This window comes from Ursus americanus, chromosome 16, assembly GCF_024610735.1.
Source record: "Ursus americanus isolate L20-20 chromosome 16, mUrsAme1.1.p, whole genome shotgun sequence".
NCBI lineage: Eukaryota > Metazoa > Chordata > Mammalia > Carnivora > Ursidae > Ursus > Ursus americanus.
In genome coordinates this window covers 30,002,574-30,074,662 of record NC_142142.1, presented here as the reverse complement: position 1 = coordinate 30,074,662, position 72,089 = coordinate 30,002,574, and positions in this window count along the sequence as shown.

Sequence of the window (72,089 nt, the reverse complement as noted above, 5' to 3'; positions counted from 1 at the left end):
TCTCTTGCCTTTGAATTGTCCAAAATAATCTGAAGCTCTCCATTCACAGAAGAGTTCTCTCAACCCTAGTGGAGGAACAGAGAAAGCTTGGGAGCTTTGGCCCTGGGAAACAGAAGGGTCTCTTGCTTTGAACACTGAGCAGACATGTGAGGTCTAGATCCACCAGGAAGTTTCTCTTGGTCTGATCAGCAAGACCAATTCCTCCATCTATGACAGTCCCTGAGCCCTTTTGCTAGAGCCCTTTGGTGACTGTTCCTGCTTCTATCTTGCATTGTGATTATTGTGTGTGTGTGTCAACACAGATCTTAAATTTCATGTTGATTCTTCGGTTACATCTGGCATAGTAGAACTTCAATTTTTTTGAATGAATTAAGTAATAAATCACATAGATATTTAGAGCTGGGACAAGATCTTAAAGATGCCACTTTTAGAGCCAAAGATCTGGAGGTATGGAGAGAATCATAATCTGTAGTCAAAGAGACCTTGGGTTTTAATCAAGCTTTAACACTCATGAGCTGTACGATCTTGGGAACTTTCTAACCTTTCTGACAATCATTGTCCTTATTTGTAACCATGAGGATAACAAGCTCCATCTCACTGATAATTGGATATAGAGAGATAATTAACTTGCAAGTGGTTGTCACTCAATCACACAAGTGAAAAACGTTGCTCAAAGCCACATAGTTTGGTAGCTGCTAAAGCCACTGATGTACCCTCCTGTTTCTCTTTCTTTGATCAAGTTTTAGCTTTGATCAAGTACTGTGGCTGTCTATGAGGATCTCTTATAGGAGGAGAGAGGAGGTAAGATTTGTTGAGAGTCAGTTATGTACCGGACAACTCCACCCAGGGATTTACCTACAGCTTTTCGAGCTACTCTTGATGGCAACGCCCACGGAAATGAGTGGAAAAGTCAAATGAGCTGACTTTATATTCTTATGTTTCAGGCACTTTTGAGTGTTTTCTTGAAATCTTGCTTACTTTATTCCCCTTAATTCAGACCCCAAGATATCTGGAGATAGCAGATCAGATCACTGGATGGAAGCTCTTGGAAGTGAGAGTAACTTCAGCCATGTGGGATGATTGGAATGTCTGGTTACTTGAAACACCCTCCATTATGAAGTCTGCAGAGCTAAAAGGCTAAACTGAGTTACTCACAGTCCTACTGTGAGTCCTGCAGATATTTCAAGCAATACAATCACCTAGTGCTCGGTAATGTACCACGGCCAGCCAACTACCTGGCAAGCACTCACCACTGGCCCATCAATGGCTTTTAAAAATTATAGACAACAGCTGGGGTGGCTGGGTGGCTCAGTCAGTTAAGCGTCTGCCTTCGGCTCAGGTCATGATCTAGGGGTCCTGGGATCGAGCCACGAGTCGTCCAGCTCCCTGCTCAATGGGGAGTCTGCTTCTCCCTCTGAACTTCCCTCCTCTTGCGCTCACTCTCTCTCTCAAATAAATAAAATCTTTAAAAAAATAATAGACAACCCTGCCTCTAAAAGACAAGAATTTTCAAGTAAGACTAAAAACAATGCATCCCAGATGTAATCTAACTCTTTTGATCTATGTTTTACAAAAGAGGGCGACTCAACAAGTGGATTTTCCTTGTTGTAAGAAAGAAACATTAGTGGGGACCTACCATGTATCAACACTGCATTGGGTACTCCGCCAGGTTATCCTCGTTTTCCTTCATAGAGTCAAACCAAATAACATCATTTCTATCATACAGCAACTGTAAAGCAGTTTATTTATGGGCAAGATGCCCCATACAACCAGGTCTTAAGTAGGAAGGAATCAAACTTTTTTTAATCTGCAGGGTCAGTGTTCTTTGGGGCACACTATACACCTCATATTCAATTATCTTCAGGATGATTTTAAAAAGTAAACGATTTATTTATTAAATTTATTCAATGACATTTGTTGAACAAGGAGTATGTTCTAGACAGAGTAGTCAGTAGAGCTATACATTTGAAACACAGTCTTTTTTCTCAGGAGGGTCACTCTATAGTGCCTTATTTTAAGGACTGTGTGAATCTGTCTCTACGATCAACTGATTCTCCTTTGATCTGGTTAGCAAAGGGATGATATTGAATAAATCACACCGAATCTCAGTAATGACATCTATGTTGAAATAGTGAGAATTTTTAGAATGTAATTTACATGTTAATCATTGACTCAGTGTGTGGAGAATGGAATCATTGTAGGTAGTTAGCATTGTTAGGTATGTGGAGTGTGGCAATCTTGCCAAGAGGTTAAGTTGTCCCTCCATGTGACATCGTGAACCCCAAGATGGCTGCTCTCTAATAACATGGCCTTTGGAGAAGGGAACTGCTGGAATTGTGTTTTTTCTAAATGTAGCAATGGAACTTGTTGAAATTCATGGAGAAAATGTTGATAATGTATATCAAAAGAGGTGTGCAAATTTTTGGCAATGAAGTCTGGTTTCAGGGATACTGTACTTGGTTGAAGACCAACCAATGCAAACTCTGGGTTACATAGTTTACTCTGTTGGCATTGAGACTCTTGAGCCAAAGTTTATGGTGGTACAACACAGTGGTTGGTAGATGGCATGTCTTTGGAGACAGGTAGAGTGGGGTTCAAATTCCAGCTTTCTCTTACACTCTTGTGCTCCTGTAGGTTAATTAGCCTTCGTGAGTCATGGTTTCTTCAAATGTAATAATAGTCCCTACTTCCTAGCATTGTTGTGATGCTAAAACGAAATGTTTTCTGTTAAACACTTACCAGAGTTTCCAACAAATAGTAGATAATAAATGGTAGTCATTTAAAATAAATATTAGCTAATGGAGAAGTTGGTATAGGAAAAATGAAGAGGTGCAATACTTTCTTGTCTTGTGCTAACAATGTATGAAAATATATGTATATATCCTGTGTCCTTCCTTTTATTTTTATTTGTATTTTTTTTTTAAGATTTTATTTATTTATTTGACAGAGAGAGAGACAGCCAGCGAGAGAGGGAACACAAGCAGGGGGAGTGGGAGAGGAAGAAGCAGGCTTCCAGCAAAGGAGCCTGATGTGGGGCTCGATCCTATAATGCCAGGATCACACCCTGAGCCGAAGGCAGATGCTTAACGACTGAGCCACCCAGGCGCCCCTGTGTCCTTCCTTTTAAACAAATCTGGAAATTATTCATATCAAATGTGAGCTCCACAAGGACCAGGACTTTGTCTAATCACTTCTATATCCCCTGTACCTAGAACAGTATCTCGCCTAGAGTGGGCAGTCAATAAATATTTGTTGAATGAATGAATTCGCTCAATCTGTCGCTCACCCTTTAATGTCTACTGTTAAGTTCTGTTAGCGTTGTGAGAGACACAAAGACGGATAGCACACATTTCTCCCCTGAGTATATTGTACTGAATTAGGGGAGAGAAATGTATACACAGGAAATGGTCCTGCAGGTAGTTCTCTGAATAAGGTAAGGACTCTAAGTAGAGAATTCAGAGGAGGAAGAGGGATATAAGAGGATAAGAGAAATGCTGCCAGGAGGAGTGGTATTTGAATTGAGCTTAAATCGATAGGGGGAATTTTGACCAGGAGAGACAATGGACATTGGGGGGAGAACACAGAATGAGATAGTATTCCTGGGAGAGAAACATCACAAGCAAAGGTCTGGAGGCAGGAAAGAACCAGGTATGTTTGGGGACAGGGGAAGTACAATTTTACTAACAAATAGACTTGAAGGGAACTTAAGGACAGGCATTATGTTTCTGGAACACTTTGCACAGAACTCAGAAGCCCATCCAAGGTTCAGTAAACAAGCTGTGAGTCACTGCAATGGAGGGTGGGAAATGAGCATCCAGAAAGCCCAGTGAGAAGATTTTTAGCCACAGGAAGGAGAGGACTCGGCTGTGGAATTAGCTACAGACAAGGATGAAGCATGGGATTGATTAGTCTGTTGTTTCCAAACCTACCCACCAGCAGTGTCTGGGAGGATTTCACCAGATTCTAGGAAATTAGAAATTTGGAACCCTGGGATTGTTGGCTTGAGACTACCCTGTCCCTGCACTTTGGCTCTAAATAAAAGATATTGGTGTTTCCATTACATGAATCCATTTATTTGGAAGAGTGTACAGTCCTGATGAATATCTGCATAACTCGGAGTAGGATCTAGCAGGTGGTATTTAGCCCCATCCATACCTCCTAATTTTGGCTGTTAGAACTGATGGAAATCCTACCTCAATTCTGCACCATCAAAGAATACATGGAACTGAGCTGTAGTGTACACACTTTGGATCTTTTTCAAGTGTCTGAGATTTCTTTCTTTCTTTCTTTCTTTCTTTCTTTCTTTCTTTCTTTCTTTCTTTCTTTCTTTCTTTCTTCTTTCTCTTTCTTTTTCAGACTTATTATTTATTTAAGAGAAAGCACACAAGGGGAGGGGCAGAGGGAGAGGACCAGAGAATCCTCAAGCAGACTCCCTGCCAAGTGCGGAGGCCTATGCGGGGCTCCATCCCTGGACCGTGAGATCATGACCTAGCCAAAACCAAGGGCCAGACACTTAACTGACTGAGCCACCCACACACCCAGAGTGTCTGAGATTTCTATAGAAGATCAACCTCCAGATAATTCCCTCCTGCCTAGATTAGTGGAGGGCAATAATAACAGGTAATCTTTATTAAGCACACATGATGTGCCAGACACTGCTTTATCTTATTTTTTTCTTTTTCTTTTCTAAAGATTTTATTTTTTTAAGTAATCTCTACACCCAATATGGGGCTCAAACTTACAACCCCAAGACCAAGAGTCACGTGCTCTACTGACTGAGCCAGCCAGGCGCCCTGCATTATCTCACTTAACTGAATCTTCAAAACAACTCAATGAGGTGACTTCTACTATCCCCACCATCTTATAATTGAGAAAATAAAGTTCTATGAGGTTTAGATTACTGGAGTGGTAAAACACAGAGCTTGGGCTCAAAGCCAGGTCCGTTTGCTAAGTTAATTGCATTGTGATACAATCACAGAAATTTTTTTTTTTAAGATTAAAGGAAATTTGGTTTGATAGGTATAAAGAATTGAGGGAAAATGCAAAACTTCCTAGAATTTAGAGACAGTCTTAGGATGCATAAATGGCAGCATTCAGAAGTCAGCAAGCGGACAGGTGCCTGTATGGCACAATGGATTAAGCGCCTGGCTCTTGGTTTTGGCTCAGGTCATGATCTCAGAGTGGAGGGATCCGTCCTGCGTCAAACCCTGTGTCGGGCTCTGCGCTCAGCTCGGAGGAGTACGCTTGGAAATCTCTCTGTCCCTCTCCCGCTTGTGCTCTCTCTCTCTCTTTCTCTAAAATAAATAAATAAATAAATAAATAAATAAATAAATAAATAAATAAACAAACAAATAAATAAATAAATCTTAAAAAAAAGAAGTTAGCAAGTGGAGTGGAGGTAATTACAAAAGTAACAGCTCCTGCTTTTTCTCCTAAGGTGACGACAGCTTTCTCCCCTCACGGTCAGGTGGAAGCGGTCGCTTCAGACTAGCTTCATGGCCTTCCTGACAAGGGGCAGATATTTTAAATAAAATGCGCACAGCGCGTCGGTCCCTTGTCGGTGGCCACCGGAGCAAGACTGGGAGGCCTTCCGGAGTCCAAGCAGGGCTAGAATCCTGGGCAGCCACCTGGAGCAGGACTCTGTTCTCATTCTAATTAATCATTAAGCCTGGGGATTTGCAGTTACTCGACCCAAGCCGGGTGCAGGACCCAGGAGCTGAGGTTTCCCTGCCACACCCAGCCCCCTGCGCTCCCTGCCTCCATCCTGCCCTGCACACCACTTCTGCTGCGCAGGCCCCTCCGGAGCCCAGGGAAGGGAAGCGAGCCGCTCCTGTGGATTCCGAGGCTCCGGGGCAACAGGAAATCCAGAAGGAAACCGAGAAGGCAAAAAGGAGTTAGTTCCCCTCTGGAATGAAGTCCGCACCGTGCAGTGGAGTGGAGGTAAAACCCTCCACTCGAACAAAGGGAAATGTATCCGTGCCGTTTTACGTTGTGATGCTGAAATTTAAGCTGGCCGCTAAAACTCTACCGGAGGGCTCCGTGCTATCTGCTCCCCAAACGCCAGGCTCTTCGCGATGTAAACTCCCCCGAGACTCTGTCTCCACTTGGCCTGAAAGTTGGAGTGGGTAGAAGCAGAAGGGGCCCCAGACAGCTAAAGCGAACCGTGAGGGTGGAACGGAAGTGGCTCAAAATGCAGACCCTGCTCAGCCTCGCTTGGTTTTGGGGCAAAAGCAAAACAAAGCGAAGCGGAAACCAGATCTTGGACTCATCTGCCTGCTGAGAGATGCCTCACAAGGATAAACAATTGGATAAGGGCGCAGACTCTGAGGTGCATCCAGGACTGACAATCTGTTCGTCATTCCCGTGTCTAAAATGGCTTCCCTTTGCTCTTAGGAGAGAGATGAGTGTCTTTGACGTGCCTACAAAGCCCGCAATCTGGGCCTGTCCTCTCCTTCACTGGGCTGTAGCCACATTGGCTTTGTCTCAGTTCCAGAAACATGCCAGCACCGAGCTCCACGTTATACCCAGCCTTAAGCTGGCACGCGCTGCTCTCTCTTCCTGCATGTTTATTGTCTACCCTGTCCTGACCCCATCCCACGCCAAAAACAACACCACAGAAAGCAAGGCAAAATAAAGCACATCTCCCCTCCTCGCTAGAAGAGACGAGAAGAGAAGAGAACTTCCGCTCCTTGAGTGTGCAGGGACCATGTCGTTCTTTTTCCACACTCCATCCCCACGCCTAGAATAGTGCCTGGCACGTAGTCAGTGCTCAATAAATATTTGAATGAATGAACGGAGCCAGATTGTTTCAAACAGTCACAGTTTCATCGCAAAGTATTGTTCTGTTGGACAAACAGTAGAAACACAGAGGCTGGTTATACAGCACACTCCCACAATATATTGCACACTAGATGCCAATCAATAAACAATTTGCACCTACAGGGTGCCAAGTGCCATGCTTAGCGCTGTCAGCTTGACAGTTGAACAATTCTCTGAGTGCAAAAGCTTCTGAGAACAGCCTTAATGGGGGTACTGGTGGGGAGGAGAACCTAAGGAAAGGGCCCTGTATCTTTTCTGCCCACGAGACAGGAATTGAAATGGTCAGTGTGACATTTTTAACTCAGGCAGTGAACTCGCTCAGCTAAATTGAGTATTTCTGAGCCAACATTCATTCAGTAACAATTTGTTGAGAATTTGCTAGATTGTCTTGTGAAAGAGGAGTAAATGAGGCAAGTCTGGTGGTGCTGAGAGTCTGAGGGGTAAAGCCACCGAAGCTCGTGCCACAGGCCCCCAGTGCTGCTGGGCAGCCTTTCCTTCTGCTGACAGAGCATCCCCTTTCATTCTCCTCGGCGACTTTTCCAAATCTTTGCCCTTCTCCTCAAACCCTCTGCCACTGGAGGGTATCACCCTCTGCTCTCTGACTCCATCCTTCCTGTCTTTAACAGACGACCTCAGCTCCTACTTGGGAAAAGGTGAGGCCTTGGGGCCTAAAAGGCCTTAGCATCCTCTATATGACTATAGATTTATCCTCATTTCTTCCCAAGGTTATTTTCTTCTAATTTTGGAAGATTTAGCGATTTAGAGATTGACGTTTTAGGGAATGAAAGCTACTTCTTTCATTCCAGTGTCCTTTTAAACGTTAGGCCCTGGTCAGTTAGTAGGGCGTGTCGGCACCTTGGCGGGTTGTGACCAGCAATTGTTAATGAAGTAAGCTAGAGAAGAAAAGACAATTTCAGGGTATGTGACACATAGTAAGCACAAATACTGTCTCCTAAACTTTGTTTTACAACTATGATTGTGTGTATGTCTTTGTGTGTTTACTGGGTCTTGGGTGAGAAGCATTTCTTACAGTGCGTCATGCTTATCAAGAGCATTCATCCCAGTCAGGGACACGCTCCCCACTCTTTCACATTTTCACAAGTGTTCCCACTCCTTCCACCATCTGCTATCTTCTCTACATATTCAATCTCTTATTTTCTAGTGATTCTTAACCTTTATCTTGTAATACCCTCTAATTTTTCCAGCTTAAAACTCTATCCTTCTTTGACCTAGCGTTCCTTTATCTTGCTCTTCTTTTTAGTCAAGAAACAATCTAAACTCACCCCTCTTCCTTTTCTTCCAAACCCCACACCATTGAAACTGCTTTTTAAGAGACTGTAAATGCTCTTTATGTTGCTAATGGAATGAATATTATTTTAGGCTGATACTAATTGATAACTTTCAACATGGTAGATTTCTTTTCCCGCCATTCTTCTGCCATTCTGATCATTTCTCTGCTGCCCCTTTGAGATTCTTCCTTTTCCTGCCCCTTAAGCTTGGGTGTTCTTCAGGTTGCCAATTCACCTTCTGCTCTTTTCCCTTCCTGTGTTTTTCTGGCTTCCTCTCCTCCCCATCTGTTGATGATCCCCAAATCTATATGCCTGGCCCATAACTCTCCTCTGAAATTTGTTTTTGTATTTTATATCGAGATGTCTGCTATGTTCACTCCATTCTCTCACAACACGTCTCAAGTTGAGCTTATCATTGTCTTTAAGTCTGATGGCTCCCACTTTTCTTATGATCAGGCTGTTCAGCATGTCTGAAATGTTCTTTCCTGCCTTAGTCACCTGGCTAATACTCATGTGTCTTGGAACGTCAGCTTAGGTGACATCTCTTTGAGGAAGCCAAGGTGTGCTGCAAGTTCTGTGTCACTTGTAGATCTCTAAATATTTACTACGTTGTGTCAATATGGTGCTTGTGTCTGTCTTTCTCATTAGACTCTAAGCACATTAACGGCAGGGAAGTTTAAATCATTTTAACGTTGCTGGTACTAACACAAGAGTCCAGCACATTTTAAGAGCCCAAGAACGGTTTCCTAAAATTATCATCATAGTGGAGAAACAGAAACTATCATGTGAATTCATACTATGAACAGAAACTCAGGTAATTTTCAGTGAAGCAGGTCCAGAGTCTGATGTGCCCTATCCATTAACTTTCTTGTATTGGCTACATAATTGTTCTGTTTTTTAAATGGCTTTGCGCTGTGTCGACCTGGACATAGATGCAAAGAGAAAATTTGTTGCAAAAAACCGGGACACAATTAGCTGGTAACGAAACAAATGATTTAGAGAATTAGACATTACACATCTTATCTAACTAAGTTCTTGAATATCCCAAAGAGAAGGAAGTCAAGATGTGGTCAAATTTGTTCAGAACCTAAAAAGAGAAACTCTTTAAAATCGTATCACACCCATTATTGGATTCAAACACATTCCTAAATTGTTACAGACACTAGTTTATACTGTTTTTCACAGCAGCATTGTAGCAGAGCTGTTGCACGTCTAATCGAACCCTACAACTCAGTTGCTATTGTGTACATGGGTTAGCCTGAAAAGTCACTCAGAGATTCTATTTGGTCGGCTCTTCTTCCTTTAATACCTTTGATCTTTGGTGTTCAGCTGTCATTCGTTGTTAAAACCTAGGGAATTGAGAAATTGGTGCTGGAGTGAGTTGGGAACCAGGTTCAGATTTATTTCTTCTCTCAGCCTCTTAGAAGTAGAGCTTGTTGGGAGGCGGGGAGAATGCAGCTAAGATTAGTCTATGTGATTATTACTATAAACTGCTTAACAAATACTTGAATTAATGAGAGCATGCTCTACTGATTTCATTAGTTCTAATAATGTGCACAGTGAATAGTGATTTAATTTCTCCCACATGAGTTGATATGTGGGATCAGAGGGTCTGTGATATATTGGGAATGCCACTGTGTCATGATTCGAACGTATGGTGATTTAAATCTTTCATGTTCCCTCTGTAGCCTCATCATGATTATACATGGGCTCAGAAATAAGAGAAGGAAAACCCCTCAGCACTCCACTCTTTAAAAATATTAATAATTTTGCATGTTAGACTCATACTGCATAGTTTACAAAGAGTTTGATACACATTATCTAACTGAATTCTCAAAATAACCCTCAGGGTTACCCTCGGTTTATAAATGACTAAATTAAAACCCAGAGAGGTTAGAGTGACTTGTCCAAAGTCACACGATTTGTGTCAGAGCCCCCAGTCCTGTTTGAAAGCAAAAGTTTTCAGCAAAAGACTTTGGAAATTCCCTTTTAAATTTAGTCCAATCAATTACTGGTTTTAGGGTAAAGTATTTTGAGCACCTAAATCTACCAACAGCTATTATGAAAAAATAGTTAGCTCTTTCTTTCTGATTTTTGGTTATCATAAAATATTTATTGAGGTAGATTTCTTCTAATGCTTCGGTTATTTCCTGATTTTCTTTACAGATAGTGATAGTATAGAAATGTCCTCAGTTTTACCTTTTGGGGAAATTGAAGTGAATTTGGTTGTGTTTGCTTTGTCCCAACCCAATGATAAAAAATTTCTAATCTTCTGTCTCTAAGTCCCTCATAGAGTCAAAAATGTTAGAACTGGAAGGTGCAAGAGACCATACAATTCCAGCTGTGGCAAGCCATACCATCCCTCTCTTCTTTCTCTAGAACATTTCTATGGCGCTGTGTTCACAAGGATTGTGGGACTGTGCTGAGCTCAGTGGGAATGAGAGCTATACCTGATTCACAATGCCAGCTATGGGCTCATGGTTGTGCTGTGCTCATCCTCAATTTTTCTTTCTTTTGTCACTTATCTCAACTCTGTCAGAAAGTCCTATCAGGAGTACCTGGGTAGCTCAGTTGGTTAAGTGTCTGCCCTCGGTTCAGGTCATGATCCCAGGGTCCTGGGATCGAGCCCTGCATTGGGCTCCTTTCTCAGTGGGATGCCTGCTTTTCCCTCTCCTCCCCATTCATGCTCTATCTCCCGCTATCTCTGTCTGTCTGTCTCCCTCTCTCTCTCAAGTAAATAAATAAATAAAATCTAAAAAAAAAAAAAAAAAGAAAAAGAAAAAGAAAGAAAGTCCTATCAGTCAAAACTCTGGATGGCATCCCAAATCTGATTACTTTTCAGGATTTCTACTGTTAATATCTATAGTGGTTAGGATACGCTACGTTATGCTGCAGTGACAAGTAATCCCCAAATCTCTGTGGTTTGGAAAACAAATGTCTCCTTCTCACTGGGGCACAAGTCCATTGCATATCAGCAGGGAGATCTGTTCCACTTCTTCCTCACTCAAGGCCCCTCGCTGAAAAGGATTCGCTATCTAGAACATTACCAGCCAGTTACAGAGGCTAAGAGAGCACAGGAAGGTCTCAACCAACAATCAACTGCTCCAGTCTAGAAGCGATACACACCATTTCTGCCACAAATCCATTGGCCAGAACTAGTCATATGACACCAGCCAACTGCAAAGGGGACAAGGAAGTATAATTCTTCCATGTGTGTGGAAGGCCAGGAAAACAGATGACAGCAAACATTAGAATTCAAAGTCACTAGTGTCCCTCACTTGGATTCCTAAAAAAGCACCCTAACCAGTTTTTCTGCTTCCGTTCTTGCCCCCTGAAGTACACTCTCCATAGGGCAACTAGAAGATTTAAAATATAAATGAGAACATCCCTCTCCAAGGAGTCAGTTGGTACAGAAGGAACATTCTCTTTTAGAAAAGGAACTTCAATTGTGTCCACAGTGCCTTCTATGTTGCCGTGTACTTCTCATAATACCTGTTCTCTTAAGCCTTTCTTTTTGAGTAAGGAATGGGTCAGGGCATTTTCATACAGAGCCAGATGGAGATGGTAAGAGAGAGTCCTTATGAAACGGGGCCTTTGACACTGCTCTGGTGGACAGTCTGAGAGGGTCTGTGAAAGAGGTGAAGAATCTGCAGGCTACTGTGGAGGCCTCTGCAAGGGTAGGGATTGTGACCTGGCCTTCATGACCCAGATCGTGTTCCCTGGTGCTAGCTGAACTGGTTCAGCTTTGTATGAGAGTGAAAGGGCAGGAGGGAGTGGCTTGTTTCCTCCCATCCAGCACCAGGACAAAATAAGTGTCTAAGAAGGACATACTGCTTTCTCCTTTCTTATCTCGTCTCCTCTCCTACTTCCAGGATCTCTAAATCAGCTTACTCTTCTGATGCACTTTGATGGAGAACAATCCTTCAAAATCTTTGTCAGTATCTTACTTGAGGCAGTATGTTAATCAGTATACTTTTCACATTATTCTGACCACAATGAGCACCATAGGGACATAGCTACCTATAAATATAAATAGCCTAGAGAGGAAATAAACTATAAATAAATAAACCCTAAAATCTGATCTCTCCTTCATGTTTTTTGTTTTTCAGAACTATTAATACCTATTCTCTGATCTCAGACTCTAGACTCTGTCTACTCTGACCAGCAGCTCTTCCTCTACCCTTCCTGCGTTGGCTGATTGGTTTGGACCTGATTTCCGACTTCTCCAGATTTTTGTTGTCTGTGCAACCTTTTTAGTTTTGAGTAAGTCTCCAGAGTCACTCCCCAGATCTTTGCTCTGGTATAATTTCCTTTCACTCTGTCCATCATATTTTCCTTCTTCACCTATTTGGCCTCAAGATGCTTTCAATAACAATACCAATATATTTCCTATGAGCAGACCTCAGCATGACATATGTTTCTGGGGGAAAAAGTTATGCTTTACCATATTGCCATAGCCTAAAAAGAAATGCTCTGAGAAATATAATCCACTTAATTTGGAAAAATTATTACAGAGGTTGTGACAGCTTTCTCTGACGTACTTAAACTAATTTCATATACGTGAATTCACATAAAGATAGAGCTGGAAGAGGCCCTAGGGATTGTCTGGCTCAGTCCTCTCAAAATGTAATTGAAGAAACTGAAACCAAGAAAGAATAAGTAAAATGCCAAATATCACAAAAGTAGTTTGTGTTGGGCTGGAAGCCATGTCCCCCAGGCCAGAGGTACTGAGCCTTGCACTCTATAATACTATCTTTGTGTTTCACATTATAATCATTATTTGAGATGTTGGTAGCCAAATGTCCTTCATTAAAACAAAAATATGTGTTTGAGAATCTTTGTTTTGGGAGATTCAGCCTTAGAGAATGGAATTGTTCAAAACAAGGAAACACATCCATACCTATTAATAGGATATAGTTATAAATTTCGTTTTTTATATACCGGGATCACATTCCAACTCTCCTTTTTTATACTAGAGACCTATTTGAAATCTCCTTTGTGTATTTTCTTCTTTGATATGAAGTCTATTGTAGCTAAGTGCAAATCAAGTCAAAATAGGGTCTGAAAATCTAGAGCATTGCTTTGGTAGAAACAAAGAATACCAGTGATAGAAAGAATATGGAAATCCATAGTTTGACTTACATTCCTTTTTCTTAATTCCATGGAAGGGACCAGAAATAACTATGAGCCACAATTTCAATATGATTTCCCATTTTATGGGTATTATGTTAATATTTTATCATTCTAACCCACATTTGGCCTGCAATCTATCTACTTACTATTTATCCTTTCTTAGACTGGCAAAAAATTATACAAGTGTTTAGAAGTTCAAAATCTCCTTTATAAAAATACAACACACCTCCAGAGAGATGGGCTCCAGATGCAAAGCAGTCCAAGCATCTCATGTAGAAAATAAATGTCCAAATGGTCCATTTCTCCTCATTTTCACTACTTTAAAGACTTTAATTCTATATATTATCTGCCTCCAATTCCGTTTTTAAATAAGATTTATTTATTTATTTGAGAGAGAGAGAGTGAGTTGGGGGAGGAACAGAGGGAGAGAATCTTCGAGCAGACTCTGCCAAGTGTGGAGCCCACCCGGGCCTCAGTCTCATGACCCATGAAGTCATGACTAAGCTGAAACCAAGAGTCTGACGCTTCACTGACTGAGCCACCCGGGCGCCCCGACCCCAAATTCCATTTTAATCTGGTCTATGAAGCTGCAAACAAAGATGATGATTCTTCACGTATACATGTTTCTGCCCCATCCTTGACCAGTAGAATCAGACAAGAGTCAAAACAAGGTTTCTATCAGGGATTCATCTCTCCCGGTAATGACGAAAGTTGCTGGTCCATGAAAGATAACAGTTTGAAAGTCTGAGGCATGGGTAAGGAATTTGAAATGAAGATGTCTTATGTGGCCTTCATCAACAGATGCCTGCTTTCCCAAGGTGTTGGGAATTTACTTAAAAGTCTGATGCAATAAAATACTGAAGGACTTCTTAACGTGTCAACTTCTAAGTCTGACTCTCAACAGAATGTGAAGGGAGACCCGGTTTGGGAAAGGAGAGACTACGTCATTATCTTGAATTCTAAAGATTGAGCAGTTGTGATTAATTGCCTATTCTGGCTAACTGAAGGTCAGCATAAAATCTCACTTATTTCTCTTTTTGCCATTAAAAATGTTTCTGAAACATATGGATGAATTCCTGCACTAATGTAGTATAATATGAGGCACAGAGATTCTGGAGTTAGGTAGATTAAAGTTCAAATCTCACCTTAACCACATAGAGTGTATGTCAGCAAATTATTTAGCCTCTATCAGCTTGAGCAATTTATAGATGATAGTAACTGTCATGAAAATTGGTTGTCAGGGTAAGAGTAAATCAAATTTAATTTTAAAATGGACTTAACATCTCAAAAATGATGCAGGACACATAGTAGATAGTAGATAATCCCTACCTCAGGCTCTGCATTAGTTCTTCAGATGCAGAGCCTGAGATAGGAATTTTTGTGGTGGCTATTTATTGGAGGAATGCTCTCAGGTAAAGGCTGAGAGGAGTGAGTGAGAGAGGCAGGATGAGGAAGAGCAGATAAGACATGTATTCAGCTGAAGGCTAGCTCTCCCTTGATCCCATGAGGGAGTCTAGATGGTGAATGACACCACAGAACTTTCCCCATGCTGAGGCAGGAGGAGATAGTTTTTGGATCCCTTTATCAGTCAGTCATTGGCTACAGGCCAGCTCTGGAGATGTGCAGCCTCCTAGGGCTTTCTGGAGAGATGTTCCCAGCCACTAAGGGCAATTTTCAGAAGGGGCAGCTGCCAGCTCTTTGCAGCCACTTATAACAGCTGGGGGAAGAGGGGACTGCGGTTGATAAAAGACATCTGGGCAGGGCACGAAAGTGTCTTCTACACTAAAGATGCTTATTGAGGGCAGAGACTATATCTTATCTGTTTTTATATATGCTATTCATTCATCTTTCAATCATCAAGAATTATTTATCACGTGTCACCTCTATGCCAAACACAGGCACATGGGATACACTAGTGAGTGAAAGAAAGATCATTGCCTAATGGAGCCCCAATTGCCATGGGAGAGAGATAATAAGCAAATCAATATAAGAAATATGGGGCGCCTGGGTGGCACAGCGGTTAGGCGTCTGCCTTCGGCTCAGGGCGTGATCCCGGCGTTGTGGGATCGAGCCCCACATCAGGCTCCTCTGCTGTGAGCCTGCTTCTTCCTCTCCCACTCCCCCTGCTTGTGTTCCCTCTCTCGCTGGCTGTCTCTATCTCTGTCAAATAAATAAATAAAATCTTTTAAAAAAATAAAAAAAAAAAGAAATAATCCTATACCATACTATATGGTGATAAGTACTATGCTGAATGGATAAGAAGATTGTCTTTTTGGGGGGGGCGTCGAGTAAAATTTAATTCTTTGATTCCAGTATTTCTTACCAGGATTGTCTTTTAGTCACTGAAAATGTATGGCATCTCAGGGCTTGATTCCTTACCTCAGGTCCCTCTGTGGAGTATTGCAGGTGTGTATAGTATAGAATCATCTAGGCACAGATTTCCTTGTAGTGGAAGACACTTTAGAGATTACATTCAAGATTTGATTGAATTTCTATTGATCTCTGACATACTGTAACTTGTATTTTGACTGTACGTGTGATATAATCTAACTTGTCTATTTATCTTTTTTTTCCCTCCAAAACTGAAACACTGACACTTTTCAGTTGACGATGCTTTCTGGTAACTTGAGTTCATTCCTTTATTCTCTAATTCTATTCTATTTTTCACTAATCCACTCTTCAACTCACTCCAGCATTTGAGCATCTACTGTGCGCTAAACCCTGATGAAGTGTGGGAAGGGTAAGACAAGAGTCTCTGTCCTTAGATGCTTACAAACTACTAGGAAAGATAAGGCGGGTGCACTAAAAGCTCTACCCCAAGGAAGAAAGCACTGGGGCCAGGAAACTTACATACCAGGCCCACTGAAGAAGTGAGAGATCACTTGTCACCAAGAGGGTTCCAAGGAACCCTATGGAGGAAATTTCAAGCTCTGGCTCCAAAGCTGACTGTGATGTGGACCCTTGGACATGCAGGTGTTGAGAGTTCTGAGTGGAGAGAATCTATCGACCAAGGGGTAGAGGCAGCAAAGTCTAAATGCATTTGTGGGATAATGGATAGCTCTGGTTGGGTCTGATTCCTGAGGCAAACTAAGGAATTAAAAAGATAAGTTTATGGCTCATTAAAGAAGGACTTGAAGGTATTCTTGTCAAGGATTTTGTGGTAGGAAGAAATGGAAGTCCACTCCAGCTAAAACACATGGAAGGATTTATTAACCTAAAAGAGGGGAACTGTAGGATTCAAGAAGGAAAGTTTCTCCGGGTCCCACTGAAACCTGTAAGCAATGAGGATGTTTCAGGGGGCTCTTATTCTATGTCCCAGGGGCTGTGAGGTCCAGGCTCTATTTCTCTTGTCTGCTTCACCTTCTCTTTCCCTGCCTGGTTTCCTCTATTTGCTTATTGTTCTCATGGCCCAGCCTCGCATAGCCACTTGTCTCTCAAATCTGGTGACGAGCAAAGACAGTTATCCTCAGGTCTTGTAGTACAAAGTCTGGAGGGAGACACTCTCGATGGCTGTCTTTAGGCTCTGTCCACCCTAGCCAGGTCACCTGGGGCTGGAAGGCAGGCATCACAACAATGCTACCTACTCAGCAAGCTGTGTGGGTGTCCTTGGAAGGGAATCCAGGGGCAGGCAGGGTGGGGACTTGGGGCGCAGATGGCCTGGCTGAGTAGCTAAGTCCATTCTGCAGGAGGCAGTGGGGGAGCCTGGGAAACTTTCCGAATAGGAAGTTCCAGTTCACTTATTTATTTATCTATGTATGTATATGTATGCATGTATGTATGTATTATTTTGCTATAGTTGCTCTGTTGTTCAGTTTTATGAACTGCTAGAACACTGGTACCCTCTACAATTGTGTTTACTGTGCAAACTTGAGCATTTGAAAACCATGAGTGTGTGGTACCAGGGCCTCCCGGAGCCTCAATTGTATTGCACGCCCCTCATCTGGGAGTGTGGTCTCTAGCCCCGCACTGAACTCACTTCGTTCTCCGGAAGTGTTTGAGCCAGAGTCTCTCTCTCTGTGATACTGCAGGTTCCTTTGAATGTTAGTATTCCTAGAGCCCAACATTTTGCCTGACATACAGCACAAGTTCAGTAAATGGTTGTTTCTCATTTTCTGAAGCATTTATCTTTCCAAATTTACTGATACTCTGTGTTGGATGCAGGAATCTGTGGTATATATATTAGAAATAAGGTACTGGCATGCACACAGTGATAAATTGGAAAATCATCAAGCAGCCCTGCTCTTCTTGGGCTCTTTTCCTAAGAAAACAACACGAGCACATGGAGCAGACTCTGGGGAGATGTAGGACTTCGGAAGCAGCCGATTTGGGTCTGAATTCCAATTTGCCACTTCCTGGTTGTGTGACCTGCGGTAAGTTCCTTATTCAAAAAATCTTACCTCTGTTCTCTCATCAGTCAAGGGGGAGTAGCATGTATTATCATGTTTGTGTGAGCATTAAGCGAGATGATGAGTGTAAAGCTCCAAGGATTGTGTCTGATGCATCAAGGTGCCCATCATAGCCATTATCATTACCATTGTTGCTCTCAGGACTGGTTACCATGGAAAAGCAATGACACAGTTATCTTCTTATGAAACAGAATTCTGGGGTGGCTGGGTGGCTAGTTAGTTGAGCGTCTGACTCTTGGTGTCAGCTCAGGTGATGATCTCAGGGTCGTGAGATCAAGCCCCGTGTTGGGCTCCACACTCAGCACAGAGTTTGCTTGAGATTCTCTCTCTCCCTATCCTTCGGCCCCTCCCTCTCAACACCCCCTCCCTGCTTGTGCGCACCTGCACTCTCTCTCAAATAAGTAAATAAATGAATAAACAAACAAACGGAAAACATAATTCTAAGAAAATGAGGGGAGAGTGTGTTTTGACTGGCATTCTAACAGCATGACTGGACATCATTTTTGTGTCAGAAAAATCTGGCTTGGATCTGGGTTCACGTCTGAAGCAAGTTAGGCCTCAATTTTCTCATCTGTAAAAGGGGATAATAATAACCTCTGTGTCTATAAGGTTTGAAGGTAAATGAAAGAACTCATGTAAAGTACTTAGCAGTGCACCCAGTGTATACAAAGTCCTCAATAAATGACAGCTATTATTACATCTACGGTTATCATTAGTCTCTCACACACGCACACCACCACCACCACCACGACCAAATTTATCAAGTATTTAGTCCTTGCTCTAGCTGATCTTTACTACATATGGGCCTATATAGTTCTACAATCATTAATAAACATCACATGGAAGGGGGTGAGCGTGTGTGTGTGTGCATGTGTGCACGTGGCGGACCGTTTGCATGTGTGTACAGATACAGAGTGGAAAGATTTAAGACTATCTTAAGATTTGCAAAATTGTTGCAGAGACCCTGGGTAAAGACAGCAAGAAAACCACAGCCGCTAAATCCCCCTCAATCCCAAACCAAGTGTTTATCTCCCCAGCAAAACAAAGCCACTGAAAGAGAATCAGCAGCACAAAAGCAGAGACTTGGAAAGTAACTTTGTGAGATATTGGAGGGAATTGTAAAGAACCTGTCCCTTCTAATCCCAGAGTTGCTGAAGCCACAGAAAAGCTGGTGGAAATTAACCGTTTGTGTCACAGGCAGCACACCATATGCTGCCTGCCTTCCCTGGAGAAAGAACAACCAGCAATTGCTTCCCACTCCCCAGCGGGCTGCTGAGCTCAGCCTGCTCTCACTTGTGCTCTCAAATGAAATGCAATTCAACCAGCCAAGCCCAAGCATGCTTAACCTTTGGACCACGAATGCCAACGTTTCTCTGGAGAAAGAGTCAGTTGTGCTCGTCTTGGTGACTATGATGTAACCACTGGAGGGAAAAAAAGGCTTATAGCCACTCTGATTTTGCAAGGGCTCCAACAAAAGGCTTAAAGGATTTCAGATGCATTTGGAAATTAAACTCTGCTGGCCCTCCTGAGCCAGCATCTCTTCTGAATACCAGAGGGACTGACAATGACAAAACCCAGACCTAATTGCTGATGCAGGCTGGATGGTATTTGGGGTGTCTAGTCATGACAAGGCATAAACAAATCCCTTTGCCACTGTTCGCTTGTGAACAAATGGCATCTCATCTGGCTACTTTCTACCCGGCTCTGTTGGCAGGTTGCCCCAGTGCCCCCCTCCCACTCCCCAAGTGGATCTTTGGGAAACTGACCTTGAACACAGAACATGGAATTTTTTAAAGAGATAAATGCTCTCATTCCCTCTCTGCCTATATAGATATTTCTGGTCAAAGGCGAACTGCCAGGAGGGATCCAGGACAGCTTGACAAGAGGTCAGTTTCTGCTGACATCAATGAAAAGGGGCAGATCTCAGAGGTGGTGTCAGACATAGCAGGAAATGAAAAAGGAGAGGTGCTACAAAGACAGGAATTTTTTTTTTTTAGTATGGCTCTTAACATAGTGATTTCCTTTGGTGTGTGCTCTGTAGATTATAAGAAAGGAACTGGATGTCTGTAAGCTGGACAGGAGAGAGGAAGGGGTGGGTTGCACTGAGGGGCTGGGTTGGAGAGGGGGTGGAGCTTCATCGCCATGGGTGAGAGTGCAGAGATTTACACATGGAGGACCCTGGCCTTTACTTTCATTGTCTTACTCCAAGTTCTGGGGTACGAAATCTTTGCATAACCAAATATGTCTGCAATTGTCCTCCAATGAGTCTAAGTGGGCAGAGTAAGGAAGTATTGCTCAATAAGTATTTACTGGATGGTCGTGTTTCCATATTCATTTTTTTAAAGATTTTATTGATTTATTTGAGAGAGAGCAAAAGCAAGAGAGATCACAAAGAACAGAGGGAGAAGCAGACTTGCTACTGAGCGGAGAGCCGGATGTGGGGCTCGATCCCTGGATCCTGAAGCCATGACCTGAGCCGAAGCAGACACTGAGCTGACTGAGCCACCCAGGCGCCCCACCATATTCATATTTTTGTCACTGTGACTTTACAACGTGCGATAGTGTCTCACTGCAACATGGCTCACTAACAGATAGACTCTTACACGGCTGCAGCCCCCTCCCCCAAACCAAGGCGATATTGCTCAGGTTTCTGATGAAGGGGGGTCCAGGCTGCTTCCCTATGCCACCTGCACAGAGACCTGCTCCATACCCAGTAGGTGCAGAAGCAAGCCAGGTCGTAGCTGCCTTCCACAAGAACCTAGGTAGTCGTCCTTAGTAAGTCCAAAATCACCCTGCAAAATGATGGATCACCCTTACTCTTGCCTTCCCATCTAATAGAAATTTACTGCTATGTAAATTTGGCTCAGTTAGAATTTTACCTCAGAAAATGAAAATGGATTGTGTGACATGAGTGAAAAGGAAAGACATGCGGGGAAGAGGGAAAGGAGTGAGGAGGATGCGGGGAAGAGGGAAAGGAGTGAGGAGGAGGAGGAGAGAGGTAAGGAGAACGTAGAAATGAAAGAAGCAGGCCAACAGTCTTAAGGCAGTCTGAGCTCCTGTGGAATGAGCTACTCACACACCAGAGCGGATTCCAGCCACGTGAGAACGAGCAGAGAACTGCGTATAAGAGTATGTGTGCTTGTGTGTGCGTGTTGGTGCCCGACATGGTCACATCAGAGAGCCCCAACACAGGCCAGCTCTGTCATCAACGAGGGAGACTCCAGCCATCTCAGAGTCTCCTCCTTTCCTGCAGCCCAACATCGTGCGAGCTCTCGGGTTCCCTGCTTGCCTGCCTTAGCCCAGGTCCCCCCACAAACAAAACCTGAGACAAGGCCTGTGTGCCCTGGTTTGTTTGGGGAGGGACCCAGGGAACAGGGAGACGGAGAGGGGAATGAATAGGAAAGACCAGGAGCCAACTCAAGGTTGTCTTACTGGGTTGACCACTGATGCAAATCCTTGATCCTGCGAGATCTTTTGAGGAGCTTCATGAAATGAATCTCAGAACTGTCCTTGTGGGAGACTCCTGTCCACCATCATTCAAGCAGGGCCTCATGGGCATTAACACCTTTGTACGTGTGGGGTGTGCACAGAAAACTGGAGAGTGAGTTCTGGAGGCACATTACCCAGCAACATCAAAGAAGACTCTGGTTGGGAAGCATGGGGTACATGGCCTGTGGCTGGAAGATACACTCTTCAGTTGGCACCTGCCCAGAGCTGGCTGAGGTCTGTGCAGAAATGGTGACCACACCAGCAGTCAGAGTAAAGGGTGGGGTAGGAGAGATGTGAACGAGCAGTGACCATCCCCCCTGTCACCACCTTAGTCTAGGGCACATCCTGCCTGAATAATACAGTAGCCTTCTAACTATGCTCCCCGTCCGCAAATCTCTCTTCCAGCTCACTATTCGGATACTGCCAGAACCATCTTTCCAAGACCCAGATCTGATTATATCACTCCCTTCCTTAGAAACCTTCTTTCCCCTTACTCCTTTCTTCTTTTACACCTCTTGGCCCTCCTCTGAGGTTTTGGTATGGCACAAGAAGCATTTTTCAAAATCTGCCTCCTTGGCCCCATTTCTCACTTCCCCCCAACAAGCCCCCTTCGTGCTAGTCCCGTTGCTTCCAACTTGTGTACTCTGGGGTCCTATGGAATTATTTCAGATCAGAAAAACCATATGTACATCAAGAAATCTGTAGCCTGAATAAGTAATGTGCCTTCAGCATATGTTGTAAGTTCACAAAACTTAACTCACTCTCTCCCTGGGTTTGCAGAGAAAATGGAGTTTCTTAATTTTGCCTACACTGAATCTTGTTTCTTGAATGACCATCCCCTCTCCTCCCTTCCCCATCTGCTGGTAGCAGGTATAAATATTAGCTTGTGGAGGAGGTACCCTTCTTTGGTGGTCCTGTGGGTGGGGAAGGGTTGGTCCCAGGAGACCCACTGAGGGAAAGAGCAGGGAATTGTGCTGCCACTGACCTGCCCTCGAGCTTGGGGTATGGCTCTTCTTTCTGTTAACCTACAAGGTCGCCTCTGGCACAGAGATCATGCTTGTGTTTGAGTATCCCCATATCAACCTTCTCCGGAAATAATCTCAGCAAATTGTAAGGGAGGAGCAAGCATTTCTTTTACTCAAGGTTCAGTGGAGCCACTCTGAGTGGCACGGAGCCTGATGACTGGGAGTTGGGGCTTTTCTGCTAACTTGTTCTCAAGCACCATACTCCAGTGCCTCACTTTCCCCTTCCTCGTGGTCACTCCCTCATTCTCTGACTTGATCTCTCTTATCTTGTCCTTTTCCTGAAGCTCCCCTCTTTAAATTCTTCATATCTGGTGGCCCACCCCACACTTTCTTGGGAAGATCTCTTCTTGGGGTAGAATTTGGGGGACGAGTGGGGAGGCAGTGGGCTCCTCTTGAATTTACAGAACAGTAAACGCACCCCATCTTTGTGAATTTTTTTTTCCTGAAGATAACGTTGTTTGTTCTCATCTGAGAAACACATTCTTCTGTTAAAATGACATTGAACCTGTTAATAGCAAAATAATGACCCTGGCATTATTGTGCTAAGGGAAGAATGTAAGCTCTGTGAGGGCAAGGATTTTTTCTGTTTTTTTTTTTTTTTTAAAGATTTTATTTATCTATTCAACAGAGATAGAGACAGCCAGCGAGAGAGGGAACACAAGCAGGGGGAGTGGGAGAGGAAGAAGCAGGCTCATAGCGGAGGAGCCTGATGTGGGGCTCGATCCCAGAACGCCAGGATCACGCCCTGAGCCGAAGGCAGACACTTAACCGCTGTGCCACCCAGGCGCCCCGAGGACTTTTTCTGTTTATTCCCTGCTTTATCTGGAGCACCAGAACAGCCCTGGACACATAGCATGCATTCAATTTGTGTTTGTCGAATGATTGAATGAATAAATAAATGGAATATGCTATTCTTTCTGGGGCTTCCTTTTGTTACAAAGGACTGCCACATTGGCAGAGAAAGAATTTGAAGATGGGAATGGTATCCCAGTTTAGCCAATGGGTTATCATTTTTAAGGATAACTTTGTGAAAAATATTAGAAGTAATGTAGCTCTATGTAGTAATTTCTCCTTTTTTCAAAGATAACAGGAGTCCACAGAAGGAACTCTTCTGTTCCAAAAGCAGGTTTTTTTTTTTTAACCCAGTTTCATGTGCTAGAGGGCATCGCTGTTGACAGGCTGTGTTTTTAGTTTTACTGGTAACCATATGACCTTAAATCATATATTCGTTCTTGTTATTATCAGCTGAAGGGAATTATTGACTCTTTGTTATGTAAGGTCAGGAAATGAACACCACCTCACTGCCTGCTCATACTTCCCTTTCTCCTCCTCTCGAATTTTTTCCCTTACTTTGCATAATTTTAGTTTTATTGATAGAAATTTTGGGAACCCTCCTTGACTTCATTTTCTGGGTATCCAGTTTGCTCGTGTGCTATATTTAGCATAGCAGCTCACCTATTGAATTTCTTGTCATTTTTAATTTGTAAGAACTATTTTCTGACAGATTGTTCCTTTTTATATAGCACCCTGCTCTTGTTTAATTGATACAAAACCTTGAATCTTTGAGGAGTCTCATTTAAAAAAAGGGTTTTTTTAAAGCTCTTTTCTATTTCCTAGATGACCTGTTTTCTCTAGAGTCAGTGGGTTTTCTTCCAATGTCTGTTGATAATTCCCAGGCTATCTTTGTGGGTGAGGGTTAGGCTCTTGGATATGTTTTTTATGCAGCTGTAGAGATCTCTGGATTAAAGGGCTGCCTGTGGGCTCTTTGTAAGTCCAATTCCCTCCCGAAGGCAGCTGGGGGACCCCTGCACTTGCAAAGGAGGATGGCTTTACTTTGGTGACAGAGAACTTGGGAAGACTATATGTCACTCTTGGCCAGAGTTGCCATTCCTTCTGTATTCATGCCCCTCCTCTTGGCCCTGTGCCACCCTCCCTTTACTCCCGCACCCCCCCCCACCCCGCCGCTTGTTACTGCCTCTGTGTGTGTGTGTGTGTGTGTGTGTGTGTGTGTGTTTGGGGTGTTAAAGAGCTCCCTAAAACTCTGGTCTTCTCTTTTAAGCTCTGAAAATCTCACCAGGAGGCTTTTCTAGGAAGATCACATATTTTGCTTAGACAACAGTCCTCCATCTTAGTTTCAGCGGAACTCTTAGAGGAAGAGAAGGAGGATGTGAGCTCTAGGTCTGACATCACATGCTACTATTTTATGAATGTATATAGATGCTGTTGTGATCAATAAAACACACACTTGTTCAAGAGTTTTACTAAATGTGTGGTAGATTTTGCCATGATGTGCTTTCTCAATCAATGAATGCTAAAGCTACAGCTATTTTCATTAGGGTTGAATGAAACCCTTTGGTGTTCAAATTGTTGTAAAGCTGTCTTAGTCAAGCTACCTTAATCATGAACATGTTGCCTGCTCGATGCCTTCATGCTGCTCTCCGAGCTTGGAAAGCTCATCTCACTTCTTTTACCTGCAAAATCCCACCATCCTGAAGGACTAGTTCCATGATCAATTTCTCTGTGGAGTTTTCCTTAATGCCCTGAGACAGAATTAATTGCTCCATCTTCATTTTCCCTGAACACTCCATCCATCTCTCTAACATAGCAATTACCATGTTGTATGATAGTTGTTGACGTTGTCTCTCCCTCCATTCTGGTCTTATTCATCTCTACTTTTAATCTCAAATACTCAGCACAGAATGAACTATTGCTGGTTTGTGTTAAATTGCAGATTTTGCTCTTATGATTTGTAATGCTTGTCATTGGTTGCAAGTAATGGAAAAAAGACCATAAACTGAGAGGATTTTTTAAAAAGATTTATTTATTCATTTAAGAGTCAGACAGAGAAGAAGGAGGGCATGGTGGGGATGGGGGTGGAGTGGAGGGGCAGAGGGGAGGGAGAGGGAGAAAAACAGACTCCTTGCTGATCCTGGAGTCCAGACACAGGGCTTGATCCCAGGACCCCGAGATCATGACCTGAGCCGAAAACAAGAGTCAGACATTCAACCAATGAGCCACCACCCAGGCGCCCCTGAACGGATGTTTTTTAACTCTACCTCTGTGAAACCCGCTGGAGTAGATCAGTCATTCCAATCATCATTCTTGGTGTTTTCTAAAGCTGTTCAAAGGAAGATTCCTGTTTATGTGTTTTTGCTTAGATTATCCTTTTTCCTTACAAAGGTCATCTCAGAAAACAGTAAAAACCCCTATTTCAAGATACCTCTAAGAAGAAATCAGGAAGGAAGTATAAATAATGTTCAATGAAGACAAGTGTTGGGGTGGAGAGAGGAGAATGTAAGTATAAGTCTCTTTCCACTGTCTGGAGGTTCCCTCTGGGCAAATCTTGTGTTCACTGCTGCCTTTGTGTCATCATTCATTCACACATTCACTCTATAAATATTTGAGTGCGTATGGTGTGTCAGGCATTGTGTTAGGACTTGACAAAATGCTGAATGTGGTAGACAAGGTCCCTGTCCTTATGCAGTTTACAATCTCCTGGGCAATTCACCATGTTGCTAAATGATTCATGTGGGAGTCATTGCAAAGGTATGTCAATAGGCAATTCATTAATGGTATTTCTTATATATTTACTCCAGCTCTAGGCTTTGTAGGCAGTTTAAAAGTAAGATAGACGTTATGCGTGAGAAATTTAGAGTTTAAAATTATGAAGGTTTTGTATAAAATGGCGTAGAGAGTCAGCAAATTAGACAGCTCCTAATACAAGGATATTAACTGTTCAGAGTCTTAGGGATCAGTTTGTTTGGAAGTGCTGTAGATGGGGATATTGGCTATCTTTGGGTAAACCCTTATAGCCCTTTTCCCCTTTACCCTGTACCCCCAGGGCCTGGGATATGAACTTGTCTGAAGAAAGAGTTAAAAAATGTTTGCTGTCGTTGAAAATCTATATAACTGTATGTAGATCCAGGTCCACAGCCAAGTTTCACAGGAAGTGACAATTTACTTGAGACCTGAGCAATAAAGAATAAATAGTTCAGTGATAAGGTAGAAGAAGACACCAGGTAGAGTGAAAACATGTGTGAAAGTTTGGAAGAAGCAAGGAGCATGAATTTCAAGGCACTGATGGCTGGAGCATAGAGAATGCAGTGAAGGAGTGGTGTCAGAGGAGGCTGGAAAGACAGGAACTAAATCATGCAGGATTTTGTTAACCTTCTTCCCATGATGGCGTTATAGAATGAGAAGCGGGCCAAAGGTCCTCTGTCTGAAATAATGCCCAGTCAGGGTGTGACTCTGACTGTGATGTGTTAGAAACTCTTTTTTGATTTTAGGTTTCGGTAACATACCCATTTGCACACACCCACAGAAATACACACATGGTTATAGAAAAGAGCACTTGACATGATTACTTTTGTGTAGATTATGAAGGCTTCTAATGGCAAAACGTTGGTAATTCAGGGGTGGGTGGTTATTTGGTGTTCCAGCTTTGCAGTGTGGACAAAAGGGCAAGGCAAACTGGTCTCAGGACAAAATGACTGTGCTGTAGGAGAGCACAGATGATTAAGCACAAAGACAAAGCTCAAGGAAAGATTACTATGGAAAATAAGGAGTACCCAGTATAAAAAATACCTTACCCTTGGTGTGTGACTCAGCTCCAGTGTGTGGTGAGTTCTATTCTTGCATCTGTCACATAAGACTCTAGAAAGAACCTCATCCTCCTCCTCTATTAAATTTGCAAAAGAGAGACGAACTCTCTTATTTCTGTTCTTGCAAAACAACCGAGTTTGCCTGGGAGAGTATGTTAGCAGGCCAATTTCAGCTGCGCTTAAATATACAGATAGCTTTCAATGACTGGACTGGGGAGCAATGAGGATGTAAAAAGACGCCCAACAACAGATAATCCAAAAGTCATCGAATCTTGGCTTTCGAATGAATTGTATTGTTTTCTTGCAGCAGATTTGCGTTCCTAATTATGCCTTGCTTAGACTAATACTAAAATTAGTTTGCATTCCCAAAGAAAGCACACACCAGCTGGCCAAAGAAAGGAAAGGACCCAAAAACTTGCTAAGTGATGGGGGAGGGCTAGTCATAAAGGAAGTGGCCAAGGACTAAATATTTGCTAGAATCACCAAGAATACCCCTCACAGCTCCTCCCAATTTTTAAAGTAAGCTGTAGGGACACAACATCCATGTGAAATGTATTGTCACTAAATCAAGGAATCAAATAAAAACAGGTACGACATGTGCAAAACAATTTCTTGTCCTGTATTTCAAAGGCCAAATTACCTTTGTTACAATATGGGATGGGAGAGGGAGAGGATCCATTTAAAAGTTGCCTGACCCCAGTGGAATTTAAATCTTAATTATCACTTAACCCATGAAAACTCTGCCGGTATTATAACAGCAAGTCAGAATCGTAATTAAATATCTGCCTGTGGGTTATGTGGGTAAATCCTGTAAGAGGGGCGAATCAATTATGCAAACATTTAAGCGAGCTATAAAACCCAGGAAGATGAGAGTTCCTAAGTGTTACTGGAAAATTCTAGAATCATGTCAGAAGAATAATTTTACCACTCTACTCTAGAAATGACCAAGATTGATGATTGGGCCTGGGCTGGGAGGGCTCTGAGAAAGTGTATTCATAGTCCCAGAATTTATGCTGAATCATAGAATATTAAAGCTCAAAGAGGTGAGAGACCAAGCTAAGTAAAGACTAAGTAAAGAGACTAAGCTAAGACTTACTGAGCATTTACTATGGGTTCTGCATGGCTCTAAGTGTTTTATATGGGATAACTCATGAAGCACTTAGTCTAACTGCTCTTTTAGAGGTGAGGTCTGTGGGTGAAAAGACAGCCATACTATATGACTAGGAATGGGCTGAATAGAACTAAACCCAAGACCTCTGATTCCTAATCCAGAGCTTTCTTTCTATATCAGACTTCCTTTCCATCAGCTGAAAGATCCCATCACTTGATCATACCCGGAGGCACAGAACGTGCTAGGGACAGTGGAAAAAAACATGGACTTCAGAGCTGAACCTGCACTTGAACTCTTGCACTCTACTTACTTCTAAGAGTTTGACCTTCTGCAGGAATGCCATGTTTCTCCGTGGCTTGCATTGTCTGTGACTTTCTGGAGTAAAGACCGACATCCTTACTTGGTCTCCGAGGCAGGCCCTGGTGGCTCTAGACTGTACTAATCTTGCTGGCTTCACCTCGTAGTAGTCTCCACTCCTCACTCTCTGCCCTAGATGCCTGGTGTGTATTCAGTTCTTGGAATGGCTATGGGGTTCCGTGGTGCTAGGAGTGCCCACTTGCCCCTCTTCTTTTTTTTTTTTTAATTTTATTTTGTTTAAATTCAATTAATTAACTTAGAGTGTATCATTAGTTTCACAGGTAGAGTTCAGTGATTCGTCAGTTGCATATAACACCCAGTGCTCATCACATCATGTGCCCTTCTTAATGCCCATCGCCCAGTTACCCCTCCCCCCACCCACCTCCCCTCCACCAACCCTCAGTTTGTTTCCTAGAGTTAAGAGTCTCTTATGGTTTGTCTCCTTCTCTGATTTCATTTTACTTTATTTTTCTCTCCCTTCCCCTATGATCCTCTTTTGTTTCTTAAATTCCACATACGAGTGAAATCATGATAATTGTCTTTCTCTGATTGACTTATGCTCAGCATAGGGCCCGCTAGTTCTATCCACATTGTTGCAAATGGTAAGATTTCTTTCTTTCTTTCTTTCTTTCTTTCTTTCTTTCTTTCTTTCTTTCTTTCTTTCTTTCTTTCTTTCTTTCTTTTTTCTTCTTTCTTTCTTTCTTTCTTTCTTTCTTTCTTTCTTTCTTTCTTTCTTTCTTTCTTTCTTTCTTTCTTTCTTTCTTTCTTTCTTTTTTTGATGGCTGACTAGTATTTCATTGTATCCCTCTCCTAATCAATGCCTTGGGTCTCAGCTTCAATTCTACTTCCTTAGGGACGTCTTGGATCCTCAGACTGTGTCAGCTCCCTCTGTGATAAGTTCCTAGAGCATCCTCACCTGTCCTTTGTGGCGCATATTCCTGCCATAATTGATTAATTGCCTGCAGTTGTTCAGTTGAGGCTCCCTGAAGAGAATGGGGGCTTTGTGAGGGAAGGGACAGTTAGTCGCAGTGCTGAGGTCAATAGAAGGCACTCAGTAAATATTGTATGAATGAAGGAACCCACCTCAAGCCTCAGTTTTTTCTTCTGTAAAGTGGAGATAAATATTGGACAACCATCAGCATTAAATGGTGTGTGTCTTTAAGGCATTCCATTCACTGTCAGTAGCATAGAACTTAGTAGATGTGGATTTCATTTCCTGTACACCCTTCCTTCTTTGACCACGTCCCCAAGGCACCATGCCTGCTGAAAAGTCTAAGAAAGAAGGAACGACATTCTGGATAGTTTCAGTACAAAGTGTATTTGATGCGTTCTGAGTCTTTGAATACCGGTTGCCTGCTGATGGCATACGCCGAGCTAACTCTCCACGAACCGGCACGTTTGACAAAGAAGGGCACCTCGCTCCCCAGCTGGACAGGGGAACAGAGCACTTACTGTAGGCGTGATTCTCGCAGGGTCAGAACCTTCAGCTAATCCGCCTGCTGAATATGGAGGAGATGAAACAGGTGCAGCTGCTCATCTCCGCTGGTGAGCTGCTGGAGCTTGAAGCCATGTGGGGTTCAGGTGTCTTTCCCGCCAAAACCCAGATGGAATGACAACTGAGGCTGCTCAGGTTTGTGCTTCCATGGAAACCTCTGGTTTTCCTTGGGGAGGAAACCCTAGTTCTCTCCCTTCCCCCCCCCCCCACAGCTGGAATCCAGCCTCGCTGAAGACAAGGAGTTGTGTTTCCTTCTCCGCAGGCTCTCCCCGTGGACTGTAGCTCTGCTCACAGCCCTTGACCCTTCGGAGGCTTTGTGGGGAGTGTGAGAGAGGTAACTGATGCAGAATGTAGGCCCTTAAAACACACACACACACACACACACACACACACACACACACACACGATGGAGTTCGTTCAGGGATGTAGGTAACCGAGAAGGCATGTCACAGATCCTTGAGGAAAAAGCTATGCATGGGTCAAGTTCATGTTTAGGTTAAAGGGAAAGGCTATTTTTAATGTAATTTAAATCAGTAAAGCTGGCTTTAAGACCTGCTATGGAATTAGACCTGGGCCAAGACTTGCCACTTACTAGTATCTGTGTGACCTTGCGTAAAGACTTCACCTGGCTAAAACCCAGCTTTCTCGTCTATAAAGTGGGCATTGTGATAGTACCGATCTTATAGGCATGGGCAAACTTGCTCTGCAAAGAACTGGATAGTAACTATTTTAGGCTTTGCAGCACATATAGTCTTTGTTGCTTATTCTTTTCTGTTTTTTTTTTCTTTTCTTTACAATCTTTTAAAAATGTATGAACTATCCTCAGCTTGAAGACTATACCCAAACAGGCCCAGGGTCAGATTTGGCAATACCTGTTTAGGCTTATTGTAAAGATTAAATTAAATTAAATTAATTAAATTAAATAAGAGATAACGCATATAAAATGCTTTGCATTGGACCTAAAATGTAGTTAATTCTCAATAAGTGGTAGGTATGGTGATTCCCACCTGGCTAAATAAAGACAATAAATAGTGGAAGCTTCAGGCTTCTCTGTGCCAGGTGCCCTACCCACCACCTATCCAGTAGAAGGGATATTTGGAAGGACAATATAACTCCTGCAAATTAGAAACATCAATGTGATCCTCATTATTTGATTTGAAGCACTGGAAAATTAAATATGGTCAAGGGAATTGGGGCCAGTGGACATTGCTGAGTACCAGCTGCATGCCAGGTCTTTGCGTGCGCTGCTCCTGTGTTATTTCGTAACACTCCTGCTAGGTGGCTTCTATTGCTCCCATTGCAGGAGAGAAGTGGAGGCTAGGGGAGGGAAACTACCCCGGGAAAGCAGGTCTGTCTGCCCCAGCCTCCATGCTGTGCAGCCATCATGGCCCTACGTAAGGCCCTCTGGCTCTGACATCCATTCCCTTTCTTTCTTTCTTTCTTTCTTTCTTTCTTTCTTTCTTTCTTTCTTTCTTTCTTCTTTCTTTTTTGATTTTATTTATTTATTTGAGGAAGAGAGAGAGCATGCACACAAGTTGGGGGAGAGGCAGAGGGAGAAGCAGGCTCCCCACTTAGCAGGGAACCCAATGCAGGACTCGATCCCAGGACCCTGAGATCATAACCTGACCCAAAGGCAGATGCTTAACTGACTGAGGCACCCAGGCACCCCTCTCTTTCTCTTTCTAATGTACAGGCATTCACACCATTTTTTGCTCCTTGACCCTGGAATAGATGGCTGCATGCTGAATGGCTTTTAATGAGGGATTCAAATGCTATTTCTAATTGTGCACCCCCTGTGTGCCAAGCTCTGGGCTAGACACTGGAATTACAAAAAAAAAAGGGGGGGTGTGTGACACATCCCACTTATTGAAAAACTAAAGCACTTCAATAGCAGAAAGACACTACCTATGTAGCTAATCACGATACGTTACAAAAGGATTCTATTAGTGGTGCTCGGTAGAAGGTTCCTTATGTCAAGGCTTTGTCTTTAGGAAGTCAACATGACAATGCCTAGATTTGTATTTAAGACAGAGCTCCCTATTACAGTCTCCCCACTCCAGTATAAAATCTTCATCATCTTCCCATTACCCATAAAATAAAGTTTTAAACTTCCTGGGTCATATTCAAGGCCTTCTCCCAAAGCTTCCCAGTGGCTGGGCCAGATATGTTGAGTTGGTGCTATGGACTTGATGACTGTGTCCCCCCAAGATTCCTGTGTTGAAACCTGTTTCCCAGTGTGATGGTGTTTGGAGGTGGGGCCTTTAAGAAGTGATTAGGTCATGCGGGTGGAGCCCTCATGAATGGGATTAGTGCCCTTCAAAAAGAAGCACAAGAGAGATCTCTGGCTGCTCAGCCCTGTGAAGCTACAGTGGAAGGATGGCCATTTATGAGGAGGTGGGATCTCACCAGAGCCCTGATCTTGGACTTCCCAGCCTCCAGAACTGTGAGAAATCAGTTTCTGTTGTTTTATCAGCCACCTGTCCATGGTATTTTGTTATAGCAGCTAAAACACACTAAGACAGATGGTGACAGCCTCATCCATTGACAAATACGATCATTAGTCCACATGGGCCTCAACCAGAAACGGTGTGGGAAGCATTGTCCTTCACAACGTGTCCCTGACTTAAACCTTTCCTGCCTACTTGCCCTCCACTGTACCAATGCACAGTGTCTGTCCCTGTTCCCTGTACATTCATCCTATTTCCCCACCTACACACTTTTGCTCACACAGTTCTTTCTGCCTGGAAGTCCTGCCCTACCCTTTTGACCACTTCTGCATAGTCTGCAAATTCTTTAAAAGAGTAACCCATCAGTTACCTCTTTCATGAAGAATTCCCTGCATTCATTGTTCTTTGAACTGTCATAGTGCTTTATCTTTCTTATGGTACATGCCATCTGTTGTATCCTCGGCCATGAAAGGCGTCGGTGTTTATCATGGCACACAGTAGGGCGCGGGTGGCCAGCTGGCCAGCTGGCCAGCCTACCTGCTCTCCCTGCTCTATCTGTGGAATCTTAGGAAAATTACTTGAATCTGTCGTTCTTAAACATAGCTGCACATTATAATTGCCTAAAGTGGCTTTCATTTTGTTTTCTTTAATATCCTGATACTCAGGCCATACCCCAAATCAGTGAAACCTAAAACTGTAGAGGGTGCAATCCAGCATAAGAACCTCCCTGGTGACTCCCATACGCAGCCAGGGTCGAGAGCCTCTGTTTCAAACAACCTGAGCGTTGTTTCCAGGGAGGTTCTGAAAATTCAATGCCACGTTTGCAAAAGCTTGGCACAGAGCCTGATGCATAGTGAGTGTGCACTAACTGTTAATTATTGTATTATACTTTACCCCAGCTTTTCACTTCATTGCCAACAATGTCTCACACAATAATAGGTACTAAATAAAATGATGGTTGAGTGAACAAATGCTCCTTGGGGAGGCCTAAGCGAACCGCCCCCCCACCCCCAGCAGGTTGTTGCTGAGAACTGGTTTCAATGTGGAACTGAAGGTTGTTCCTGGAGCAGAGGCATGGGGACATAGTCTGTCCTGGGTGCAGGCAGTGGGGAGAGTGGTATTGGCTTTATGGGATTTAAAAACAATAATAAAACCAACTGCAAGTCTGTCTGCTTTTTTTTTTTTCCTTTAAATCACCATGCACTGGAAATTCTTAACAACACTGGTGAAAAAAATGCTTCTTGTAGGGCCAGACTTCTCTCACCATTCCTGTCCCCTCCCCCTCATCTTGGAACACCACTGGCCTGGAGCCCAGCAAGATAGGACTGAAGAGCTCTTATAGTCAGCAGTATTAATGAGCTAAATGGCTTGAGAAAGAAACAAGGGAACTGTAAATTATATTTATAAATTAAGTCATATAAAGCTGGACTAAGTAATTAAACTATGTGCCCGTAATTAAATACTTGTATAGCATTTGGGCCTTGAGATTTCCTTTTGCAATAGTGATTGGCGGTCTGTGTGGTGGGCTGATGACTCACACAGAGGTCCTGGGGCAGGCGGGGGCCATGGTCGCTGTATAAACAGAAGAATCCTTGAGGGATAGCCATGGATGTGGTCAAAGGAGTGGGCGAGTGATGTACAGGGTAAGAGCTGAGGGGGAGAGAGCCCCAGAGGCCCCAGGTATATGGGAGGCAGCAGCAGCAGCCCACGTTAGTGGAGGAAGGCCAAGGAGTGGGGCTGTCAGGCCCAGCGGAAAGAGAGGGCCTCCATATATTGGCCCCAGCCAACCCTCTACCTTCGTTTCCCATCCTTTCTTTCACATGCCCCACCTAGGGTCACAGAACTCAATGTACATTCTTCAAACACAGTCTATTTTTTATGTCTCTCTATCTTGCCTCTGTCCTTCCCTGCGTGCCCTTCCCTTCTCCATTCCTAACCTCCAGGAGCTCGCTCCAAGGTGCGTCATGGAGCCTTTTCCAGACTCACACAGGCAGGCAGGCAGGCGGTAAGGCTTCCTTTGCTTCCCACAGTTACACTGTGGGATAATCCTCTGTGGAATGGCTCTCTTTCTCCTAACATCCTGGAGAGCCAAGCCCCTATTCTTAGCTCCTAAAAGTTACCTGGCAGAATGGAACATATTTAATATATATCTGCAGACTGAGTACATGAATGAAGGATAGCCTTGGTTAGAAGGGGAGGTGGGATTCTCCTCCTTCCGCAGACAGAAGATCTTGACTGTATGCTCTTGAGGTCAGGGGCTGCGTCTTATTCGGCTTCGTGTTGGCAGCCCCCGGCATGGTGCTCAGTAGACAGAAACTGCTTCAGGAGTCTTTGCCAGGTGGGTAGGAGACAATCAAAAGGAGATATACTTTGGTACGAAGTCCCCTCATCTGAGCTCCCCACCCCCCAAATAGAGAAGCAAGGTGAGGATGCTGTTGGGATGAGGGCAGTGCATATGGGTGTGGACGCAACAGCGCTGTCTATCTCAGTGCTGGGCAGGCGGTGCACGTGAGACCTAAGAGCAAAGCGAGGTTTGTTGGGGAGTGGTGGAGGAAAGAGATGGCAGAGAGGGTTGTGGGAGTCTGGGAGGCCCAGGTGTGGGAATTCAGGGGAAGGAGGAGCAGACTGTAATGAAAAGCTCTCCAGAGCAGCCTTTAAAGGGAGGTCACAAAAGACATGAAGACTCAAAGGGTGCGTCTTGGGGGGAACATGATCACCCACGAGATAAGCTACATGAAGGGCAAGGGAAAGCTTACAGGGCTAGAGTTGGGGAGAGCACTGGGAGGTTGGGGGGGAGAGTTGGGGGACCAAGAGGTGCCGAAAGGAATCCAGGGGTGAGGCGCAGCTGTTTGCGTGACTCACGAGCACCGCAGATGGTGCAGGGACACACCAAGTATTGAAAACTGCTGGTAAATGTTCAGGAACTGGGACTCTGCATGCGGGTGGTGCTGCCCGGGTGTGTGACCTGGACGTTGCTCTAAACCTCAATTTCCTCCTATGAAAAATGGGGATGCTAAAGGGACAGAAGTAGTGCCTGGCACACAGTAAGTGCTCAGTGCATCTCAGCGGTCACAATTATAAACAATATGGCATTTGACATTTTACTAGCTGATTCCACATTTTTCTGCATCTTTCCACCCCAGGGAGGGAAATGCTAAAAAGATCTCAACATTCCTTGCTCCACCAGTGGCAGAAGCAGGAAGTTGGATGGGAGGGAACTAGACATTTCTTAAGCATTCTTCCCATTCAGGTATTCTTTTTTTTTTTTTTTAAGATTTTATTTATTTATTCGACAGAGATAGAGACAGCCAGCAAGAGAGGGAACACAAGCAGGGGGAGTGGGAGAGGAAAAAGCAGGCTCATAGCGGAGGAGCCTGATGTGGGGCTCGATCCCATAATGCTGGGATCACGCCCTGAGCAGAAGGCAGACGCTTAACCGCTGTGCCACCCATGCGCCCCCCCCCCATTCAGGTATTCTGACCTATGTCTTATCTGTTACAAAGCTTTGTTGGTCCCCAAGGGGGTAGTACAATAGCTAGCTGTGTGAACTTGGGGAGATGACATTCCCTCTCGAGGCCTCAGTTCGCCCATCTGTAAGTTTGGCAGTAATGGGTCTCTGATTTCTGGTAGCCCCTCCCACTTTAATATTCCATGATACCACTCATTCTAGATCAGTCCAGAGCTTGGTTGGGAGTGGGGGAAGAAGTGGGCACTGGAGGGTGAGATGAAGACTGATGTGGTGGACTGAGGACATCCTAGATCTGTGTGAGGTCGAGGAGCAGCTGGCGTCGTGGTTCTGAGTCCCCAGGGGTCCCAAGAATGGCCGTGTGCCTGTCACTAGGAGAAGCACAGGGACACGGTTGGCCCAGCAAAGGGGACTTGCTCTGAGCCATCCAGCAGCCACAGAACATCTACCAGGGCACAGGGCAACGGAAGAAAACTGCAGGAGGACCTCACGCACCATGGAACCATTTGGCTCCCCGTAACCCTGCATCACGCACGTGACTTGCATTCGGTGCAGTAATGTTTTATCAGAGCAGATGTCCTCCGTGTAAATCCCCTCAGGATCCACCCTTCCAACCTTGACAAAACTGCCAGAAAAGTCCTGTACTCTCTGCCTGAGCCCTCATACTCATTTAGGTCATCTGTGATTTGAGAAAATATTCTTGCAATACCCAAAAGCTCCTTTCTAGGCTTCAATCTCTGTCTCTCTGTCTCTGTTTGTCTGTCTTTCCTGCACGCTCTCTCTCTATTTCCCTGAAAACATGTTTTTCTGTAAATACTGCAGCTCAACTCCGAATCACAGATCAAAGCATTTCTTCTTCATTCATCTTTTGAGGCCAAATTGCAATTTATAATGTCTGTGGTTTTCACTAATCTTCCTCTGTGTCATCTCACTTGCAATCAACAGACAGCAGCTCACTGTCACATGCTGAAGCTGCCCGCGGAGGCAGAGAGTATAATCTGAGCACAGCATTGTCAGTCTCTGGACCCACAGGTAGAACTATCTGGGACCTTTATTATACCTGACATTAATCTTGGTAAACAACTTGTTTTGATGAAAGCTGAAAGCCAGATGAAACAAGGAAAATTCAGTTATCAGAAAACAAAACGCAATCCCTTCCACCTCCCACCCCTTCTTGCACTTTCCAGGGACATCTAGAGCTTTGTCTATTTGGACCAAATAAAGGGAGGGCGGAAGCTGGGCTGTTTTCCTCCAAGAACAGGCCGATAGACAGTTCCGAGACTTTCTGGGACTTGGAGGTTTGCAGAGCTGGGTCAGAGTCTGGGGCCTGGGAGGAGTCCTGGAGAGTTACAGGATTTTTTTGTTGTTTTTCTCTTCAGAAAGAAACATTCCTGAAGGCAGTTGTTCTGCCTTATTATTGAACCTGGCTGCTTGTCCCCTGGGGACGGGGCTGACTCTAATTGTGTTCACCCTTAGCTTTTGGGGGGAAACACTGTATCTTAGCAACCCCAGCGTCTGATGGGGCTGTGACAGACCAATACACCCTCATTAATGAAAACTCTTGCATGAGTGGATGAAGGGTTAAACACATCTAGTAATTTTAAGTCAATGATTAGTTTTCCTTTTTATATTTGCATTACTTTACCTTACCTTACATTACGTTTATACTGCATTACACTGCATTGTTTTTCTTTTACAACAGTTTGCTGCAAATGCTGGATAAAAATGATATAGTATGAATAATCCTTACTCTCGCTAAATTTCTCTAGCAGACTTTAAAGGAGCTTAGTTGTCACTTAGGCACAAGCAATGGAAGGCTGATATCTGGCATCTCCAAGTCCTGGGAGTGCCTCAGGGTTTAATTTTCAGCCCCAGCTCCCTCCAGGCTGCTGGAATCTGCCCTACTTTCCCAGCGACAGGAGCCAGTAGAGATCTCCCTGTTTGATCTTCTCCTCCGGGCGGGGGAGTATAGTAACCACAGAAAGCTGGGGGAGGGGTGGGGGGCAGCAGATGTGAGAATCTGTAAAATTCCCTGGTTCAGTCTTCCCTGAGAAGGAGACTACCCTAACACGGCCTCAGTTGACAAAGTAATTTCAGATCAAAATGTCCTACATAGGTAAGCAGGGTAGACGACATTATCTTCATTTTATAGTTGAAGAAATCAGATCGCTGAGAGATTAAGGTAATTACTGGCCTACGATTACTCAGCGACTCTGTGGCGAAGGGAAATCTCCAAATCCAGAGCTGTTCCTCATTCGAGTTCACCCATGGAGATCCACGAGGCTCATCACTGATTAAGCACAGGGCTGGGTCCTCACAGGCAATGTGGGTCACCCCCAAATCCCTGTAACTGAACAAGGTAGGGGTTATCTTCCCCTTTCACATATGGGTAAACTGAGCTGTCGAGAGTTTGAACCTCTTTCCCAAGGTCACGCAGCTGGTAAGTGGCAGAGTCTGCATCCGCATACAAGCCTTCTGGTTCTAAGTCCGGTGCTTTTTCTACACCACCTTTCTGGGTATTGGAAAATCGATATGGAAATACAGAAAAAAAATCCTTTGCTGTCCTGAATTATCTGGGTTGATTGCCTACAATAGGAAACTGATTTAAAGTTAAGAGTTGACTTTTCTATAGAGATGGAAGATTATAATGAATAGAGTCTTGCCCCAATTATGTGCAGTGTAATTGTTTCCCTTCCCATTGAAGACAAAGGTTACTTTGTAGATGTGCTATGGAAATGTGGTTTGGGAGATGATTTTGTAATGAACTGGAAGGGGATTGCCAAGGTCAGACAATTAATGGGCTAGGAGAGGGCAAGGCAAGGTGGGGAGGGGTGCGGTGGACTCTAAAGTCTGATACAGAAAAAAAGTTTTGGGAGAAGACAGGCTGCTTAAAAGCAAGGATTGGAGACACACTGAATGATAAAAAGCATAGCAATTGAGAGACTCTGGGAGAAGGTACAGCCCAGAGCAGGGAGTGGTTTTGAGACTCTAACGAAAGCAAGAGGCTGTCTTTCTACCTTCATTTGCACACACCATCATTCTCTGCATCTGAAACCTGGTTTAAGCACCTGGGCCTAAAGGGAAGGCAAACGGGGACTTAAAGCATCATTCATGAAGTTCAGCCTGGCAGTGAGGCATGGAGAATTAGGGCTTGTTTGGGAGCAGGTAGAATGGAATCCAGCAGGGCAAGGAATTGTTGTTTTGGGGTCTCTAGTTTGGGTCTGGAAGGGGGATTTTGTTTGGAAGCCAGGCAGAAAGATCTGGGAGCCCAAAAAGCCAGGGTTGAGAGAGCCAGCCAGCCCAGGGGCAAGCAGCCTGGGGCAGGATCTAGCCTGCTGGGTGGACCCACGACAGACAGACGTGGACTGGTGAGTGACCTGAGGACACTCCCATTGACCCTCGAACAATGTGGGAGTTAGGAGAGCCAATCCCTGTGCAAATTCTGCATACACCTTAAAAATATCTGCACACACCTTCTGACTCCCCCCAAAGTTAACTACTAATAGCTTACTGGTGATGGAAAGCCTTACTGACAACATAAACAGTTGACTAGCACATATTTTCTATGTTATATGTATTATATACTGTATTCTTATTTATTTATGTATTTATTTTTATAATAATTTTTTATTATGTTATGTTAGTCACCATACAGTATACCCTTAGTTTTTGATGTAATGTTCCATGATTCATTATTTGCGTATAACACCCATTGCACCATGCAATATGTGCCCTCCTTAATACCCATCACCAGCCTATCCCAGTCCCTATTTTTTAAATTAAGATTTTTAATTTATTCATTTGAGACAAGAAGGGGGGAGGGTCAGAAGGAGAGAGAAGCAGACTCCCCACTGAGCAGGGAAGCCCGACTTGGGGCTCAATCCCAGGACCCCGAGATCATGACCTGAGCTGAACGCAACCACTTAACCGACTGAGCCACCCAGGCACCCCTATATACTGTATTCTTAGAATAAACTAAGCTATAGAAAAGCAAATGTTATTAAGAAAATCATAAGGAAGAGAAAATACATTTACAGTACTGGGCTGTGAAAAATCCATGTATAATTGGGCCCGTGCAATTGAAACCCATGTTTCTCCAAGGAACAATGGTATTTATAATTTGCTTATCAGGAAATATCATGTACTCTGAAACGCCCATTTTGTAGTCAAGTAAATTGTCTCTTAATGGCTTCCTGAGAGCATTCTGCTCACTGATTCACAGCAGAAGGAGGGATGGGGAAAGGGAGGGTGCCAAACTATCACGCCAACACCAACATGACAACTCCAAGGAGAGAAACAGATTGTCCTTGCCATCAGGAGGGAGGCTGAGGGCATGCTCAGGGACTGGAGTCCCGAAGTCCAAAGTCACCTTACTGAGGATGACCCTATGTACGGTCACCTAGAGGAAATTTTCAGGGTGTCTCATTTCAACTTCATATTTTTCAGTGGGACTTGACAGGTTATGACCTGGCACAGTTTAAAAATAAGTGGGCTCTTTTAGAAACACTCTGCTCTTTACTGTTTGGGGTGTTTCTCACAAAGGTATCCTGCGCATCTGGTCCTGCAAAGGTAGGGAGTCGGGGAAATGGATGTGTTAAGTCTGAAGTAGGACTCATCCCTGAAATCGGAGTGGAACTGGCTGTCCTACATTCTCTTTTTGAAAATAAAAAAGGGCACCTGAGGAATTATTCATTCTTCCCCATGCGATATCCTGCAGGATAAAACTGACAGGTTGATTTAGACGAAGAAAAGATAGAAACAAAGACACTCAGGAAGAACCTTTTCTGCAGAAGCTAGAAACAGACCACACAGTCAAGGTTTGTTGAATGACATTTAACATTCAGGAAACACCCATCAAAACCCTGCTCTGGTCAGGTGTCGTGCTTGCCACATGGGCTGAGAGATGGGCAGTTGCTTCCTTGTGTAAAGACAAATTTGTGAACCGTAAGCATGAAGCAGAATCAAACAGTTAGTGGAAATACTGGTTGTGGGAAGTAAAACTGGAGTTTCAATGAATTTTGACCGATGCCTGTCCAAGACTGTCTTTTCTGGCTGTGATTTTTTTTAAAAAAAGTTACAGAGCTTTATTCTTGTATCCTTGTGGTCTCACAAAATACTTTAACAGGTACAAATATTGTGGGCCCTTTCTTTTTTTTACTGCGGCATAACTGACATGTAAGGTTATATTAGTTGCTGGTATACGACATAACGATTCTGTTCGTATATATTGCAAAATCTAGTTAACATCTGTCACCAGATATCATTATAAACTATTTTTTCTTGTAATGAGATCTACTCTCTTTAAAGATGCCTGCGTGGCTCAGTTGGTTAAGCATCTGGTTCTTTTTTTTTTTTTTGAAGATTTTATTTATTTATTTGACAGAGAGAGAGACAGCCAGCGAGAGAGGGAACACAAGCAGGGGGAGTGGGAGAGGAAGAAGCAGGCTCCCAGCAGAGGAGCCTGATGTGGGGCTCGATCCCATAACGCCAGGATCATGCCCTGAGCTGAAGGCAGACGCTTAACGACTGAGCCACCCAGGCGCCCCTAAGCATCTGATTCTTGACCCTGATCAGCTCACGTCTTGATCCCAGGGTTGTGAGTTCAAGCCCTGTGTTGGGCTCCACACTGGGCATAGCACCTGCTTTAAAAAAAAGATCCATTTTCTTTAGCAACTTTCAAGTATGCAACACAGGACTATTAACTATACTCGTCATGCTGTACATTACATCTCCATGACTTATTTGTTTAATAAATGGAAGTTTGTACCTCTTGATCCCCTGTACCATTTCACTCCCTGCCCCCACCTTTGGCAACCACCAGTCTGTTCTCTGTACCCAGGAGCTTGTTTTTTGTTTGTTTGTGTTGTTTTGTTTAGATTCACACAGAAGTGATTTGTCTTTCTCTGTCTGACTTATTTCACTTAGCATAATGCCCTCAAGGTCCATCCATATTGCAAATGGCAAGATTCTATTTTTTTTATGACTGATTTATACCTATCTATCTATCTCACAATTTTGACGCCCATGTAACCATTGATGGACAATTAGGTTGTGTCCATGCTTTAGCTATTGTGAATACTGCAGTGAACATGGGGTGCAGGGATCTTTTTGAGTTAGTGTTTTTATTTTCTTTGGATAAATACCCAGAAGTTGAAATGCTGGATCTTACGGGAGTTTTATTTTTAATTTTGAAGGGTAACCTCTGTGCCATTTTCCATAGTGACTCCTGTCTGGTTGTGATTTGACGTAAGTACTTTTGGGACATTTCCTCTGGGCCAGAAGAGAAACTCCGAAATCTGGTGAATGGGCCCATGGTTTTGGAAAGGCAAGAGAGCACGGACGGCGTTGCCAAAGCTGCAATGAAGTTAGAGGGGAAGGCCCTACGTTTTCATCTTAGACCCTCATGGGGATGCTTCATGACATTTGGGTCGGCCCTGAAGCATGGGTAGCATTTGCAGGACCAGGATCTCTCAACACTATTGACTTTGGGGTCAGGTCATTCTTTGCTGTGGGGGGGCTGTCTTGGACATTGTGGGATGTTCAGTGGCATCCCTGGCTCTACCCACTTGATGCCAGAACATGCTCTACTCCAGTATGACAACGAAGAGCGTCTCTAGACTCTGCCAACTGTTCCCTTGGGGGCAAACTTGCTTCTAGCCGAGTATCGCCAGCATCGTCGAAGGTGAAGGGAAAGGGTGTGTCAGGTGAAAGGATCCGTTTCAAGGAATGTAGAGAAGCGTGACTCTGGGTATGTTGGAGCATGGTGGCCAAGGGGTATGGTAAAGAGAGGAATATAGTAAGAGAAGAGGCTAGAAAAATACTGTAGGGTCAAGCTGAAAACCTCACTCATAATACTGCTAATAAATGGAACATGAACTTGCAGGAGATCGGGAAAGCGTGCAGTTTGGGAGGAGGAGACTGGTTGGAAGAGGAATGCCAGAAGTGCAGATATGGGAATGGAATGAGGGGTGAGGTAGAAGATGGGTGGGGGGGCTGCTCCAGCCCAGTGGGGAGACAGAGGGCCTGCTCAGTGAGGGTGGTGGGGGCAGGCCGGTGTGGGAGACACTCCCAGGGAGATCGGAAACTTGGAGCCTACTAGCAAGTGGAGGGGAGGATGGGTGAGAAAGCGATTACTGGGCAAAAAGCATAGCGTTGACTGAGATAAGGAGATTTGGAAGAAGAGGAGGAGCAGATCTGACATTTAAAAATGAATTTTTTTAAGGCTTTATTTATTTATTTGACAGAGATAGAGCACAGGCACAGGGAGCAGCAGGCAGAGGGAGAGGGAAAAGCAGACTCCCTGCTGAGCAGGGAGCTCGATCCCAGGACCCTGGGATCATGACCTGGGCTGAAGGCAGATGCTTCACCGACTGAGCCACCCAGGCGCCCCTCAGAATGAATTCTTAAACACTGCTCTTGTCTGTGCCTCCGTGTGGGCACACGGGAGTGACTCAGGCTCTTCCTCTAGGGATTTCCAACCACCAGTTATGGGGTCAGGTGGAACAAAGCACCTGTTCAGTAGAGCAAAGACAAAGGTTTGAACAACAACAACAACAAACATTTATTTAGCACTTACTAAGTGCCAGGCACTGAGCCAAGATTTTGCACAATATCCCATTTAATATTTGAACAATCCTGTGAGATAGGCCCTACTTTCACTTCTACCTCAGAGGTTATTTTATTCATCACATATTTATTAATGACTACTACGTGCCATGCCCTGTTTTAGGCCCCTAGGGTGTATCAGTGAATAAAACAGAAAAACACCATGCCATTGCGGAGCTTACACTTCAGTGAAAGTAGTGCACAGCACTCCAGCAGCTACCACCAGGAAAACCCTGGCAAGGCAGGCGCAGAAGAGGAAAGATCGCCTGGTGCTGGCACATAAGAATTTTGAAGTCCAGAACCCAGATATGAGGATGGGGCGTACGGCTTCCGCAGTGACAAAATTATTGAATTACCTGCAGTGCATGTCCTTTCTGGAGGTTTCCAGGCCTGGGATGTACCAGCAGTGCACTCACAGCTCTATGCAGGTCTGGGCAGCAGGTATCTCATTCCTGTTAAGTTGCTGAGACCCCAAATGTTAGTCAAGAGTCCGTAACACATAATGGAGTCAGTAGAGAGCCACGTCTATCCACCTTAAACCCTACTGTATATATTTACATTTTACACCTTTACGCTACTTACTAGGCGCCTTGGGAGCTAACCAAAATAATGTTAACCGTACACTAAGTCCAGATGCATCCTTCTTGCACAGCCTTGAGCCCAGACCAGACTCTGTGCTCTGGCCTAGCTCATTTGCTTACTTTTTTCTGAGCACATCTCTTCTCCAAGTCGGGTGAAAAGGATAGACATTTGGGTGGAAGCTTTGTTTTCTCAAGCAGACCAGGTCAGGAGGAGTGACCGTTTTGTACGCTGCAGACCTCAGGGACCTGTGGTCTGAGGGTTTTATCTGTGATATAATATATTTCAGCTGGCTTTTTCTAGAGCCATGGCCTCAGTTCACACCGGTTGGTGGTGTTCACCACCTAACACTGGGGAGAAAAGCCAAAATGATTGGACACAATGCGTAAGACCTGGCCTTGGGGCTCTGTACATTTAACTTAGGAAGATTTTGGCCATAGTACACATATGTTAGCTAATTCAATTTAAATAAAAAATTAAAAAGAAAGAAAAACACAATGAAACAATGATAAAATGTTTGCTCACACAGTAAGTCTGGAGTGGGTTACATTTATAGTGTGACCCAGGCTTGACGATATCATTAGAAACCCGGGATGCGGGGCGCCTGGGTGGCATAGCGGTTAAGCGTCTGCCTTCGGCTCAGGGCGTGATCCTGGCGTTATGGGATCGAGTCCCACATCAGGCTCTTCCGCTATGGGCCTGCTTCTTCCTCTCCCACTCCCCCTGCTTGTGTTCCCTCTCTTGCTGGCTGTCTCTCTCTCTGTCAAATAAATAAATAAAATCTTAAAAAAAAAAAAAAAGAAGAAACCCAGGATGCTTCATTCTTTCCATCCTGCCCCCTTGATGTTACCTTCATCCTCAGACAGGTGAGCAAAATGGCTGCTGTAGTTCCAGCCATCAATTCTCATTAGTAATGACCAGAGAAAGAGGAAAGATTTCTCTTTTTTCCCCCTTCTTTGTTTTAGAAACAAGAACACTTTCCCAGAAGTCTGTAGCAGATTTTTCTCTCACATTTAATTGGCTAGAACTGGGTCACAATCTCATTCCTAAACAAAGCCTTGTCAAGAGAAATGGGGCCATCATGGTTGGCTTATAGACAAACCAGAGGCACCATGTGAAGATGGGCTTGGCAACAGCTTCCGCTGAAGCACGTGGCTGTGTGAAAGATGGTAGATGCCCAAACCCAAACTCATTTCTTTTTGGAAGGAGGAAGAGAAGGGGGCTATAGGCTAGGATAAGCAACCAAGAGAGTTCTCAACAGCTCACGATTCAGCTCCCACAAGTTCAGTATTCTCTGTACCTCTAGAGAAGGGAAACAATCAGTCTTGTATCTTCCCTTCCTCAGCCCTACCCTGAGGCCTCCACATCTGATGTACTTGGTCTGTGCCAACTGGAGGCCTTTTCTTTTTCTTTTTGAGCGAGTTATAACCTTACTTTGTACTTAGGAAAGGCTTTCTTCCAACATACTCCAGGCACTTTTACAGACTCAATGACCTCTGCCTGGAGGTCTATCTTCCATTTATGGAGATGGTGTGAGGGTCATGAGGCAGCCCCAAAGGCCCAGTCTGGGCCTTTGCCTCCTGGCTTCTCCAACAGGAGTGACAGGCCCCAAAGGGCCAAGGCTCTCCACAGAGGCCTCTGGATCCAGAGGTGTGGTCTATTAACAAAAGCTTCCTTTGTGCAGACTGGCGTTTCTGGAAAAAGTTGGCTCTCCAGCAATCTCAGAGAGGTACTCAGTGATTGCCCAGAGGCGGAGTAGATTAGAATGACTGAAATCAGTATTTGTCTATCTCAGCTCCAGTCTAGTTTGTTCCCTTACCTCTGGGCAACACCACTGGTCTGGTGGGCCGTCGGAGTCTCTTCAAGAAATGTTCAGTCTCTTCTCTAGCTGGCCAACGTACTGGGTGTTGGACATAGAGCCAGGAGCAAGACACAGTTCCTGCCCTCAAAGAGCTCACAGATTGTGGAGGAGAAAACTCTAGGAAAAGGCAATTGCAAAGTAGCTTGATAAGTGTGTTGGACACCTCCCCCAACCCTCATTGCCGGGTGGTGCAGGGTTCCCAGGGAGAGGTGGTGTTTAAGCAAAGTCTGAAGGGACAAGGGAAGCAAAATATTGCCTGTCTCCAAGAAAGACCATGTCTCAACTGAGGTTTCTAAAAGTTTGAGGAGTATTCATTTCATAGGATGTTAGTTTGAAAATCACCTGGGGGGAAATGAGCTGGTCAGATAAATTTGGGAACAGACAGAGTAAGCAATCTCTAGGACCTCCCAGGGCTTTTAATAAACATATTAGTGAGAACCGTGAGTCTCTCAGAGAGACGTGGAATGTACATTTCCCAATCACACTTGACCACAAAATCCTTTCCCCCTCATCTCTCTCAGAGGAGTGATTCCCAATTTGAGAATCGACAGCATTGTAACTGAATTGAGGTGGTGAGGGTAGGTGCCGCTGGGGCAGAAAGAGTATCACAGTGCTCCTCTGAAAACTCCTGGGGCAAGCTTTTGATATCATAGCTGTGTTAATTTTCTGGTCTTGTTTATACTGTGTAGTGGACACTGAGTTGGTCTCCCTAAATAATTACACTCAGAGGATTATAGTATGAACGTTCCTCTTGCTGTGGACAGTGCAGCAACGGGCATGCGGCCCCAGTTTTCGGCCAGTGGGATGAGGGGAGAAGTGTGCTAAGGGCTTACAGGGAAGGTTTTCTGCTTTAGGAAAGAGAGAACGGGACGAGACAGCTGCTCTTCTCCCTCCAGGCATGTTCTCTCTGCACGTGATGGCTAGAGCTGGAGGGACAACGTGCCACCAGCCAGAGGACGAAGCCGCTAGCTAGATGGCTGGGTAGAAACTGAAGCAATCCAGGTCTTTGATGACAAGGTTGAGCTTCTGATTAACCACCACTGGGTCCTATTCTGTCTATTGACTTACCTTGGATTTATTACGTAATAATACGTTTCCTTATCTTTTAACTAGCTTGAGTCAGACTTTTCTGGTATTTGTAGTCAGACGCCTCCTGGCTCCGGGCGCCTGAGTGGCTCAGTTGGTGAAGCGTCTGCCTTTGGCTCAGGTCATGATCCCGGGGTCCTGGGAGGGGTCCTGGGATCGAGACCCCTGCTTAGCGGAGAGTCTGCTTCTCCCTCTGCCCCTGCTCGTGCTCGCTCTTTCTCAAATGCATAAATTCTTTTAAAAAAAAGAAGCAGCAGCAGCCTTCTGGCTAATGAACTTTCTTCTTTTAATTTTCTCATGAAAATTTTCCTCTGGCATATTTATTTTCTTGATCAGGGCTCATGGTTTGGATTCTCAGGGTGGAGGGAGAGTCCTGGACTCAAGTGGCTGAGGCCGCAGGTGGCATGTTAGTGAGTCAGGAAAGCGGAAGTCAGCCCCCGCGGGTGTAGGCAAGTGGGGCCTGGCAGCAGGCTGACATTCCAGCGGGGCTGCTGGACGCAGGGTCTAGGGGAGCTGCAGGCCGGCTGCAGACACCAAGTGGAGGCAGCTGGAGCTCAGGGAGTCAGGGCAGGGGAGGAGAACGAGGCTGCTCCCCAGGCTGGCCCAAACCTTCCTGCAAGGTTGGCTTGCGGCCCGCGCGCGCATGCGCTTGATCCACCGTCACTCAGGACTTTGGCTCCTTCCACGGCTCTCTCCCCTGTTCTCCTGCTTTGACTTCAGTCATATCTTTTGTCCATTAGTGGCCTCATCCTTTGGCATCACCTTTTGTTTCATGAGTGGCTCAAATTCATTTTTATACATATTCAAGGAAATTGTCTTTTAAAGGTCCAGTGACACAATGTATGGATAATTGTAATCATTACCATCTTCACCATTTTTACGTGTAGAGCTCTGTGGCGTTAAGTACATATTCCCATTGTTGTGAAATGGACCTCTAGAACTTTTTTCTATCTTGTGAGATGGCTAATTCGATGTGTCATCTTCCCTGGGCTGGGGGGTGCCCAGATTCCACGTGATTTCCGGGTGTGTATGTGAGAGTGTTTCTGGATGAGATGAGCATTCGAATTGGTCAACTTGGTAAAGTATCTTGCCCTCTCTATGTGGGTGGGCATCGTCTAATCAGGTGAGGGTCTGACTTGATCAAAACACAGAGAAAGGAGGATTTGTTCCATTCCTGCCTGCCTGCTTCAGCTGGGACATTGGTCTTCTGCCACCCTTGGGCTGGGTTTACACCATTGACTCTCCGGGCCCTGCAGCTCACAGATGGCAGATCATGGCATTTTCATTTCCATAATCAAGTGAGCGGATTCCTCCTAATAAATCTCTCTCTCTCTCCTCCTGCCCATCCCCTCCCCTCTCTGGAGAGCCTTGACTAATCCATCTTACAAAACTGAAACTCTATACCCATTAAATAACTGCCCTTTGCCCCCTTCCCCTGAGCCTCTGGTAACCACCATTCTACTCCCTGTTTCTATGGATTTGACGACTTTGGATTCCTCATATAAGTGGAATCATATAGTGTTTGTCTTTTTGCGTCCAAGAAGGCTTATTTCACTTAACATGATGTCCTCAAGGTTCATCCATATTGTAGCATGTGAAAGAATTTTCTTCCTTTCTAAGGCTGAGTAATATTCCATTGCATGTATAGATCACATTTTATTTTCCATCCATCTGCTGATGGACATCTGAGCTGCTCCCACCTCTTGGCTGTGTGCCTTGGCAACCCTTTTACCTACTGTTGTGACCGACGTGTGGGTTTCTAGTTCTGTTGTCCATGGCTCATTTTAACCTGATTTCTCTGGTGTGGCTGGTAGAAGGGACTGTTCAAGAGATACCTCAGTCTCCTAAGGAGGATCTTGCTAATGAATTTTTCAAGAAAATAATGTATTCGGAAAAATACAAAGAACCCACATGTGCTCAGTGTATAGCCAAACGAAAATGCATCGAGGAAAAGATGAATACCTTTCCTTCAATGTAACGACTCATCTCAATTCTACTCTGTAGGCATAACTGTGGCTGAAATGTAAGCACACTTAAAAATTCATTTTCTTACCCATAAAAGGTAATACAAGCTCAATATAAAATTTTTGAAGAAAAGCAATAAAAGCTACCATTTAATGAGGTCATATTTTGTGCAGGGCCCTTCACCAGGGGCTCTAAAGATATTCTTTTTCAGCTGCACACCTCTTTGAAGTAGGCGTTCGTATATTTCAGGTGAGTTGCAGAGCGGTGGGTTCCCACCTCCACCCCAGGACCTGGTTTATTCACCCCGGATAGGGGAGAGATCCAAATCTCGGAGCAGGTCCAGCCCACCTTAGGGAACTTTCCCTTTGCCCTGAAGTTCCCATGGGCTATGCAGCTGCCAGGGACGCTCTCCGCATGAGCAAGGGCCTGTCAGAGTTGGGAAAACAGCTGAAGTCTTGCCCCACCACTGCTTTTATACTGGGGCTTACAACATCATCCTAGAAAAACCTAGGGTAACAACCTTTGTATTTCTAGTAAAGAGAATGTTTACAAACATTGGGTTCTCTTGGTTCTTGAGCCAAATAGCATAACCTGGTCACAGACCACGGCTTCTCCTTTTCTCTGGCAAGCCCATTTCCCTCAGTCCCCTCTCAGGAGCTGATTTAATCCCCTTCACCTTAGTGGCTCCCACACAGATTTTGAGCTGATGGTAAATTCATTTTCGTGTATGTATATGTGTGTGTGTATTTGCAGGTGAAGTGACTGAGCCTCAGAGAGGTTCAATGTTTTGCCTAAGGTCAGACATCTAGTGAGAAAAAGTTAGAGCTACAAATCGAAGTGGTCGTGAGTTCAGGGACATGCAATGTGGATGGTTTGGGACTTGGCAAAGTCCCTTACCGTGTTTGAGTTTCGTTTTTCACATCTGAAATGTGGATAATAGTCAGTACAAGGATTGTGGCAGGGATTAGAAGTAATATATGTAAAGCGCCAAGCACAATGCCTAGCTCTTGGTGGGTGGTCCATAACTGCTAGCGATTATAATTGTGCTGCCTGACTCCAAAATCTTTGAGCTTTTCTTGGAACAACAATACCTCTCTCACAGAAATGTAAAAAGACGGGGGGAGGGGGGCAGAAACAAAGAAAAAGAAAAAGAAAACCATCAAATCATTCCTAGTTCCACCCCCCCCACCCCAGGGCGAAAAGTGTTGGCTTTTTTGGTAATTTTCCCCATTCCCCTGATTCTTTCTTCTTTCTTTCTATGAAGCATTTCCCCGTAGTTGTCATCCCACTGTATATATGATTTGTTTATTATTTCCTTTTCACGTTTCATCACATGCTAGGACAAACTTTAATGTCTACTTCCTACCATTGGGTTTTGCAGGAACCAACAGCCTTGGAGGTTAGAAGCCTCTGTGGCAACAGCCCTTTGGGCAGTGTGGGCCTCTCCAGGGTGGTAAGTGAGAGTTCTCTAAATGTTTCTTCGTTTCCTCATGCTTTGAACTGTTTTTTCAGAGTTGGAGCCATTCCTTGGCATCTTGCCGTCTTGACTTTCATCATGACTTTACACTCTTGCGCTGGACAGCGGAGGCTTCTTCCTCTGAGAAGGCTTCCCATCTTGTCCCCATGTCTGTCCTCTACCTCGCTCTGGTCAGCAAGGCCCCTTGTTCTCCAGTCATTAGCCTCACTTGACACTCTGACGCCTGGCTAAGCTCCTTCGACACAGCATTTTGCTATCCCCTTGGGATTTTTCGCCTCCTGCTCCCAGGAATCACCACAGGATTCTGCTTCAGCATCCACATCATTGAACTTAACAGAAGCACGCCTTGCGGTTGTGTGAACTGAGAGCGTAACAAATTCACACTGACTTTACCCGGTCCCTCACTGTTGGGTAATGACCTCTTTCTTGAAGAGGACACGCAGCATTCTGTTCAGTTGTAGTTCCAAAAACTTCTCCATTATCCTCTGCCCACACCCCTGCCCCAGGCAAGCCAACAAAATTCCACCTTCACCTGGAAATGAAAGTCATGCGAGGAAGCTTCTTCAACATTGCTCTTCTGTATCTTAAATTTTCCTGGTATCTTTAGGCTCTTTTTCTTCTCCTTGGCCTCTGAGAAGAATTCTGTCCATTTTCTGAAGCTTCTCTCGCCTCTTCTCTCCTCCTTTAAGATGGTTCTATTCATTGTTCATCTCTTGAATATATGCTCAGTGCATATATTGTGACTATTTTTTCCAATTACAAAGTCTATTTCATTCTAAAAATAAAACAGAAAGCAACAATAATAATAGTAGTAATAACAAGCCATTCCTTTAACTCTGCTTCCTCTTCAAGTCATTTCTCCTTTCTGTCGCCCAAATTACTAAATGATTAGGCAATCTCCATTCTTTCCTTTTATTCTGACTTTTGCCTTTACACTGTAATATAATTCCTTTCTTAGAAGGCACTAAGGACCACACTCTTGCTAAACCTTATAGCTCTTCTCTTTGTTCACCACCTTTATTCAATTCAACAGATACTTATTAAAGCCCTTGTCCTGCTAGATATTGTGGCCTCTCCTAGAGCTCGATTCAGCCCTAGCCTTGTGGATCAGCTCTTCTTTGCTTCTCTTCCTGACACCATGACCCTATATTCTTCTCTTTCCTTTTTTATACTTTCCAATGGATCCTTTTCTGTATTCTTTCCTGGCATCCTTGACTGACCTTCCCTCCCTGCCCTGGAAATGGAACCATTCACAAGGTTAAGGTTTTGGCCCTTTCTTCTCCATCCCCTCTTTTGGCAGTTGCCCTTAATAGTCACCTCGATTTCACTGCCCCTGATTATCCTCCTGCCAATTTGTGCTCTCATTTTGTATTGAAGTCATTATAGCTTGCTAGATAGCCCAACTAAGATGTTCTGCATGTACCTCCCACTCGAAATGTCCAACACTTAGCTCATCCTTCCCTCACCTCTTAGGTATTTCCCCCCAGCACATGGACCTCCTCTGAGAACTTCCTCCACTCCAGGTTGGGCTGGAACGACACGATCCTGCATCCTTGGCCATAGCTGGTTGGAATGATGGCAGCTGTCCCGCTGCCCTGGCTGAACTGGGATGTGATACAAAGACAGAGATGAAGCTGCTGTCTTCAGCTGTGTGTGTGTGTCTGTGTGTGTGTAGATGCTGAGAAATCTGGTTTGTGAAAAGAGGCATAAACAGAGTGAAGAGAGGCAGCAAAGAGAGACCCTGTAGACTTGGGATGACTCAGCATCCCGGAAGTGTTGCCCGTTCATGATTCCGGATCCTTGTAAGGTTCAGCTTTACTGTCTGCCCTTACATTTTGAGGTATAATCCTTTATTTTTATAATAAATTCTCCTTTTTCTACTTGAGTCAGCATAAGTGGGCTTTAAATGAAAGAGGTTTGACTGTAATAGCCTGAAGCCCAGACCTTCATTGGATTAAGATTTCCCTTAACTGTACTGACTCTCTTCCCTCTCTATTCAGGATGAAAACCCTCATGTTATCTTTGGCACTTTCCTTACCTTATCCCAACTCCCCATCATCTCCCACTACCTAACCCCTTCTTTACACTCCTGCCATCACATCTAGGTCATTACCTCTTCATCAAACAACTAGGAGCACCATCACTCCTTATTTGTCTTCTGCTCCATTGGTTAACTGGATAGCATACTTTCTTTTAATACCCCTGTGCTTTCTCACCACCATTCCTTATTGGGGCTGCCAGGAGACCGTCCTCCCTTCTTTTCCTACTCATCCATCACACTCCAACTAAACATCTTCCTTAGTGACAGGCTTCTTCCCCAACCAGTTAACACTGTGTCTGCCCCTGTAACCCTTCCTACACCTCTCTCTGGGCACTTCTCACATTCTGCTTCTGCTGAGATTTATAGGTGTCTCTCTGTATCATTTCTCCCATTCTCCCACCAGCTCCTTGAAGGCCAAGATTTAATCTTCTTTCTTTGTTCCTTTTTTTCTCAATACTTTGCCTTTAATCAATCAAAGAAAACTTAGTACTAGCTTCCTACAATCCATTCTTCCCCTAATAGCCAGAATTATTTTTCAAAAACGTCATCGAGATCATGCTGCTTCCCTTCTTAAATCCTCCAGTGACTTTTTTCTACATTTGGAGTCAAATCCACCCCCCCAGGTGTATATGAAGTCACATGACCTGGTCCCCACCTGCCTCATCCATCGATCTAGGATCCTTGAATGCACTAAGCTTGTTTCTGCCTTAGGGCCTCGGACCAGCTATCCTCTCTGCCTGGAATGATACTCGGTCAGCTCTCTGCACAGGACTGCCTTTTTACTGTCAGTCAGGCCTCAGCTTTTCTCAAGGTCTCTTGAGAGGCGTCTTGTGACATCTCCATCTAATCCAGAGTAACCATTAAGTTACTCCTTATTTCACATCCTATTTACATTTTCTACATGTCCCTTCTGTTCGCTTTTCTTGAAACAGCTTTATTGAGATATACCTTATATACCATAAGAGGCATTTGTGTAAGGTACATCAATCAATTGATTTTAGTATATTTACAGAATTGTGTGTAACCCTCACAATACTCTAGTTTTAGGACATTTTCGGGACTCCCAAAAGAAACCTTACATCCATTAGCGGTGGAGTAGTGCCCCACCCATCTCCGGACTACTTTGTTGTTCAGCTTCTGGAAATCACTGCTCTGTTTTCTGTCTCTGTAGATGTGCCTGTTCTGGATCTTTCATAGACACAGAATCATACACTATGTGGTCTTTGTGACCAGCTCCTTTTACTTTTTGTAATGTTTCTGGGACTTGTACCATGAATCAATACTTCATTCGTTTTTGGTGCCAAATTCTGTTTCATCATATGGCTACACCACGTTTTATTTACTTTTTCATTAGTTGGCAGACATTAGGTTGTTTCTGGTTTGTGCTCGCTGTTTTTCTGTCCCTCTCTGTGAAAGGAGAGAAGGACCTGAGTCTGTGTCATTCCCTGCTAGAAAGCCACGAGCACGTTCATGGTGTAGTGACCTCGTCCTTGTGTGATGCCCCTGGGACATGAGTGAATGCACCGAAGAGCTGGGTGTCCTGGAGCAGACCTGCCTTTCCAAGGTCTCAAACAGTGTCTGGTGTAGAACGGGTCCACCAACATGTCCTCTGAGCACGTGGTTGTCACGTTGCAGAAGACAGTGGGCAGCAGGGGCTCTGTTGTCCATCCGTGTGGTTCCTCATCTCCCTCTGGTAACATGCTGCCCTCGCCCCCTCACCTACTCTCCCCAGGCTGGAGCTACAAGTGCCCAGGTTTCTTGCCCTAAAGAGGAAGCAGGTGTGGGGCAGAAGAGGCGGAGACCACGTTGTAAGGAGAAGCAGAAACAAGCAGACACTAAGGTCGTCAAGGAGTGCGCCAGACCTCTGGTTCCCTGAGGCCTTAGATCCCACGGCTCTTCCTTTGACTCCGAGCTTCAGCAGATCTTCCCAGGTAAACGAGTCAATAAACTCCTTTGTTGCTCTGGCGAGCTTGGCTTGGCTTCCTGGGACTTGCCATAGAGAGAGTCTGATGAACGAATACACTTAGCCTCCTACTCACCTAACTGGTCTGGTCACAGGAACAAATAAGAACTGTCTAGGGTTTCTCAGACGAGAAAGTATTCTCATAGTTGTTATTTTATTCTACCCTCTTCACAGAGGGGGCAAAGTAATCACAAACCTAATTTTATTTATTTATTTATTTATTTATTTATTTATTTATTTATTTATTTATTTTTAAAGATTTTATTTATTTAGTTGACAGAGACAACCAGCAAGCAAGGGAACACAAGCAGGGGGAGTGGGAGAGGAAGAAGCAGGCTCATAGCAGAGGAGCCTGATGTGGGACTCGATCCCATAACGCCGGGATCATGCCTTGAGCCGAAGGCAGACGCTTAACGATTGCGCCACCCAGGCGCCCCCACAAACCTAATTTAAAACATGTGGAAACCAAAGATCAGAGACATCGAGTGACATATCGCAGGTCACCCGGCTAACAATTGGTGCAGCCAGGTCTCAGGCTCCCAGTTGTGTGCTGTTTGCTTCCTGGCCACAACCCTGACAACCGGCTTTGGGAGGAAAGGGTGACGTTCGCTCCTGGATGCTTTGGGGGCATGTCTGGAGCCTAGCACGATGCCTGAAGTGTTTGCCGAGTAAATGACTGGATGGATTTTGACCAGGTTAAGTGGCCAAAGCAGGAAGACTCCTACAGCTGCCTTGGAGCCGAGTGCAGAGGTCTCTGGTTATCGGAGAACCGGAAGCAGAGTAGAAGGGACACTGCTGGAGCAAGTCACAAAGTGAAAATCAAACACTTAGCACGTACAGTGGCTGGATGCCAAGAGGACGAGATAGGGCTCTGCCCACCCCCCTTCTTTTACTCTTTTCCACCCTCCTCCCAGCTCCGTGCCCTTTTCTTTATGGATTGGCCCAAATGGAGGACAAGGAGAGTCTTGCCAAGACTGTTCCCGTGATCCGACTGACTCCCAAGTCAGGTTTCCTAGAGCTGCGTCACAGCATCAGAACACACAAAAGATCAAGAGGACAGATTCCGACATTTGAATTTCTCTCCCCAACTCCTACTCACTCCTGCTCACTCCTTCCACACACACTTGTCCGGGCCTGTGTTGGTCTTCTCGGTGACCACTGTGCTGCAGCCACACTCATTTACTCAACATACTCCAAACTGTCCATGTTTTTCCTTCTGCTTCCCTCTTCCTCTCCCTAGTAAACTCTTACTCGTCCTTCAACCCCCCACTGGAATGTCACCTCCATTAAAACTGTCCTTTAGGGATTATCCCAACTCCGAGCTTCCATTGTACTTTATCAACATCACACCGTAGCCCTTTTCACACTGTGCTCTCTCTGTGGCTCTTGCCACATTCGTGTGCACACCAGACCACCGTTCCTGGAAAGCCTGTCTCTGTCCAAAGAAGCTTTGTCTCCCAGCCCTGGACCAGCATCTGTACTCCAATAAGTGCTCAATAAACGCTGGCTGAAATTTCATGAACGAAGGCTGTCCTCTCCTGGAATGAAAGCCTGGGACTGCAAGAGTGGCTGAGTACATTCGAGAAAAATTTCTTGAAACTTTCTCTCATATGATGACTGATGACTGGATGGAAATCATTCATAGCACAATCAGGCTAATAAAAGAAGCCCTTTCAGCAAAAGTACGTAGAGAACCTCTGGTTATAAGTTATTTTTGATAAATAGTACAGAAAAAAGCCCTTTCCTATTTCTGTTCTGGTTGCTGCCTTGCAGTGCAGGTAAGGGAGAGCCTGATTTTGGTCTTCATTTTGTGGCAAATGGTGTAGAGGGGAGATGGACCCGAGCTTGCCTGTACTAGGTTAGGAGTACTGCTACCGCAGAGGACCACAGACCAAGAGCTTAAATAAAAGAAATTATAGTCTCAGTTATGGAGATTAGAAGTTCAAGATCAGGGTATAGGCAGGCTCGGTCCTTCTGAGGGCTGTGAGGGAAAACTGTTCTCTGCCTCTCCCCAGCGTCTGGTGGTTTGCTGGTCATCTCTGGTGTTCCTTGGCTTGTAGGAACATCACCCCAATCTCTGCTTTCGAGTTCCCATGGCATTTTCCCTATGTGTGTGTCGGCCTCCAATATCCTCCTTTTTGTAAGGACACCAGTTATATTAAATGGGGGCCCACCCTAATGACCTCATTTTAACTTGATTGCCTCTCTTCAAATAAGATCACTTTTTGAGGTACAGGGGATTAAGACTTCAACATATGAATTTTGGAGGGACATAATTCAACCCATAACCGTGACTCTGAATTGACAGCTGACCTGAGTTCAGAACCCAGAGTCCTAAAGCCAAGCGGGCAGGAATTACAGAAGTAGAGGAGATTTTGAGGGAAGTTCGTTTCTCTGCCTTGAGTGCATCTCTCAGTGCCAATAAGGTTTCACTGTGCTACTGGAGAGTCTCAGAGGGAGAGATGCTAAGAACATTCCAGAAAACACAGGCAAATAGTCACATAACCTGCCTTGTTTCTCGGCTACTGCCAGGGAAAATACACCTGCCGTGGTGGAGACAGACAGGAAGAAATAAAGTGAGAGAGAGACAGAATGACAGAAAGTAAATGTACTTCTAAGTAGAGGCAAATTTTCCGTGATGCTAATGAAACTTAAGCTTCATGCCCTTTTAAAAAAGATCCTGTACTTAATTTTGTATTCTTTTTTTAAAGAGGAACTCTCCCTCAAATGATATAAAACCCAGGCTCCTTAAAACCTAGATCTACTCTGCCTCTAACAAAAATGGCCTTTGTGGCTCAGGAGGGGAGGTAAGAATTCCCATCTCCTTCTTATACTTGGGGGAAAAAAACTCACATGAACTTGCCTCCCCAAAGTCTTGCCTAAGTTAAATGTCTCGGCCAGCAGGCCCCCCAGAAAACCAGTCGTTCCACTTGCCCTGTCCACATGGAATGGCCTTCACTCCTCTTCCCAATGAGTGGCAGCCTTAGAATCTTAGCAGAGCTTGTGGGTCCCCAGAAGTTACTCCTAAAATGGTGCACAGAGCCTAGGCCCAATGCCTATCAGAGTGAGGGGCGGCCAAAGGAAGTTCCGGAGGAGCCACCCACCAGCCATCTGAGGGATGGGCTGACGGGGGCTGGGTGCTGAGAAAGCCGGTGACAAACTCCTTTGACAGCTGGGCCCCTCCTCCACCTGCAGCTTTCCTTAGGCAGCAGGGGTGCAGGAACTGTTGAGGGCAAGGCATCCTTCAGGGGAGTGCTGCCTTGCACACTTAGCAATTTTCATTTCCTTGGGCTTTGTCCTGCTCTCCCTTCATTTCTGGGTTTTTCATTTCCATAATGTGATTGCGGAGCTGAATGCCGGCGACACTGCACTTGGCCAGGACTGGCTCTTCATTTGCAGGTAATTAACTTGGCAGAGATGGTGGTATTTAATAGCTAAGGTTGACTGATCAAAATGTCAATGATCTCATTTCCCAAAAATGTTTTATGTGTTTTGACTTCTTTTTCTCCTGAGCCCGCAGTGTCCATTTGAATTTCCTTCACTCTTAGATGAGATTTATTTGTACCATTCAGGCAGCAAATGATGTCTTCTCTCTCACAGGTGCAAGCAGTCCCAGTATTTGAAGAAACTGGGATTTTGGACCATCAGCATTAGTATGTTTACTGGTCCTCCACTTAGGGATTGGTCAGAACTTCTGTGTTCTGACATTTTCCCAATCTTTTTTTTTTTTTTAAGATTTTATTTATTTATTTGACAAAGAGAGAGAACAAGCAGAGGGAGCAGCATAGGGAGAGGGAGAAGCAGGCTCCCTGCTGAGCAGGGAGCCCAATTTGGGGCTCAATCCCAGGACCCCAGGATCATAACGTGAGCCAAAGGCTGATGCTTAACCATCTGAGCCACCCAGGCACCCCAACATTATCCCATTCTTAAAAGGACTATGTGACAGGATTGAAAAGGCCAGTCATAACTTCAGATTTCTAAATAATCAAATCAGGTAGACATTCAGTGATTGCTTAGTGATTGGGTGTTATAATGGCTAGAAAAAGCTTACTGCAAATCAACTAGATATTTATGAAGTCCAATCAACTCTGCAGGCATGGCCAAAGAAATAATTATCCCTATTTTGCTGATGAAAGCTTTGAAGCATAAAAAACAAGTGGCTTGCTCAACTTTATATTGACTTAAACATATAAGCCACAGAACTTAAATGAAATCCTTAGTTGGGTATTTCTGGTCTCAGGCTAAGAATGGGGGCATATTATAAAGAAGAACAATAAAGGAGCTAGGAATGTATAAAGCAGAATGTGACCATGGTATGTCCTGTACTCACAGAGATCACAACTTCAAGGCTGTTCAAAATCTATAGCAGTTCCAAAGAGTCCTTGAAACTGTTACTCACATAGTGGCTGAAGTTCTGGATTCTTTAGTGCTCTTTCATTGATCTGATTTACTACTCAGCCAGTATCTTTTCTCCCTAAGCCTGCACACTTCTTTTTGTTTGAGCCCCTAACAGAAGCTCACCATCCCCAACCCCTCCCCACCCCCCACCATTAAATTCCCTGTTTGTTTTATTTTATTTTTAAAAAATATTTTATTTGTGTATTTGGGAGAAAGACAGAGAGAGAGAGAGAGAGTACGAGCAGGGGCAGAAGGAGAGGGAGAAGCAGACTTCCAGCTGAGTGGGGAGCCCGACTTGGGGCTTGATCCCAGGACTCTGGGATCATGACCATGAGTCGAAGGTAGATACTTAACCGACTGAGCCACCCAGGCGCCCCTAAATTCCCTGTTTGCATAGAACTTTGTCACCAGTCCCCTGTTTAAGTCATAGACAAGCCTCTGGAATACTTGGGTCCCTGGTTCAATCAGGTGTGGCTTCAGTGGGAATACAGTGATGTGTGACAGAGGATGGCCACTCCATTTCAGTTACAGTCAGAGCTGCTCTTCTCAGCCAGAGGGGGCGAATCCCCTAGAAGGGGACAGCGGGGAGCATGGACGCTGTGATTGACGGTCTGCTCTAAATAACACAATGGCATAACCAAAACCGTTTCCCTATTTCCCTAGTTCATCTATGCCAAGCACATAGCAAAGGAGCTGACTGCATCTGCCTCTAGAAGGGCAACTGAAGGTGGTGGCTGTCAGTTTGTGCAACTCATCTACAAAGCTGTAGGAGAGCTCAGCCTCCAAAGGAGGAGAGAAAGAAGGAAGTGAGGGAAGAAAATAGTTACCCATTAGAGGGCTGATATTTGTGGTATGTTGGCAGTGACATTATAGAGTTAATGACTAGATGTAGGTCCCCAGGACATCCGATTATTCACCACGAGGCCTCCAGCGAGACGGTTCATGGCTCGGAGCTTGGCTGGCTTCTATAAAGCAGGAGATGATAATAGCATAGGCCACCTCCCTGCCTCTCCTGAGCTGTCTGAGGACAAGTTAACATTTGCACTGTGCTTTGAAACTCCGGGATGAAAGGTGTGAACAGACTACAAAGAGGCATTGTACTGGTGATTTACATTTGGTCCTGAGACACTTGGGCTCTTGTCTGAGGCTGGGCTTGGCGGACGTGGCAGAACGCAGGGCAACTGCAGGGGAGGGGACAGAGGCACTAAATGTCACGGCCCTGGAGCAAGGACCTGTGGGCTGCCACCTTGGGAGAAACCTGACATTGAAGAGAAGTTACCTCAGCCAGGAGATTTACTCTCTGATAAACTGAAGGGTTTGGGAGATGTGGTTTGTCTTGTTTCTGTGGAAAGTTCTCAAGGCAGCAAGACTGGCCCTAGTGCAGCTTCTCTCTGGAGTCTTGGTAGAGATGACAGCCCCAGTCCTGCCAGGCAACACCTAACTTCTGCTAATGCCCACATCCATGTGCGGTGACTGTCGCTCGGCAGAGGCCTGGAGACACAGGGTCCAGCCAGCCAAGTTTCATAAGGCCTCACTGAAAGGATAACTGGGTGCCTCCTGCCCCACCTCCTTCCCTCAGCCTCTTTGATATTTAATTTCCTCTTTGAGGCTGTCACCAATGGCCATTTTCATTTATTCCACCTACCATGAGATGGTGTTGTATGTGGTAGGCTGGTGGGAGGGGGTGGCCTAGTGTGTGGTTTGCTCTCGGCCCTGGAACCTGCCTGGGCACGTTCCTAGGAGCTGGCTATTCCCAAGCCTGCCAGTAACCCAGCTCTCCTCATTTTACCCCTTCCTGCCTCTGACTTGGGATCCCATGACTTTTGTTTATTCACCTCCTCACACCACCAATAAAACCTTGATTACTTAGAATGCCTGGTGAATTCACTGGTTATGAGGGACATCAATAAGAGTTAAGAAGGGATAGGCTTTCATCTAGATTCCCCCCTCCCTTACACCTGCTGTGCTGGAGAAGGTACGTTCTCCACCTCTGAGACTGAGTTTTCTTACTCAAATGAGGTAATGATGTCTACCTTACCTCTTCACAGGAGCACTTTGAGAATCAGATGGTTTAAAGTATATGAAAGCATGCTGTCCACAGTGAACCACTCTGCAAATGTTAGTGATTTTTCTGAAGACGGTCATTCGTTCCTGGACCTGTACGGGGCACATGGTATGCACGTGATAAACTAGAGGATAGAAGTTAGCTCATTACAGTGGAGTTTCACTGTGCTTCAAACTAAGCCACTGAACAGCAGCAGGGTCCACACGCACTTATCTGAACTCCGTGCATACACAGAGGCTTGTGGGAAGGGCGTTTGGCTCTGTTGACATCAAGGGCAGTTAAGCTTATGAGCCTGACTTTGGTGTGGATCCCATTGATTCCCTGGTGACCGTTCTGAGGTTTTCCACCAGGGCATCTAGTATTGGGGGCCTATGGTTGAGACTGTCTTCTAAGGGCAATGGAAAGCCATTGGAAGGATTCAAACCTAAGAGTAGCCTGATGCATTTAAATATGAAAACCTTTCTCAGGCTGTTATGTGGGAAATGGAATGTAGGTGTTTGTAGTGCTGCTGTTGTCCATCTAACAAACCTCTGAGCCCCCATTTTGTTTGTGAAATTCCCTCACCATGTGGGTCTTGGTGGGAGATTTCCCCCACCCCCACCCGTCCAGAAGCTGAACAGGCCAGAGACTCCCTCCGCTAGGACTTCTGAAGGCTAAGGAATGGCATGGCTGCTCCACCAGGGATTCCAGATCTAGCTCCGGTGGGACAAAGACCCGGAACAAAGCAGATTTACCCCAGCAGTGGCAGAAGTGGACAGCCCAGGGACCAGGAGAACCTGGAGCCTAGTGCCAGCAGGGGGCCCACGCTAGAGAAGGGTGGAGGTCCAGCAGGGGCAGCATAACATCCCAGCCAAGCTCATGATGTTACTGTGGCGGCTTCTCAGCCTCTCTGGGTTCCTGCTGAGTTCTGAGGTGCCTTCTCATCAATTCTGTGAACTCCGCAAGAGATTGCCAGTAATCTGCTTCCTGCTTAACTAGAGTTGGTGTGTGTCCAAAGCACCGACATGTTTAGAGGGAAGGGGAGAGAATGGAGAGGCTGCTCAGAGACTTACCTGGTCAACCAGCAAGAAATGCTGGTGGCATTCGTCGAGCATGGTGGTGCTGGTGGGAAGAAGTGAGTGCCATGGATTTGGGATGGTGTTGAAGGAAGAGTCATCAGAATTTCCTAGTTGTTCGTATGTGGTGAGGAGCAGAGCAAAATCAAGGAAAGCTTGATGTTTGGCTTGAAAATGTTTAAGCATGTTTATATAAGCCCAGGAAAAGTCTGGAAGGAAAGGTGCTAAACCTTTATCAGGGCTTATGTGTGGGAGGTTGACTGGACCTATGGAAGGAGCAGAGGCTTTGCCTCATATTTTACACATAAAAACATGATTTATGTTGTACTTACTTCATATTTTATAGTAATAAGTGATAGCACTGGGGTGCTTGTTTTTAATTCTTCTTATATTTTGTAAATAAAATGCAAAAAATATTTTTGAGTGAAATCTTTGGAAAATTTGGGCAGTGCTAGATTAAAGGCAAAATTAGATTCATGGAGAATGTTTGGGTCTTTTGAGAAGCTGAGGGAAAGAATAAAGAAACTCTCTTGGCTAAATAAAAGAAATGCTACTATTTGAAAGGGAAAATAAGAGATGAGGACCAGAGGAAGATTTTAGTAGGAAGTCATGAATCATTTTACCCTGGAGCAGAAGGTTTCACAACCAAGGGGCAGAGTACCATGCTTCCTTAAATAACATTAATTGTGTCTTTAGGAAGTAAAGGAGTGCTGACTCCAAAGCGATCTAGATTGGAGACCAGATAGTTAGCAGCTAGTAGGAGTTTACCTACATCAGAGATGAGGCATTCCTGAGAGAGTTTGTCAGAAGACTGTCTAATCTTGCCCCCCCCCCAACTGTCTCGCACCCCCAACCAAGTCCGGGCTTGGGAAGGGGAGGTGGGGGAGAGAAGGCCAGGCTGTGGGGAGCAAGGTGGAAGCACTACTTATCAAAAGGTGCGGGAAAAGATCAGGCTTTCAAAGGCAAGCTGGGTTGGTTATCACTCAAAGCTGAGTTTATATCATGTACCAGATTGCAGGCCAATTTGTTCATTTCAGATCCTGAAGATTGAACCCAAAGCAGAGCCAAATCCGAGTGGGTAACTGGCCAAATAGCTAAGGTAGGCACAAGAGGGGAAAACGGTTGCTTCGAGGACCCCGACGCAAGCCTGACTTGGTGAGCTGTGCTATTTGGTCATGGGTAGAAGTATGTCTTGGATGGTGAAGAATTCTTTAAAGGAATGGACGTGCTTTCTAGGTTCCAGGGAGTCTCCTGAAACTCAGAGGCCTATATCTGAGGGAAATAGGAACATAAATCAGATTTTATTCCAGATTTATCTATCCATCTATCCACTTGTCCACTTAGCAATATCGGATTATAAACAAACTCTACCATATAATGACATTACTAATTCAAATTAACTTTGGGGGAAATATATGCAAAGCAAAGCATCTTTATGAATTTCAAATTGGGCATAGGGTAATGAAAATGAGGTTAAGCAAAGTGTTACCCACTACAGGTTCTTTGAGGATCAGCTCTGAAGAAAAAAATAAGAATAATTTGCAAGTAACACAAAAAATGTTTACATGTAAATGGGTACTGCTACAGTTCTTCGAATATGTGTTTCTTCAAGTAGGCTAAAGAAAATTGGCCTGGGATTTGGTTTATTGTCCTCATTTACTCAGCAAACCTTTTCTTCACAGATAGCGTAAAGCTAATTTCATCCCCATGTCTAAGTTAGCATATATAGAAAAGAATAGATTTCCTTCTTCTGAGAATGGTTTGTTAACTCGATCCTAATAAAAGAAAGGTATAGCAGCTGGAAGAAAAAAACATATTTATCCTGGTGTACATAAAAACTCAAAACTTCAGTCGTGTGAGGTTTTGAATTATTACAACGTGTCTCCACCAGAATGGATACATCAGGGCTAACAAGATCTAGAAGTCTCTAGAATAAAACTATGAAGTTGAAAACATGACACTACAGACCCTAGGCTTTACTCCAGAAGTTTCATTTGCGTGAGGGAGGGCAGCGGTGATGGGAATCATGTTTGGAAGAGCATCTAAGTTTCAGAGTTTCCCGAAATAAAGATACCATTATTCAGTTGGAGGCACATCCCCTGGGGCTCAAGTTCACCCCAATGATTAATTACAATCCCGTTCGCCTGGTGGTAATATGCCTTTCCAGAGAGTCAGGCTCCTCCCCGGCCCCAGCTCCGAAGATATTCTTCTTATTCAAGTGCAGTACTGTGATTATCGACCACAAAAATAATAGTGGCTCTGGAGGCCTGCCAGAGGCAGCTCTCTACTCCTTGCTTGGCATCTTTTCTCTGATCACTTTATCTCTCACACGCTTCCCCATGTGCTGTTTTTCTGTAGGCTGTAAACACACACACACACACACACACACACACACACACACACACACACACGGAGAGAGATTCACCTAAACCCAGGAGCTTAGCAGAAAACAAGTCCATGCTTGCTGGGAGTTAGGAAGGCCAGCCCAGGGAAGAGGAGGGCAGGAGAGAAGCCTTGGGTAGCTGCTCACCATGCTTTCTTGTTTTCTCCCCTGCCAGATGGTTTCCAACCCCCTTTTAGTTCCAGAACAGCCTAAAGCCCAGAGCGGGCAGCCTGCCTACCCAGAGTGACATCTGTGTTTCTAGGAAGGCCCACTTCAGCTCCCAGACACACCCTACCCTTCTAGCTCAGGCCTAAAAGCTGGTGCTAGGGGAGTGGTACCTTTAGCTGGGGTGATAATCCTCCTTAAAATGCAAGCCCCCGCCCCCCAGGTGGGGTTGGTGGGGAGGGAGACACTACAGCTCACATAGCCTTTGCATGTGAGGGGCAGTGAGTGTCTGAACCTGGCCTCACTTGGATTCCGCAGCCCATCCAGTGGAGGGATGAAGTTCTGCTTACTACAGGGTGACTAGGAATTCCCATGGGGAAGTGTTGAAATGAACTGAGGTTCCCTGGAGATGGCAGATGTGGGCGACATCCAAGACACATCTCCTCCTAATCCTCCCATGGCCACTCTGGTCTGCTTTCCTGGCATAATGGTTTTTTCTAGAAGGTCTTCTCCCAGAATAGTGGGCAGAGATTGTCATCCCTGCCTTCTCAGTGTCTCAAGCACAGGAGGCCCTGATGGACGGTGTGCAGAATGAATGAATGAAGGCATACAGAAATGAATGGCATGTTGGGTGACCTCCCCTATGAGAACAACTTTCCACAAGTTCCCAGCATGCCCCTCAAGCCCGGCCACCTGGAGCAGTGACACTGGCTGTCCCGTTCATCCGAACTCGCGGGGACTTCTGAATATGCTTTACAATAGGGAAACTGGGGCTCCTCGCATCCCTCCAAGGGGCTGTGCCAGCGCAGCTGCTTTCCCACCCTGCTCACTCCCGGTGGAGGCTCTGCTTTTTTTCCAAACCTTTCCACCTGGCCCGGAGCCAGCGAGGCTTCAAAGTCACACTCAGAATTTCCATGACAGTCAATAGACCAAATGAAACCCTTTGCAGCCCCTGAAAGAACTCTCTCCCAGTCCCGCCGTGTCTGGCAGCATTTTGTTCGCCCCATTTTGATACAGGCCTGTGGAAGGTCAATGACTCCTTTAAAAATAAGGAAAACATGGACAAGTGCCCAGTTCTAACCTGCTGACTGTGCAGTTCTCCGCAGCGGCCCACAGTCCCCTGCTGAAGCCCTCACAGTGATTTCTCACAAAGGTCTGCAATCTATTATGTTACAGTTGACTGCTGCATTCAAATGTAAAAACAGATCCTTGGATCAACACCCTATAAAAAGCCAAGAAAAATGTGGTAGTGTTCTTTCCTGGCTCAAGCCAAGAGCTTTCTGAGGGAGGAATCCTTGAGAGCCCAAAGCAGCAGCAGCCCGGTACCTGTGTGGCTTTTCCTGGTAACCCGATCGGTTCGGGATCCCAGCGGGGGTGGGGGTGGGGGTTCCAGGTGGTAGCGCCCTTGTTCAGCAGATGAGGGGCCACAGATGCCCCCAGATTGTGGGGGAGACACGGCGGGGTCCCTCCTGCTCCCACTCTGAACTAAACCATTCTGGAAGATGGCACTTTAACATCTCTGTGCAAAACACACTCCCCCAGCTAAAATACAGCTGCTTTCTTAAAATAAAACAAGCTGGCTGCGCAGAGGTCCTGGCCAAGCCCAAACAAAAACAAAATTTCCTGCTTCCTTCGACGTTGCTTGCCATCCGTGCATCAAATCCACACCGGAAAAAAAACGTTAAGTAGGATCAGTTGGGATACCTGAAGGTGGGGAAAAAAAGACCCCCTTATTCTCCTTCCTGTCAGCTTGTCACCCTGCTCCCTTCTCGTCCGCCCCACCCCCCATCCCAAGAACGCCCTGGGGCGGCCAGGAGTGTGAAGTGTCAGGAGTGGTCAGAGCACCAGGTTGAATCTTTCTTGCTGGCTCTAACTATTGCCGGGGCCACACTGGCATTCACCAGGCGCGCCTTCCCTCTCCCAGAGGCCGGCCAAACTGCCGTTCACATTCTGTCTGCTTCATTTGTTCACCTATTGGCAATTATCTTGCTGAGATCATTGTTTTTCTCTTCTGTATTTTTAGCTCAGAACGAACCTCCTAGCGAGATGACTATCTCAGACCCTGTCTTTGCTTTTCGGAGTGTGGCAAGCCTTGTTTTGGCTGAGCATGTGGAAGTAACTTTCACTGTGTAAAAAGAAGATTTACTTGATGTGCGCTTCAGCCAAATATACGTGGAGACTTTGCTTTTTGTCTGGGAGCTCACATGCTGCCAGCTACACGTTTCTCTCGAAAAACACACACAGCACATCCACGCACATACTTCTCCTTAGTTTAATTTTGATCTCAGTGGAGTCCACGTTAAGTATTGAATCCTAGTTCTGGGTGTAAAATTTGGGCGCATTCATGGACTTGTCCCTGGACCGTGGTCACGTGTCAGTGCCTAGGGCAGTAGCTGGCACGTGCTGGATACTTCATACACACTGAGTGGACGAAGAGACAAATGGCACACGCTTTCCAGATTTATATTCAGGCTGGGAGAGAATCTAAGATGGGAAGAAATGCCACAGAGATGCTGGTTTCTGCTTGGTCTTCTGACATTGACTTTGGGGAATTCGGGGAAGGGAGCTTCTGTCCTATGCTGGGATATGCCCCCTCCAGGGCTGCATAGAGCTGCGTCCTTCTGGTCACTCAGGTGAAACTCAACTGTCCCCTTCTCAGACAGCCTTCCTGACTACCCTGTCTAAGGAAGTCTTCCTTGCACCATTCCATCCTTTTCCCTAACCTTACCCTGCTCAGTTGTTTTTATAGTGCTTTCCCCCATCTGAAATGTTTTTCTTTCGGTCTGGCTGTTTATTGTCTGCATTTCCTCTTTAAAAATACACTATTTCATGTCTGTCTTTTTATTGTGGTGTCCGCCGTGCTTAGATCAGTGTCCAGCACAGGGTAGTTATTCAATAAATGGCTAAGTAAATGAACCCTTTGCATGGTCACAGAACTCTGCAGGGAGCAATTAATGGGAAGCGGGTCAGAAATGAACAGCCCGGCTTCACCCCAATCCCTCCTTTCCCTTCATCTGCTTCTCTGGCTGGGCCTTGGTGTGCCTCACGCCATCATCTAGCCTCGAATGTCCGGTTGCCCTGTCTGAGCGGCTGGCACGCATGTCCGAGGCCCGAGCTTTCTGGCGCCCACGGCTCATTCCTGATGATGTGGGCTGAGAAATGTGCGCCTCTGACATGTGGCACTGCTGCGAGCTGATTCCTCCGCGCCCCCCCCCCCCCCCGCCCCCAGCTGGCTGCCTCAAAGCTGTCAGCCTTGGCCACCCTGTGCCGTGGGCACCCGTGGAGATGGAGCCCTCACATGCCCATTGGGGGCTGCAGCCTCTGGGTTGAAGAGTTGCAGCAAACCACCCCCTGCCCATCTACCTCTGATGCTACTCCTTAGCTCGTGCCTCCTCCTCCCACCATCTATCTCCTTGTCCTAGTTTCCCACTGCAGGTCCTACAGAGCCCTTCAGCTTTGACCTCCCACTTCTCTCCTGGACCACAGTTAGGACTCTCCTGCCTCTAGCCACAGTGTGGTCAGCTGGCCCAGGGTCAATGGCCTGGGCCTTCCAGCTGGGACCCAGTGTGTTAGTTTGCTTGGACTGGGTGGCTTCAACAGCAGAAATTGATTTCTCACAGTGCTGGAGGCTGGAAAGTCCAAGATCAAGGTGCTACCCAGGTAGGTTTTGTTTTGAGCTGCCTTCTCTTGGCTTGTAGGTGGCTGCTGTCTGACTGTTTTCACATGATGGGAGAAGAGAGAGACAGAGACAGAGATTCAGAGCTCTCTGAGGTCTCTTCTTAGGAAGACACTAATCCTATTGGATCAGGGCCACACCCTTGTGACCCCATTTAACCCTAGTTAACTTCCTCATTGCAAACACAGAACCACTGGTGGTCTGGGTGGCAACAGAAGGATTTGGAGGGGACACATACATTCAGTCCCTGACACTCAATACGCTGATTTTAGGGGTGAAGATACTGAGTGAGGTTTTAGAGGCATTAAGCTATACAACTAGTAAATGGCAGAGTGGGAATTTAAACTCAGGCCTGTCTGACTCCAGAGCTTGTCTAATCACCATCCCTACTGTCTTTCTATGCCATGCCTTTACTTAGACGTCTTCTTTGCTTGGCAGCCTCCTCTACTTGCTCTGGAATCAGACAGACCTGGATCCAAATCTCCACTGTGGAACTCTGTCTGTGTAATCTTGGGTGAATAATTTCCCTCTTGGTCCAGGAGATAGCATGGGAAATCTAAGGGTGAACTTGGCCTTTCCCTCTGCTTAGACCCGGTCTTCCCTGCAAGGCTCAGAGTAATGACAATTGTTACTACTCCTTCTACTCTACTAAAATACAAGGACTTCTTGCAGTATGCCAGTCTCTGTGCCAGATGATGTTACGTATATTATTTCTACTTTGCTCTGACAACCTTGTAAGATAGATGTTGATATAGAGTTACGTAGAAGAGCAACAAGCTGGTGAAAGTCATCAGCTAGAGAGTGGCCGAGTTAGGGTTAAGTGCACATCTGCTCTCCTTCCCCAACAGACTTTAAATTTGGGGTGGACTGATAGAATTGAGCCCACCCCATTCTTCTCTATAACTGACTTCTGGCTAGTACACTGTCAGTGCAGTAGCAAAGGCAACCTGAAATGTATTTAAGAATTTAAGGGAAATTTAAATTTTATTCATCTTGAAAAATAGGAAGACCTACAATGGCCTAGCTTTGAGTGGTAAGACCCTGGCACAGCCAAGAGTTGTTTTATCATGTCGTGGTGCATGAGGTCAAAGGAGACTGTGCTTTTTCTTTTCTCATGGTATGGCTTTCTGTGTCATCACTCAGGTTATGCCCACTATTCATTTGATGCTGGTGCCATGTCATCATCCTCCTTTCTGATGGCTCTCCATGAGCTTTACATTGTGGAATAGGAAGGTGAATTTTTTTTTTAGATTTATTTGTTTTACTTAGAGGGTGCATGTGAGCAGGGGGAAGGACAGAGTGAGAGAGAGAATCTCAAGCAGACTCCCCACTGAGTGCATAGCCCAATGCGGGGCTTGATCTCATGACCCTGAGATTATGAGCTGAGCCAAAATCAAGAATTGGACGCTTCACTGACTGATCTACCCAGGCGCCCCAAGGTGAAATGCTATTCCTGGTGAACCACAGCAAATACTGAAGATCTCTATTGGATGATCTCAGAGTACAGGGAACTAATGACCACAGTCAGCCTCCTGCGAATGCTGAGAGTCATCTACAGTGATGTGTGGGCAGGAGTGGTGATTCGTGGCACCATGTGTGCCTCTTTCACTCTTCTGGCCATTTCCCTCTGCGAGGACCTTGGTGTCCCACAAGCACTGCAGAGGGCTGAGCTTAGGTGCTCTCATATGTTTCTGAATCCCTGCTTCACTGGAGAGAGGCTGAGTGTTTGTAAGTGTTTTTCATAAAGAGAACCATTCCCAGTCCTCATTGGTTTTGCATTATTTTTCATTTGTGAATGCAGAGCTTCATGCCTCTCATTGAAAATGGTCTTTTGACTTTGGGAAATGTGATTCTTAATATTTTGAGGGTGAAAGGGGACTGTTTGGCTGGAGAACGGGCATCCCTTCTTGTTAGAATTGTCTAGGAGGCATCTTCAAATTAGTGTGTACCTTCCCCTTTCTCTTTGGGAGAGCATTTATTCAGTGGAGAATCACTGAATCTGCAATGAACCAATACTGCATGTAGGAATGTTTGGGATAGCCACTAGATGTGCTGAGGTGGAGAAAAAATTAAAATATAAGGGAAGGGAAGGAAAACTGAATGGGAAGTCAACAGAGAGGGACACAGTCATGAGAGACTCTTAACTCTAGAAAACCAACTGATGGTTGCTGGAGGGGAGGGGGGTAACCGGGTGATGGGCATTAAAGAGGGCACACGATGTGTTGAGTACTGGGTGTTATACACAATTGATGAATTATTGAACTCTACAGCTGAAACTAATAGTGTACTATATGTTGGTTAATTGAATTTAAATAAAAAAATTGAAATACATCTGTTTAAGTTTTGATTACTTGGGGTAACATGGCTTTCAGGGCTGCAATGCAGTTGTTATTAAATAAATATTTGTTATGGGGCCTCTGGGTGGCTCAGTTGGTTAAACATTTGCCTTCAGCTTGGGTCATGATTCTGGGGTCCTGAGATCAAGCCCCACATCAGACTCCCTGCTCAGTGGGGAGTCTGCTTTTCCCTCTGCCCCTTACCCCACTCATGCTCACTCTCTCTCTCAAATAAATAAATAAAATCTTTAAAAAAAATAAAACATAAATAAATAAATAAATAAATAAATAAATAAATAAATATTAAATAAATATGTGGAGATCAACAAATGTTTCCTTCTTGGCAAGTCTCCTGCATTTCACTGCATTCTCTGGTAAGTTCCTGTGGACTGAGTTTTGGTACTGTGGTTGGCAGGTAAACATAAAAGCCAATAGATGCTATTGAAGATGGACTTGATGAGACTCCAATCCAAGGAGGCTTCCTCCAGGGCTTGGGTGACAAAGTAGAGCCTAATGCTGGTGATGGAACGCAGTGTGGAGCCTGGCACACTGGAGGCTGTGGCAGCCTCCAGACACAACACTTTGGTGTGGACCTCGGCATGCTCAAGATGGGCAGGAGTAGGGGTCAGCTTCTTTGGGATTTTGTGCACAGCCACATGGGCAAGAGGGAACATCAGCAAGACAGGAAGAGCACTGTGGGCATAGAGGCTGGCAGGTTGATTGTGGGTATGTGAGACATCTTAGCAGAGAGACTCAAATCAGGAGGGCAAGTGGGGTGGGTTGTCACTGTCATGCAGGTGGATATTATCAAAGCAGCAGATACTTTGGTTATATGAATATGTCATACCAAGTGACATTTAATGGCTAGGGTTTCCATCCAGAAATGTTTGAGATAAGAGTCTTATGCTTTGAACCATACCAATACTTGCGCCATCAGGGGCCAGAGTTGTTGTTGACGTCACTTCACACTCTAACATCTGAGTAGTTAGCTGAGGCACCTGAGCTACTTCCGCCATGATGCTTCCAGATTACTTCTCCCAGCAATCTTCATCAGAAGACTCACCATGGTTTCCCCTCTTAGACATTTCCTTTTCAAGAATCACCCAGCACTTTGCAAGATGTCTTCTGCACTTGGTAGCTTCACTTTTCCTCCCTTTTCCTTTGTTCAGCCTTCCCACCCAAACCACATTTCCATCCCAGGTTGGGCATATTTCAACCTGTTGAGACAGGAAGGAGGGGAGAGAGAAGGAGCTCTCAGGAGGCTTTGCCACCAGCTCACATTCTGACAAAAAAGGCAAGTCATAACTTTTCTAGGCTTCCTTCCGTGTTCTAATCTGTACCCCGAGGATCTGAATGCTAAATTACTGCACTGGGGTTTCATAAGGAAATGCCATTAAAAAGCCAGTAAAACCATTTTGAGATCATGCCCGCCCTTTGAGTGGGCAGAGCTGGAGCCCCAGAGGTGGGAAGGGGCTCCAATGTGGATGGCAGCAGGCAGCAAATTTGAAAGGATGCAGGTTTCATGAAGGTTACTGTGATGTTCAGACTGGTGAGACAAAGGTTAAAGATCAAGCATTCACCCCACAAACATCTAAATCAAGCACCATGTGCAGGGTTCCAAAAAAGAAAGAATGTGGGCTTCCAATTCAGAAAGAGTGGGGTTTAAGTTGTGGTTCAAATGCTAGCTTTGGGCAGGTTACCTTCTCTGAGTCTCAGTTTCCTTGTTGGTTAAAAGGGGAGAAGGCAAAATCCATCCCAAAGTGCTATCACATCTAGAACAATGGATACGTAGTTGC